We start from the raw sequence: 72,089 nt of genomic DNA on the forward strand, positions 1-72,089 counted from the left end.
GGTAGTTTAAATGCAACTTCCCTTGGGGACATTTTCCTGGACGTTAACCAGCCCACCTTGAGATGTCGTTGATGACCTAGCGACCCAGACGATGTGTCACTCTTGACGTTACTCTTGACGTTATATCTATAGATATAGACCTATGTATGTATCTCCATCCTAATCTCTCCGTGGACATGAAACGCACCTACCTTGTGAAAGCTCTACGGGTGACACATGACTACTACGTCTCTGTCCCAACAGGGACTGGCCCTCCCCTGCCTAATAGTTGCCAGGAGTTTCGCAACCCAAGTGAACAATGTCTTATGGCTGAACATGGCCACGGACCCCTGTGATTTAGGTCCCAGGGGGAGCAGAGGCGTCCCCGCCCCGCCTGGGCCCTGATCAGAGGCGCTGCAAGAAGGCGCTGATCAGAGAAGGGGCTTCCAGGTCCTGGGTCAGAACAACAACAAACAAACGAAACTCCACAACAGACACGCCTGTCCATGGTCCCACGCAAGGACACGGGAAGTTCTGTAGCCTTCCCGCTCCGCGGATAGCCGCCTGCTGGCTGCTGCCACCAGAACGCACGGACGCCCCGGGTGGAGGGAGCTCTGCAGTAGTCAATGAGCAGCAGGGGACCCCCAGCCCCCACAAGCGCGGCTCCGAGGACCTGGAAGCGGGTGCCTGTCGCTCTCCGCAAGCTCCGCTCTGCCTCCAGGAGCAAGATCCCCAAGAGCGTCTGGAAGCCGTGGAGAAAACCGCAAGGACACGAGTCCAAACCCGAGAGTGCGGAGCTGGGTCCTGTCGCCCGGCTTCCAACGCTCGCCGGCGCCGCAGCCAGCCGCCCCTCCTTCCCGCCACCCGCACAAATCAAAGCCCCTTGCGAGGGACTGGGAAATAGTTGCCTTGTCATGTAACACATTGCCCTGATTTATTATAAAATTTTAACGAAATCATGCATATTTTAACAGCCTTTAATCACTGCATGAAAATTTAATTCATGGACTGTAGCGCGTTTAAATAAATGAAGTGTTAATTCATTAGGATTAATTAATTTGTTAAAGGATTGTGTGCAAGGTTAAGGTGGAAAGAAAACTCTTTGTTGGTTTCGCGTCTTAATCGCCAGGTTTCACGAGTAGTAATAAAATGAAAGGAAACCGCAGAGCGGAACGTTCGGGTGGGGCTTGGGCGGGACCAGCCGGGAGCGCCCTCGAGAAAGCGGGAAAATCGGGCTGGAAGGGCCAGGGCGCTTCTGGCTTCCCGAGACTGGGGAGTGGGGTTCCGATGGGGGCTGGAGGGGAAGGGAAGAGCGGGCACCGGCGGCGGGAATCCGAGAAGGCCGAGTCCGCTGGAATCCCAGGGAGAGAAGAGGACTTAGAGCCGAGGCTAGCGGGCCAGACCCCATCTCCCCACCCCGAACACAAAGATGACCCGATGGGTTAGGCGAGGTCGCCCCTTCCTTCCCTCAAAAGGTCAAGTCTCATCTTAATGGACAGATGATGGGCCAACTCGCCACCGCCTAAGCCTTCCAGCGCCCAGGGAGCCACTGTCTCGCCATCAGGCCGCCGACTCAGGAGGTTGGGGCAAGCCCAAGAGCCTCTGGGGACTCCGGAGAGGCGGCGGAGCAAAGCCAAACGTGTAAACCCAGGCTGGAGCAACCCGGGAAACCTTTTTTCAAATAGGAGCCCTGATGTTAAGGAATGGTTTCTTCAGCACCTCTTCTGAGACAGAGGCTAAATAGTCACCCCCTCCAGCACAACCCGACACGCAGGAGATGTCCTCTTCCGCGCAGAACTCTTATTCACCCTTCAAGACCCAGTATGAGTAACACCTCTGTGAAGACGCCAGACTTTCTCACTGCTCCACGCTATTCCCAACAGGGGCATTTTTCTACTCACAAATGATGTAAGAATCAAAATGCATTAGAATTGCATCCCCCCCCACCTCCCAGTAAGTCTCAGTAAATATCCAAGCCAAATCCCTTGGGAAAAGGATCTTTACATCCCCAAATTACAAACGTCACTTAAGATCCACACTTCTACACACCAATAAGCTAATATTTATTAGAGAGGGTCTGCTCCTTATTAAGACACAACACTTAGAATCTAGGATAATGAAAAGAAAAAGACACAGCAGGTCTAAGAATCTGCATGGTTTCTGAAGTGGAGCTGTAACTCAAGGCATTCTAGACTATCTCAGTCATATAAAACTAAATATCGCCCTAACTGGCCCTCCAGGTGGGTTCTGTAAAGAAATCTGCATCTTCACAGATGCTTCCTAGCTGAGTGGGGTTCCGAGAATTAGGCAATAAATGTTCACTGTGCACTCTGAGATCGTTGCTTAAAAGGTTTTCTCTCTGCCAAGTATTAAAAGGATCGGGTTACATCGTGATAGGCAAAAGCTGTGTTGTAGGACTCCCACAAACGGGAATGAAAGACCTTATGAGGCTCTGGGAAACCCTTCTAATCTAATAAAGCACATCCCATAAACAGTTAATCTCAGTTTGATTCTCTTTACAAATATCCAAAGGTACAAAAGGGGGGAAAATCTAGTGTATGTATTTCACTTTGAATCACTGAAAACCATTCAAGTAGAAACAAGAAGTTCCTGAAACATCACAGATTCAAGACCAAGTTGTCTTTTTCGGTAGTTTTTTCAAACCAATGTAGATGGCCAAGAGATGATTGGGAAACAAAGCAGACTCGAAATTAAGGGACTGTAAATCTTACTGTACCATGTTCTTTTTTGTGTGTCAGCTGACTCCATAAAACAGGAAAAAGACTTGTCATTTTCAGATGGAATGATTTTAAAAATAAAAGATGAATACTAAGTCATGACCAAAAAACAAACAAAACCACTAGCATCCTGTCACATTCCCATAGCCAATGCATTTTAAGCAGTCAAAAGATGGTTTTCTAAAAACATGAACTGTCTGCTTCCTTGTCATGAGTACATCTTTATCATAGCCTTAGTGAAATTAACCAAGACAAGGTTAACTTAATCTAAACGTCAGAGTCAATGTGAATCTCTTAAGTAGCACATACACAACTCCCATCATTGAGCTTGTTTAGTAGTCAGACTCAGGAACTAAATGGTACTGTAAAAGAAACATGCTAAACCCAAGAGGTCAAGGCTGAAGTGAGCTGTGTTCGCACCACTACACTCCAGCCTAAGAGCGGGACCCTGTCTCAAATGTAAAAATAAAAAATAAAGAAACATGCTAATACTTCCAAAATACTTTAAAAATAATGCTTGGAAAATTTCAAATCCCTTTATCCTTTGGTCTATAAATGTGAATTCTTTATTACACAAGGGAGAAGAGAAGCTCTAGAGCCACAGACCCAGCTCCAAGATACGGTTCGTATCTATTCCAGCTGTGTGATCACTCTTCCTCGATTTGTTTTTCTGTAAACTGGGGACGACAGTACTTGGTTCACAAAGTTTTAAGAAGGGATTAGATGAAATAGAGGTTAGCTTAGCAAGATACTTAGTATAAGGCTTTTTATTTTTTGTTTTTGCCTGGAGTGTGTGTACATAATGGATACATTTAAAAATCTACGAAACCACTATATTTACCATGACATCACATTTTAGAAAAGTGGTAAAGAGTGCAAATGAGAATGTGTGATTAAAATCAAATCCTACACAGATTAGACCCTTTAAATAAATGGCACACATTTAATGTATAGAATATCGTTTTAGGGAGAATGGAGGGATGTTTCTGAATATAAGCAGCGGGAAAATACCTTAGTCCAACATAGATGCTCTCACCTAGGTTAGTCATTAGTAAATCAGGTTACACACTCCAGATATCCATGTCACAGTGTCAGTGTATTTGGACTAAAAAGACACATCCTTGATCACAGAACTACAATGAGGCTTACCCCTTGCCTTAGTCCGTCCAGGCTGCTATGACGAAATGTTTTGGACTGAGTAATTTTTAAACAATATAATTTTATTTCTCACTGTTCTGGGAGGTCCAAGATCAAGGCACCAGCAGATTCTGGTGAGGTCTCACTATCTGCTTCAAAGATGGTACCTTCTAGCTGTGTCCTTCTCACTGGCGGAAGAAGCAGGGAAACTACTCCAGACTTTTTTTTTTTTTTTTTTTTTTTTTTTTTTTTGTCACCCAGGCTGGGGTGCAGCGGCATCTTGGCTCACCGCAACCTCTGCCTCCCGGGTTCGAGCAATTCTTCTGCCTCAGCCTCCCGAGTAGCTGGGATTACAGGTGCGCGCCACCATGCCTGGCTAATTTTTTGTATTTTTAGTAGACACGGTGTTTCACTGTGTTAGCCAGGATGGTCTCGATCTCCTGACCTCGTGATCTGCCCACCTCGGCCTCCCCAAATGCTGGGATTACAGGCGTTGAGTCACCGCACCTGGCACCCACGCCTTTTTTTTTTTTTTAAATAAGGGCACTAATCCCATTCAGTGAAAGCAAAGCCCTCATGAACTAATCATCTACCAAAAGCCCCACCTCAGTACAATTATCTTGGGTGTACAACATATGAATTTGGAGGAACGTAGATTTAGATCATATCACCCTTAAATTTAACCTGTGACAGAAAAATTTTAATTGCTACATGTGAGTTTCTAATGTGTAGTCATATTATCGAAGACATTTAAAGTGCCAATAGCTCTGAATGTATCCATTAGCTTTAATATATCAGAAAAATGATTGGAAAATATGTAACATAAAACAAAATTCTGCTTTAAATGAGCTCTTTCTTACTTTTCCTTTTTTTTTTTTTTTTTTTTTTTTTTTTTTTTTTGAGACAGTTTCCCTCTTGTTGCCCAGGCTGGAGTGCAATAGCATGATCTCGGCTCACTGCAACCTCCACCTCCTGGGTTCAAGCGATTCTCTTGCCTCAGCCTCCCGAGTAACCAGGATTATAGTCATGTGCCACCACGCTCGGCTAATTTTGTATTTTTAGTAGAGATGGGGTTTCTCAATGTTGGTCAGGCTAGTCTCGAACTTCCGACCTCAGGTGATCCGCCCACCTCGGTCTCCCAAAGTGCTTGGATTATAGGCATGAGCCACCATGCCAGCTTTTGGCTATTACTTCTGTTAAGTGGAGGGCATGATTCTTCAAATTACAAATGTGAATTGTCACTTTTATGGTTTCATTATCAGTCTATTATAACAAGGGTCAATAAATTTTTCTGTAAAAGACCATATAGTAAATATTTTAGATGTTGTAGGTAATATGTAAACAAATGAGTATAACCATGTTCCAGTAACTTTATTTGGAAACAATGAAATGTGAACTTTAATATAATTTTCCTGTGTTATGCAATAATCTATGGATATTTAAAAACCATCGAAAACTGTAAATTCCATTTTTTGCTCACAGGCCTTTCAAGGGAGATTTTTATAAAATATTAAAATGCATAAAATTCAATTTTATGATTGACCAGGTGTGGTGGCTCAGTACTTTTGGAGGCTGAGGCAGGAAGATCACTTGGGCCTGGGAATTCAGGACCAGGCTGGGCGACATAGAGAGACGTTGTCTCTGCAAAAACTAAAAGCATCAGCCTGACATGGTGTGTCCCTGTAGTCTCAGATCTGTGGGAGAATGAGTGGGGAGGATGGCTTGAGCCCAGTCCATCCGAGGCTGCAGTGGGCCATAACTGCACCACTGCACTCCAGCCTGGGAAATAGCCACAGGCCAGATTTGGTCCATGGACCATAGCTTGTCAACGTACTATAAAATCAATTAAGACATGGTAGTTTTTTTGTAATCCCAGCACTTTGGGAGGCCAAGGAAGGCGAATCACCTGAGATCAGGAGTTCGAGACCAGCCTGGCCAACATGACGAAACCCTTTCTCTACTAAAAGTACAAAAATTAGCTGGGTGTAGTGGCAGGTGCCTGTAATCCCAGGTACTCAGGATGCTGAGGCAGGAGAATTGCCTGAACCTGAGAGGTGGAGGCTGCACTGAGCAGAGATCGTGCCACTGCACTCCAGCCTAGGTGACAAGAGCGAGACTCCATCTAAAAAAAAAAAAAAAAAAAAAAAAAAAAAAAAAAAAAAAGTAGTTTTTCCCAGTCTTTATAAGCTAATTCAATATATGAGACAAAGAATCATCAACATCAAGGAATACAGTGCTTATGACATTCTTTATTCAATTCACATAGAAAAGCATGCAGTATTAATGTAAAACAGTATAATATTAATGTAAAATGTTCAGTGCACATTAAACAGCATACAAACCCATTTTTAAAGGCCTATATAGGCATACCAAATATGTTCAGAACAATACACTTTTTCAGAGCCTAAATTAAAAATTGTGCTTACCTCTTACCTATCCTCACCCCCTCAACACTCTTCACAGAAAAGTTTTGTCCTACATAAAAGATATTCTATCAGTCAACTGAAACCTCTTTTTCTTAAGTATGGAAAACACAGCAAGCAAAAATGCTACCATGCATAGTTGCCACAAAGAACAGTAACATGCAAACAAGAAACATATTACTCAAAAGAAAACTCCCCTGGAATGTAAGTGGATCAAGAACTTGGCGATGAGCTCTTTCAAACCTGTACATCTGGAACAATGAAGCTATGATGTTTTAGGTCCCTCTAAACCCAAGTGCTCCATGCCTTCTTTCCATAATATGCTAAATTTCTGATTTTACACACACACACACACACACACACATACACACACAAAGATGAGAAAATATAAGCTACCTAACATAAAACAAATGTTTTCATATAGAAAATGTATTCTTTCATACTAGCAGAACATTTTCACAAAACTGGACAAAACACAATGCTAAAAAATGCAAATATATGCATAAAACCAAAAAAAAAAAAAAAAAGTAAATCAATATTGGACTAAGGTTAGAGTGCTATTTCTCAATCACGGCCCTGCAGAAAAATTAGGCCATCACTGAACATAAATAAAAAGGGACATGTAAAATAATTTCCACCCTAGGAAAAACTTAAAGAAACTCAAGTGTCTTACTGAGCAGTGTATAGACAACACTAAAAGTTTTATTTAAAAAATCCAAGTTCTGAAGACAAGTGGGGCTTATCAACAGGCCACTGTATCTGACAGTTAAATAACATTTTTTAAAAAACAATGTACACCCAACCGAGATACATATCAAATTCAGTTAAAAAAAAAAAAAAAAAAAAAAAAAAAAAAACCAACCAACCCCAAAACACAAAAATAACCTCCTCCCTAACTTCTCTGGTCACAAAGACCCCCCAAATAAAAATGAAAAGACCAAAATCTTTTCAAAATGAACAAAAAGCATTCTGGGTACAGGTTAATCCACCATCCTGACTTGATACTTGACTAAAGATTATCAATTCCAATTTGTATAGAACTTTTCTGAGGAAAAAAGGTAACTTTAACAACTTTTCTATTTCTCTCAGGACAAAACTACAAATGACACCTTTCTAATGAGTCAACTTTTAGTTGCTTTTGATGGGCTGGCATTGGAAAGGCTGCTCTGGATTTTTCTTTTTGTTGACTGATTCACATTTTTATTCCTCTTTTCAGGCACAAAGGAAGTAGACCAAGGAGACTGAAGGTGGTTATGAAGACTGTGCATCTCTGAGGACATCTTAAACAAAGATGACCCAAACCTTTGATCTTCAAATAGTCGATGTGAACTGCTTAACAAAATGCCCTGGGAAAACTCTGTCTGAAACAAGCAGCTTGGGGGTTTGATTTCATCAGTTACTGGACAAGAACTGGAATGGAGTGAAAAATCTTCATTCATTTCTTGGTCAGATGGAGAGAGGAGAAAAAAAGAAGTGGGTTTCCATTCATTTCCATTTTCTAACTGATCATTAGTTAGAGAACCTTTGGAAAGGTTTAGCTTAGTTTTTTCTTCCAACTTATCAGGTTCCTCAAGAAATTCACTGCCTTGAGATGACTTTGATAACCCATCCAAATCCAGTGACTTAAAACCGTTATTACAAGGGCTCTTGCTGTTGTCTGACTCTGACATCATAGAATCCAACTCAGAGATTTTGTCAAGGTAAGCAGCATCCATCGATGCTTCACTGGATGTTCTTGTCCGGTTCATTTCAAAAGAGCGAATAGAATTCAACCTCTTGGATACACATGAGCCTGATTTCTCACTCAATTTTGAAGATATTTCTCCAACAGAATTTGCTATTGTGGTCCCCTCTGAACTTTCAAAATCTAAGTTTTGGGCATAGCTTGTGGAACAACAGTCCCAAAATCCTGTCTTTGGGGAAGAAAAACATTCTGATTTCTTTTCATTTTCACTTCTACTTATATCATCTTCTGAAGAATCTTTATTAGAAACATTTGAAGAATCACAAAAATCATCAAACACCAATTTTCTGAGATGGTTTGAGTGCTTTTTGGAACCTCCTGCTTGGACCACAGAGCTCTCTCTATTTTCTGGAGTACTGAGCTGAAGGCAACTAAGGGACAAAGGAGTACAAGGAGCTGGAAGATCATAAAGTTCTTCATCTTTGTAGGGTACACAGTCACTTGGTTTGTTCCCCCATTCTCTTTCCAAATAAGTATCCATACTTGTATCTGTCACATCTAACATTATTTCTACCTGTTTTTGATATAGGTCTTTGTTCTTAGAACAGTTAATTTCTGCTTTGCTGGTACTTTCCTGCCTCGCAGAACTGGTGTCACACAGTCGGCTGCTGGAAGGCTTTGCTGGGTGAGAAGAATTGGTGGTGGATGAGCCAGGCTGCTTTCTGGCACTATCGCCTTGATTCTTTGATGCCACCTCCTCCTCACTGCCTTTGCTCCCTTTGCCATCTGCAGAAAGTGCTCTCCGGCAAATGGAATTCATAGCTTCCTTCTCTTCACTTGAATTTTTTAGCTGTGCAACTTGAGATTCTAGTTCCTCTATATACTTATCACTTCGTTCCAGGGCTTTCTTGAGGCGATTGGTTTCACGCTCATACTGTTCTACTTTGGACTGAAGAGCAGCAACTGCAAACCTTCCAAACCTACAAAGAATGGAAAGATAGTTAATCTGATAACTCAAGCTTTTTTCTTTTCAAGGTTTGAGAGTGCAAACTGTCCCAGGCTATTCTAATTTCACCTAACAGTGACATTTCAGACCACTCAATGAGTAGGGCAAATGCCAGATGTATATTTTCAAAAAAACGTTCCCCACTTACATAATAATAAACATATGATAATAATGGCAAAACCTAATAAGATATTTTTGTGGTTGAATCAGACTAGTGGTAGCAGAGAGGCAGAAATGTGCTGAGGATTTCCTCTCGAAGAGCTGGCTCTATCAATTCAGCTCATATATGCATGAAGAGTTATGCCCTAAAACAATGGCAAAGATTTACGATAACATTTGAACAGTGGTCTGCATCTTGAAATATTTACATTCAATCATTTTCCTATCATACAGCTGTGTTTTACAACACATTTCTTATACAATGTCACCTTGTCAAACATAAAATGCCAATCTGAAATTCAGAAATCTTAGCATTCCCAGGAGAGGTGGTTTTAAATACTTATTTGGGCCCTTTCAATTATAGCCACCCTTGATCTGAAGCTTTTCAGAGTACTGGCCTTTAATTCATGGCAGCACTACTTATTTTTGGCATTTTACAACTGTGTGGGACATCAATCTCATTTCTTTCAACTTTGAAATACGAAGTCAGTGCTTGTGATTCCAATATACTATGCAAAAAAAAAAAAAAAATTGTACACTTTCTGAAAGAGAACATTTTGGAGAGTGACTGAAAAAGAATTCCTTTATTCATAAAAACATCTACTCCCTTTACCCAGGATTATCTTGCTTTTATTTCCATCAAGAATGAGTACTGGGTTAAGCTCAAGAAACAATTTTTGAGTACCTAGTATAGGTTAGGTGGTATATCTGGGGCTGGGAACACAAAGATAAAAAAGACTGTCTAGCTCCAAGGGACATAAAATATCTACCTTAAATTCAATCTTATCACCAAAAAAAAAAAAATTCTATCTTTCAGGAAACTTCTTATGAGCCAATAAATAACATAAGCCTTACATTCTAATCCCATGAAAACTACCTTATCTCCTCCAGAGTTCTTTTCAAAACCTATTCTTAATCATCTTTTTGATGATTTCTATATTGGCCCATTTCTAAGAATTAAGGGATTGTCTGTTTGGAGGAAGCTATGAGAAGGTGACTTTCAAAAATTATTTTTATCTTTGGGTTTATCTTTTTCTTCCTTTTTTCCCCTAATTTAAAAAATAATTACAATTAAGAACATGTATTTAGTATTAAAAAAAAAAAACTACAAAAAAAGCAGACACCAATAGCAATTGCCCCTCTTAGAATCAACCACAACATGTTTTCAACTCCCACTTAATGCTCATCACCTCCTAAACCACTAGCCCAATTCACTCCCCATCTCAACCCCTACATTATCCCTGTACTCTTATCACTGAAGGAAAAAGCAGAGGCAAAGGTAAATATAGAATCATAAAATCTCAAGATCAGAAAAGGCTTTAAAAGACATGATTGCTGAATATTGATCTACTCACTGCAATTAACTGAACCTCCAGAGAGAGCACGCTCCCTTCAACTTCTAAAAAAACAGCAAAAACCACAGGTATAACAAAAACAAAAGCAACTATGATAACAAGCCTTCCCATTTTAAAGACAAAGTTTACTACTGTATTTGGTTAAATGAATGATGGGAATTTTTCTTCTTTGTTAAAAATTTTTTGGCTTATAAATGTAGTACTTTACAGAGCTGTAGTTCTGTAAGAGAACTTTTAAAAAGTGAGCAAAGACCTTTCAGTACATTAAGTACAAACGTTTGTGAGTTCCTGATTGTAACTACTCTGGCATAATCAAATAACCCGCGTTTTGAAATGGATAAACTGTGTAGCATGCTTATTTAATGCAAATAAGTAAAAGTGACAGCCTTACATTTGCTTACCAAGATAAATTTTTTTTTTTTTTTTTTTTTGAGACGGAGTCTGGCTCTGTCGCCCAGGCTGGAGTGCGGTGGCCAGATCTCAGCTCACTGCAAGCTCCGCCTCCCAGGTTCACGCCATTCTCCTGCCTCCGCCTCCCAAGTAGCTGGGACTACAGGCGCCCGCCTCATCGCCCGGCTAGTTTTTTGTATTCTTTAGTAGAGATGGGGTCTCACCGTATTAGCCAGGATGGTCTCGATCTCCTGACCTTGTGATCCGCCCGTCTCGGCCTCCCAAAGTGCTGGGATTACAGGCTTGAGCCACCGCACCCGGCCCAAGATAAAATTTTTTCAAGTAAAATTTTTTATAATAAAGTTATCTCCTCAGATAAAAAAATCAAATGACTTAAATAATGCTACTAAATAGTAAGTCAGTTGCAACCAAAGGATATCTTTGGGAACTCAGAGGCCTACACACAGAAAGACCAGTCAAAAATAAAGAATGCTTCCCAAAATATTACCAGTTTCTTGTTTCAGGGTTTTAGCTTGGAATTTCAAGTATAGTATCATCTTAAGATACTGCATTTGCCTCTATTTTTTTTTTTTTTTTTTTTTTAGAAATTATGTTTTTAAAAGAAGTAACATATGGTTTGGAGTTGAAGTCAATGAGAGCCCTAAACATAATTTTTGTGTTATTTCAGAGAGAAATAACAAAGGCCAGTAGCAGATCACATATGAAAGGGACAAGCAAGCAGAAGTCACTAATGGAGTTAGGCTGTTTTCTAAAAGGCCACTGCCCCTAATTTCCCTAAGTTTCATTTCAATACTCTAAAAATCTATAATACTTTCAGTGATCAGGCCCTTCTCCCATGCTAATAAGGGACCTGTGCTGGTGGGCAGACTGACAGATATGTATATTAAAAGCCATGCAACTGATCAATTAATCAATTCATGTAATTTATTTGCTTTCATTCTCCCACGTTAGAATAGAAGCTCAAGGACAGCAGGTAGTTTGACTGTCTTATTATATTCACTGCCAGATTCCTAGAATAATTCCTTGTTATTGTGTATTTCTTGAATAAAAGTCATTCTCTTACTTTAAGATACACTAGTGCCTTACACTGAGACAGGGTTGACACCACAGGATAAGTTAAAGGTCCTTGGCCTTCTTTTACATGTTAAGTATTATGACAGTCACTGTATTACTAAACTAAACATGTCTAGTTTACTACATTTGACTGTTTACTTTATTTCTCTGACACCCAGGAAAGCAACAGAGACTGACATATATACAGTAGAGCTTTTTTTGCTACAGGCTTGGCATTCTATACTGCTCTATCCCAAAAACCTTCACCTTAGTAAGACTGCAAATAGATGAAACTTTTGACATGTGTCAGGAGATTTTTAGCTTATCCAAGGTAACTATATTAAATCTGGCAAGGGGTAATTTACCTTATTATAGAGAAATAACAATTAGGGATAAGTATCTGATGCTATACTTCCATAGAAGACAAGGAAGATATGAGCTTATTTATCTTTGGGTTTTAATACTTTTGTATTCATACTAATTCTAGATATTTCAAGTATATAACACTAAATGAAGCTATGCCAAGGCAAGCCGGAGGGATTTCTAATATCATTTGCCATACTTCCTCCTTTTCTTCAGCAAATTTCAAAATGGAGTATTTTTATAACATTCCATTAGAGACCAAAAGGCTTTGATTTTCAAAGTAGCAGTGATGGCCAAAGGCTTCATTATGCCAGAAAAAAACACTGTACAGCAGTTCAGGAGCTACAACTGACATCACAAGTGTATTCTGCCAGAATCTAACAGAAGCTTAAAGGATTTTTCAGCTTGCAGTATTAACTGATACATACATTCCGGATGAGACAAAAGGATGAGAGTTCCCCTTGTCCAAATAGCTAAAGAGATACAAGATCATTTCTGTCCCTAGTAGAAGAGAAATGGAAGTCCTATTGGTATGACCTTTGAGGTAGTATAACTAAATTAAAGAGCATCTCTAACAACAAAAAGTTCCTAAGACCATATTTTCTCATAGTCTATCAAACAGAAAAACAGGACGTGTTTGAAGAAAACAAATGTGGTAAAAGAATACCACAACTGAGTACCAAGAAACTAATCAGCTCTAGTGCTATGCTACTATCCTTGAGCAATTCACTTTGCCTTTCTGGTTCTCAACGACAATTCCAAAAAAATGGGTAAATGCAGCAAGCCCAGTGGGTGGCCAAGACTGCCAAAATTCAGAAATGCCTTCTTGAAAAGGGACAAGGGGGAGGGGACACTGGGGAAGTCAGTCTACTTGCCTCATCAAACTTTGACTTTATATGTTTTCCTTACTTGGTAGCTGAGGTAATGAAAGAAAGTGAAAGCTATCTTTGGACCTGGACCAGCTTTTGTGGTCTGGCCTGACAGGTTTTCAGTGTTGATATCCTTGCTTTATATGGTTTCAATATGCACAAATTTCAGTTACCATGGTTTAATTTACCAGTCACCCAACAACGTGATTCAAATTTCAGTTACCACACAATATTAATGAGTAACTGCATGAAGTAAAATCTTCACTTCTAGCTTTTCAGTTCACAAAACACTACATAAATAATAGACGTGCTTCATGATCAGTGACCCATTAAGTCACTTCTTTCAAGGTCAGTCAGTGATTAGTCACTGCATCTACCTGTTCTTCAGTTAACATACAGACAGCAAAGTGTGCAACTGGGCTGCCTCCTTGTCTCCCAGTAAAAAACCCACATGACATTTTACAAAAACAATAAAAAGACAGAACAGGTCAACAAAGATGAAGGTGTAACAGAAATAAACAATGATAACACTGGAAGTGAAACTGCAATCAAATGTAAATGTAGTTATGGAAGAAATCACTGACTGTGGGAATATTACAACAATGTCAGTCCATTCAAGAAATTCTAGATATGCCAGAAGCACTTTGGAGAGGCAAACTTATTGACACGGATGAGAAAAGTTGTGGTGAAAAGGATGAAGATGTCTAGAGAAAATGACAGGCTGACAAAACACTTCACACTAAAGCAATGTGGAGCTCAGGATAAGATGCTGGAAGCTGATGCAAACTTAGGAGTGTGAAAATTCATCAAGGTATCAGAAATGATGCTAGCTTCATATCATAAATTATATGAGAAGGTAAGCACTATTCAAATTATTCTCCAGAAGTTTTTCACAAAAAAACCCACTAATTCTCAATATTTCTCATGTTTCAAATTTTACTGCATAAATATTAATGTACTAAATAAATATTAGTTTTACTGTTTTTGCCCATCCATATACATATATAATTGACAATAAGAGTTAATTGTTTTGACAAAAGTTTCTAAAGGTCATCAAACAACTGCGATTTTTCCCATTAATTACTAAGATTGCTTTGGTCCATGGCTCATGTCTGTAATCCCAATGCTTTGGGAGGTGAGGCAGGAGGATGGCTTGAGCTCAGGAGTTCAAGACCAGCCTGGGTGACATAATGAGATCATGTCTCTACAAAAAAAAATATTAGGCACAGAAGCATGTGCCTGTAGTCCCAACTACTCATGAGGCGGAAGCTGGAGGATCGCTTGAGCCTGGGAAATGACAGGGGCAAGTGGGCATCATAAAGTAACGGCTGATATGGAAGAAAAGCAAATAAAATTATGAGTCTCAAATATTTTTCTTTAAATAACTGCCACTTAATCTGAGACAGACTGATCCATTCATAGAGTGGATTTTATTGTGGACTTGCTTGTCTGCATAGCCGTAGTAGCTTCTCATTTCCTGAATTTCAGAAATATTAGGAAAGTATCTTTTTTATTTTAAACACAGAGAGGTAAGGTTGCAGAGAGAAGAGCTTTCCATTTGCCCTTTCCTTTCTTAATTATATCTCCCAACGCACAATCTACCAGTTTCAGATTCTCTGAGTTTCCTAACTCCTCTTTTTGATTACACTTAATAAGTGTATAGCCTTAACAGGAGCTCTGTAGAAATCTGAGTTTTGACAGAAGTGGGAAGAAAAATGAAAAGGTCCTGGTAGTGGTATCTATCTCATGTACATGTGTGCAGGGTGGGTAGGGCACATTTTAGGAAAAGTAGACAGGGAGGACCAGAGCTGTCGGAATATCAAAACTGTATTAGGTGGTGGGGGAAAAGGTTGAAAGCCTCTGGCATCCCTTTCCTCTCACCTGCTTCCTATGGATCATTTGTGCATTACCCACCCTTATATATGTGTTGGGAAGATAAAGGGGAAACATTCTGTCTTTAAACTACTAGAGAAGCTTTGGGAAGCAACCCACACATTTATATTGTTGCTGAGCTGTATAATTTGCCAATGTTTCCTCAAGAGAGTTTTCTTTTTTTAAAAAGAAGCTCTCAGTTACAAAACTGCTACATTCCTAGAAATTTGTTAATCATAAAAGTACTATCTATGGCCAATCCTAGTCACACGTGTTAGTTCCACAAAAATGTTAAATGAGATATACTGAAAGAGAACTTTAAAAAAAGGAAAGTGAACTTTTGGCTGGAATTTACCAAAAGTAAGTGTAACAAATACTCTTTAACTTGTATAACTGACTACTACTGACAATGATGATGACAAAAAGAAAAGTAGCTGCCATAGTCATTAAGTGTTTACTTGGTATCAAGCAGAGTGCTATATGCTTGATATATATTATCTTATTTAATCCTCCTATCAACTTTATGAAGCAAGATCCATTATTCTTATTTTAAAAATGAGAAATGAGAAGCTTAAAAGGGGCTTAGTGGCAGGAATAGGATTTGAATCCAAGTCTTTCTAACCCCATACACCATGTTTGAAACCATATTAAATACTGGAACATAAAGTCGCTTCTTAAATAGTATCAGCACCTATTTATATTTCATATCAAAATGTAGACTAGATTCTTCTAGACACAATGTGTATACAGTCAGTGAATTAATATTCCTGTGCTATTTATTGATACATACATTTGCTAATAAAAACAGAGAGAGGAAATACAAACATTGTAGGAAGACATATAGTATGTATGCACAAATTCAGTAAACATTTATCAAACCACCACCATATTTTAGGCACAAATCCAATAATATTTTGAAATTTTAAAAGTTCATTTATTAAAGTGGCCTTGCATGAAAGTACAGCATTGACAGATCACCCTGGTAAATGTCAACCCAAATATTTAACCAGAGATATAAAGACTAAGTTTGAAACAGAGCTGAAAGCATAATACTTAAATGTGCTATGTGTAGAAAGTATGTATGATAAACTTGTCTAGCTCATGTACAATCAGCAGGTATATTCAACTACAAGTAAAAGATGTTTTTTATATGAAATGAGAAAAACTAAATACAAAATTTCAAGGTCTAAACATCACATAGGTTATTTATTTCAGGGTATAATTAAAAGAAAAAAAATACAAGCTACGTTATGTTGCATCTTAGTTTTATCACAAAACAGAAAGTGTTCCAATATTTGCAAGAATAAAAAATGCCAGAATTTCACCCCTAAAGACAAAGTTGATAAAGACAGGGGAACAAGCTAAGAATTAGGCCCTTGCAGTAATTCCTTATCCCTCCATCTTCTAAAAGTACCATTTAAAAATCAACGTACAGTTTGCTTTGCAAGTTTCCAAATGAAGAGCAGGGTTAATAATTAATAGCTCATATTTACACTATTTTATTCACTTATTTTTGAGACAGGATCTCATCCTGACACCCAGGCTGGAGGACTGGAGTACAGTGGCATGATCACAGCTCATGGTAGAACAAAACTTTAAAGGAAATTCTTTGTGTGTTTATCTTATTAAACCAACTATGCATTTATAGTTAACTGTGGTGAAAATTCTAGCTGAGATACCTTAGAAATTAATAAAAATGACCTGAGTGTTGAGCAGCATATGTGAACTGAAGAGGGACAGGTCCCTTTTGTGGTAAGCCTCTAATAAGGACTGACCCACATAGTATTGGGTCAGCAGGTGGATACAGAGAAATACAGAACTAGACTGTGTTCCACGCTGGTCAGTTTCATCCTACTTGCTTCTATGGCAATTGGGACTTGGTCTCCAGCCTTCTGTTTGGAAACTGCAACTAGTTAGCCTCCATTTCCAAGGCTTGTTTCCTTCTCTCTGGGCAGCACACTGGGCAAAGCTGCTCAAAACAGGATGCCTAACTCTAAGTACTACTTTCTCTGCATTGCCTGTGAGGACAGACTACTACTTTTACTGTGGAATAAATTCCATTCTACTTGACAAATTTATCTCATTTTGATTCCAAGCAGAAATGCCCTCCTTTTCTTCCCCAGCTCCCTTCAACCAACCAAGATCAGCCTTGAAATGTGCATGACATTAACAGGGATCCTAATCTGTCATGGAAAGGAGAGAACATTAAGACATCCTATTTCATATCTTTTTATTTCTAAGAGTAAAGGACTTACATCTTTCCCCAAAATAAAATAACCTTAACAACAAAATCTCAATACTGTAAAAGAGTCCAACTACTGTTGAGTGATAAAAAATATACTTAAAAATCTCTGGAGTAGTATCTACCTGTCTATACATTTTTCACCTTAACTAAATTATCTCTTATTTTCTCTCAGCATGAAACAAGATCTGAAAGAAAATGAAACAAAACGAAAAACTGATCTAGATACCCTGTAATTATTACTCAGATGACAGTTATTGAGGACTAATGTGTGCTCAGGGGCTATGAAGAAGGAAAACAAAGGAAGTAGAAGTGATCACTCCTCTTCTCAAACAGTTCATAATCCCTCTGACAACCTTACTGCTTAGTCATTAGCATGCACTGCCGCCTCCCCAAGTACCTTATCAATACAATAAAGACAAACTGACAGAAAACTGCACTACCTGTCTATCCCCAATTAGCTGCATATCCAGCGAACGGTCCCTCAGGCAGTCAAGGGGCCTGAGTGCAACTGGCTGTCACAGTCTGGCCCCAGGGTATCATCAGACTCCCCTGACAGTCTACAAGTTCCCCTTCCGGGAAAACCAAAGGGCATAGCAGAATCAGTCACTGGATCAGGCTAGGGTCAAATACCAGGAATCACCACATTTGTCAGAGAAGAATCGTGAGAAACAAAAAAAGGCCAGAATAGGTCAAGAAGGGACAACAGCAAGAGCCAGCCAGACCAGCGGTGTTGATGAGGAAGCAAAAGGTTAGAGCATTACCACTACATCTTGAGACACAGTTTAGAAAGAGCAGACCTGGGAACTGGAACTGCACAGTTCAGAGTCAGCATGGAGACAGGTAAAGGAAGGAAAATCTGGTTCAAGTAAATAGATGCAGACAAGAAACTCAAGACTTAGCCAGGCAAGCCCCTGCCATCACCTCCTCTGTTTCTCTTTCTAACTCTGATTCCCTGGCATAACTTAAAGAGGAAAGCTTCCGGAAATCCTATGCTCTAATTTGGAGAAAGTTCCAGCCTCTCTGATTTCCTGTTCTCTTATAAATCCTTTGTACTTTAAGCTTCAAGTATTAGAGTATAAGGACTCTTTCCTTCTGTAAGACTCCATAAAAGGAAGATACACACACATACATATGTATTTTGTACAAATACATAAATGTGCATTTAAAAAATATGTCTTGGTGCCAAGGAGCTGCCAGATTAATTGGGTACGACAGTCATGGAACTGATCAATATGCAACATGATCATTAAAACAATAGGGTAGAAGAAGAGTAATGAAAAGAACAAGAGGAAAATGCCACCTCTGTCTGGGAAAATTATGGAGGGTCTCACATATAAAGCAACAACTGGGATAGATCTCAAAGGAGAGACAGGGATTAACCAGGAAGAATAAAAACGAGAGAGGCTACTGTGGAGAACCAGGGAAAATACAATATCATGAATGTGGGCCCAATGAGAAATTCAGCATAGTCAGGGCAGAGCACAAGAAGAGAGGGGCTAGAGAAGAGGTAAGGAGATTAAACCAAAGTTATATAGTAAAGACCCTTTTATACTAGACTAAGAATATTGGGGCTGGGCATGGTAGCTCATGCCTGCAATCCCAGACTTTGGGAGGCCGAGGCAGGTGGATAATGAGATCAGGAGATCGAGACCATCCTGGCTAACACAGTGAAACCCCACCTCTATTAAAAATACAAAAAATTAGCTGGACATGGTGGCAGGCACCTGCAGTCCCAGCTACGCAGGAGGCTGAGGCAGGAGAATAGCATGAACCCAGGTGGCGGAGCTCGCAGTGAGCAGAGATGGTGCCACTGCACTCCAGCCTGGGTGACAGCATAGGAAAGAAAAGTAAGCAGTAGAAAGGCTGTTACAACAGGCTAGGCAAGAAATAATATGGATCTAAACTAGTGAAAATGAGAAGAGGGACTACAGAGGCATTTTAAAAAGGTAGGCTACAGAGAACATACTAAAAAACACCAGGTGTGATAAGAGAAGGGGTGGAGAAGCACAGAAGATTGAGGTTTTAATCTTAGGCAACTAGGTAAGTACTAAAGTCATTAAGAAGGACAGGAACAAAGCAAGAGGATAAATAATCTTTTGCATGGGATGGGGGATTATGGATATGACTTTTTAGATATACAAATTCCCCCATCCCACCTCTAGCCGTTTTATTTATTCTTAAAAAAAAAAAAAAAGGGGGGGGATACATGTGCAGAACGTGCAGGTTTGTTACATAGGCATACATGTGCCATGGTGGTTTGCTGCACCTACTGACCCGTCCTCTAAATTCCCTCCCCTCAGCCCCCACCCCCTAACAGGCCCTGGTGTATGTTGTTCCCCTCTCTGTGTCCATGTGCTCTCAATGTTCAATTTCCACTTATGAGTGAGAACATGTGATGTATAGTTTTCTGTTCCTGTGCTACTTTGCTGAGGATGATGGCTTCCAGTTTCACCCATGTCCCTGCAAAGGACATGATCTCATTCCTTTCTATGGCTGCATGGCATTCCATGGTTTTTCTTTATTCAGACTATCACTGATGGTCATTTGGGTTGGTTTCATGTCTTTGCTATTGTAAATAGTTCTGCAATAAACATATGCAAGCATGTATCTTTACAGAATGATTGACATTATTTTGTCTTCCCATTCTTTATACGACACATCGTGTCAAGGTAATAGATTTCTTTTAATCCTCACAATAATGCACCCTCATCTTATGTAAAAAAAAAAAAAAAGACTTTAAGGTTAATTTATCCAATGTTATTTACTTATTTATTAATTCAATTATTCAAAAATATTTATCAGGTATCTTCAGATACTGGGGGCTTTGGAAATGAAGGGGATAGGCAGCAAGGAGCTTAGAGTTTAAAATGGAGCTTAGAGTTTAGAATGAAGGAGACAGAAAACAAACAGGTCACACAATTAAATGAACAAGATAATTTCAGACAGTGATAATGGCTGTGAAGACAATACTAAAATATTAATTGCTAATTATGGACTCTGTTAAAAGGGTATTTTAAGTTTTATTTCATTTAACTCTTACTATTACTTACGACACAGGTAGTACTATTAACCCCACTGCACAAAAGACAAAAACTGAGATACAGAAAGGTTAAATATCTTCATCTAAATCACAGAGCTAGTAAGTAGACAAGATTAGTGTTTGGTCATACGGAGTTTGGCTCCAAGGTTTGTGCTTAAAATCACCATGCTCTACTGTCTTACCCAATCATGATTTTATTATTATGGTCCTCTATTAAGGGAGTACAAGGTGCTGAGTGAAAGGGCTGCTTTAGATTGAATGATCAGAAAAGGCTTTCCTTCATCTGAGGATTGATAGAGATAGTCACGTAAAGATCTGCAAGGAGAATATTCTAAGTAAAGGAAATAAATACAGCATGTTTTAGAAATAAAGTCTAGTAGAACTGGAGTAGGATGAGCTGGAGGAGTTAAGAATGAGATGAAGAAGAGGTGGCAGATGCAGACTAGCCAGTGAAGAGTCTGGATTTTATTCTAGGAAAACACTGAATAGTTTTAAGCAGGAGATTTAAATAATTTGATATGTACTTTATTAAAAGACAGTTTTGAGCATGGTAAAAAATGAATTGGGTAGGGAAAGGAGGGACATAATGGAAGAAGGGAAAGTTGAATTCAAGAAGTCTGATTCCAGAGTTAAGTTCTTAACCACCATGCTCTGTAGTAAATTTGAGGCATACAATCTCTGGTAAAGGCACAAAAAAGATAGATGAAAACATGAACCTGTAGTTCAAGAAAGAATGTGAGGTCAAATATTTGATTTTGTTTTGTCATATCTGACAAAGAGGCAGACAATTATTAAAGCCCTAAGATAACTGATTTTAAATTTCATTTCTGATGGCTCAAGAAATAAAAATAGAGCAAAAAAGGAAGCAAGCCCAGGTCACAATCAATGAAGTCTATTCCTTCCTCTTCAGAACACTTCTTTTCATATATTAATAACAGGACATATTACTTATTGCCCAGGGTATCTAGAGCCTTTATCCTCTCCCAAAAGGAGCTGAGGCATGGGTGAAGACTTGTCCACAAGGACAAGCCTTGGGGTTGCTGTGCCGTAAAATGAAATGCACTCAGGGAGACATTTATCAAACCCATAGATCTCACTAAAGACACAATGACAGAAAACATAACATTCCTGCATACGTATTTATAGAAAGCAAAACCATTAATTCAATTATAACCAAGTTTGATACAAATGAGCTAATAGAATATCCCATACTATTAAGGTGAATTAGTAGCTGAGGACAAAAATAGCTGCTCTACTAAATCTTCATAATAGTTGGTGACATAGCATGATCCTTGCCTCAAGTGGCTAGAAAAAAAAAAAAAAAAAAGGTGGCACAACTGAACAGTGATATGGAGAGAGGGCATGGAACTTTCAGATGCTTTACAAGTCAATTCTTCACATCTCTTCAAATTAAAAAATCACTAAGGAACATCTAACTCTACCAATGATAAGTATATCCACATTGCGTGGCACAGTTTAGGAGTAGTAATTAAAGTCAAGGGAATTTAGGAATACAAGAAATCCAGTACTTAATTGTTCCCTTCAGCTTCTTCCCTTTCTTGATGTGTCTTACCATGTGGAGGTGTGACACGCTTCACATTCCACACTACATATTCAGACTGAGAACAGGCCCTTCTGCTTAGAGTAGAAAGTGGTGGACATAGTGGAGTCATGCTACCAAGCTATAAAAGTAGAGTGATGGTGGTCACAATAGAGAGATGTAAAAATTACATGGACTTTTGCTCTGATAAATGTGAGAAGAAAGTCACTGTGCTTAACTGAGTAGTACCACAATATGTGGCTACCACTACTGGAGAAAAAGGACTAGGGCTGAAGGGACCGCTTAGTATTCCTAACAGCACATGCTGTTTTCTCTCACTCAAATGCCTTTGAAGGATGAAATCTCCATTCTTCAAAGCTGGGCTTAAATCCTTTTTGATAAAGACCTTCCTTATCCCTGCAACCTAACTGCCATTCTCTGAACCCATACTGCTGTCTCTATTATTTGGCTTAATATCTGTTTAGCATTCGTTTCATATATTTTCATGTCATGCCTTCATTAACTATGACTTTTCTGGAAGCAGGGACCGTGTTTTGCTGGATTTTTTCCCCTTAATATAAAAAATTTTAACCATTCACAGAAGTAGGGAGAACATAATAAACTCCCATTTACTCATAATGCATATTCAACAGTTATCAAGATTTTTGTCTTATTTCTTTTGTATGTATATCCTTTGTCTTTTGCTGAAGTATTTTATAGTCTATGTTTTAGGATGCATTTCTAAAAGAAAATATGGTGCCATAGACTAAATGTTTGTGTCCCCCATAAATTCTTATGTTGAAACCTAATCCCTAATGTGATGGTATTTGGAGGCAGGGCCATCAGGAGGTGATGGTATAATATTTAAAGGTAAGGTTCTGGGGCCTATAGGTCAAAAGGTTCAAGCCCTCATAAGTGGGATTAATACCCTTAAAAAGATGTCCCAGAAAGCTCCTTTGTTCTTTCTGCCATGCGAGGATACAGCAAAAGGACACAGCTGTCTATGAAGCAGGAAGTGGGCCTCACCAGACCAGCTGGCACCTTGATCTTGGACTTCTTAGTCTCCAAAACTGTGAGAAATAAATTTCTGTTGCTTATAAGCCAATCAGTTTATGGTATTTTGTTATAGCAGCCCAAAAGGACTAATATAAATGGTGTTTTCTTAAGTAACCATGATACCTAAACAAAATTAAGATTGATTCCTTGGTATCATTTCATTTAATTCTTGCTTCATATTCAGATTTACCCAGCTGCCTCTAAAATGTCTTTCAACAATCAGTTTGTTACTAATCAGTATCCCAACAAGTCCACAGTGCATTTGGTTATTAAGTTTCATAGTTCTCTTTTATTATAAAGCAGCACTCTCCCTCAATGACTTAGAAGAAACCTAGTCGTTTTTCCTACTGAGTATCCCACATTCTCGATTTGTCTCTATGTTTCCTCAGTCATAGGAGTTATGTTTTTTAATTCATTTACTCAAAAGATATGTAGTAGGAGCAGCACGGAAGCCAGACTCCTATAAAATGCAGTGGTTACAATAGTGACTACATACTATAGCCCTGGCTCAAACAGAACAAAGTCATAAAACAATTACACAAAGTGTTAATTATTAGCAGTTGTGACATGTGCTAAGGGAAAGGACAGGTAATAAGAAATCACAGCAAGGGAACACAACCTTCTTTAGGGGTCAGAGAGAGTATTTAGCTTGTTCAAAGCATCTAGCACAATGTTAAGTAAGAAAAAATTCATTATTTCTGGGTTAGCAAGTGGAGTAAGTCTTTTTCATATATTACTCTTGTAAACTTAAAGGTCATATCACCACCCCTTGAGCTCTAAAGATCAAATCCGAATCTCTTAGGAGTCCAAGTTAGGGGAAACTGAAGGGCCAAACAGGTGGTTTCCTCCAGGTGAAATAAATACATTTAGAAGCATAATAAGAATTCAGAAAGTGGCTAAATAGGTAAAGCCAAAGGAAAAGACTGCATTTTCTGGACCATGAGTTTGGATATTAGGACAACGAATTTTTGGCAAGGAACAGGATGAATATTATTGAAACCTAGAAGAACATGCTTAGTAGGCTATCTGCCACATTGCTCAAGAGAGATTTTAAGTTAAAATCGAGGAAGGAAAAACGTCCAGATAATCAACATCTTCATTTTAAAAGATTATAGCATTGTTTTTTTAAAAGATTGTATGTAAAATATATTAGCTTTTATACAATACCATGTTCTTTAGACCAAGGTAAATATTATTTGAATCTCCTTTGTTCATACCAGATTTTAGTCAAGTTTTTGGGAAACAGCGTGATATCTGTTGGAGCATCTTAGAAAGAAATTCATTCTGCGATGGACTGAGTCATGTCCTCACCCTCCCCTCCAAATTTGTATGTTGAAGCCCTGACCCCTAATGTGTCTGTATTTGGAGATAAGATCTTTAGGAAGCAATTAAGGCTAAATGAGGTCACTAGGTGTTCTTTTAAGAGGAAAAGAGACCAGATTTCTCTCTCTCCCCCAACCATATAAAGACATAACAAGAAGGCAACCATCTGCAAGCCAGGAAGAAAACCCGTATCACAACCCGACTCTGCCAAATTCTGATGTGGAACTTCTGGCCTCCAAAACTATGGGAAAATAAATCTGTTGTTTAAGCCACTCACCTATAGCATTTTGTTATGACAATCTGAGCTAATACACCTTCCTAGTATTTTTTTCCTCTCTAGTGTGTAAACTTTAAAGCTCTCTCTTCTGTATGATTTGTAGAATATTTCTGCTCAACTTGTAGGATACATTGGAGACTAAGGCCAAGTGTATAAAAAAGTATACCCTGACACCTAACCAAGTAGAAAAGAGAAAAATAATTAGTCAAGGTATTTCCTAAACCAAGGGAATAAAATGGAATGGGTGATTTTTATTCACTTGCATTTATTTGTGAACTCTTGAAATGTCTTATTCTTTTCCATACAAACAGGAGCTCTCCTCAGGTGAACCACATGTGGGTATTTTCAGCTGTGGTCAGCTTTTCTCTGAATCCCACTAGGGTTTGGTGATACAGAGTAAACAAGGCTATAAATCACATGCAATGCATTTAATACCTCAATGCATTGCAAATTGATCTGGAATACGGTTTTCAGCTCAAATCGCTTTTCAAGTGAACTGTTCCCCTCCCCTGAAGGGAAGCAATGGAAATTAAAGATGGAAAATCCTAAAGTTATATTGGATTCAGATGTGCAGCTCCTTTTTCGAGAGTTGACAGAGGCCATGCTTCCTCAGGTGAGATTCTTCAGTTCTTTATCCAGTTTGACCCATGGATATTTTAAAACACACATCCTTGTGGCTGGCATTAAATGCGAAATCTGGTGGGCAAGTTTTCAAGAAATTAGAGCTACAAACAAAATAGCTTTCGTTCCATTCAGCATGCTGTGGGAAATGGCTAATGGACAAGCATTACTATGACCAGCAAGGCAAGCTGCCAATAAATGATAGGCGTAGAGATTCAAACCACTACATAACAGTAACGCTTCCTAAGGTTATTTCACTAATTTGTCAAAGTAGGACATTATCTGAAGTGAAAGAAAAACGGGGTTGGAAAGCACAGGGGAAGAAACTATTTACACGTAAAAGCTATGCTTCTTTCTCATTGGTTAGTTATCTCTGCCTCCAGTAATTATGGTTAGCGTCCGCCGTTTCCTGATACCACATCTGGTTTTACCAAGGGCAACATTTCCTGCTTTTCAAATGACAAGCAGAGAGCTATTTCTGGTAGGATAAATTTCTATTGTTTGCTTATTCCTGTATTGTCTTTTTCCATTAGAAAGAAATGAAGTCCAGTGGTTGGATGGGAAGAAAGTGTGGAGTTCTCATATGCCATCCCTCAGAGAGGTTGCTGGACATTGGGGGCCATATTGTCTTCTCATCTGTCATTTTTTTTCCTAGAAAAAGAAGAACCTTAAGTGCTGCCTGCGATCTTCTCTCCATTTGCAACCCTTAAATCCCAACTCTTTCTTAAAATATTGAACAAATTGTTAAGCAGTCCAATGCTTGCAAATTCTTATCTTCTGGAATGGAATAAAAATTATTCCATAAGGGAAGAATAAATTCACTTAATTGTATAGTTTTAAATCAGTAAAAAATTCAATGAACAATGTCCTAAATTCTATTTCAGATAGGCTTTTTAGTGTAATGGTTAAGAGCACAGACTCTGGGGTTGGGCTATCTAAGGTCAAATGCTACTTATTTTTGCTTTTTTGAGACAGAGTCTTGCTCTGTCATCCAGGCTGGAGTGCAGTGGAGTGATCTCAGCTCAATGCAACCTCTGCCTCCCAGGCTCAAGTGATTCTCCTGCCTCAGCCACCTGAGTAACTGGGATTACAGGCGCCCACGACCACACACAGGTAATTTTTTTGTATTTTTTGTAGAGATGGGGTTCCACCATGTTGCCCAGGCTGGTCTCGAACTCCTCACCTCAGGCAATCCACCCAACTCTGCCTCCCAAAGTGCTGGGATTACAAGCATCAGCCACCGTGCCCAGCCAGTCAAATGCTATTTCTAATACTTCCACTTGTGCAGATTTAGGTAAATTAATTTAATCTCTTTATGCCTCCATTTTCTCATCTGAAAACAGAGAATACTAATAGTTCTTCATTACAGGTTGTTGTATCTTGCAAAGAGAAAGAACTATATGAACATTAACTATTACTAAGACTATCTAAGAAAACAACTAAAGGGCATTACCTTAATCTCACTACTGTGTTAGTACTATTAAACAGTTACATGTAAAACTAAGTCAATGCTCACTTGGGCTAGGTCACATTATTCATCAGATAAGAAAAAAAGATAGGCATAAAATTCTTTCTTTAAAATTAGCCTTAATCGAGCCTAAAATTTTTCCAACAACACGGAGTATAAACTTGACTTTTAGAGGCAAGCCATTCTACCTAAATCTACATGATTAAATGAAGAATCAAGCAAAAATCAAACCCTCACAGCAGCCTAGTCTGAAATATTGACATAAACTGAAACATTGCTCTGTGAGCAAAATACATACTTTTGAGGTGATCTGTTATCAACTTCAGCCTTCAGTCGTAAATTCTCCCTCACCAGGCCACCATTTTCCAATTTCAATTTTTTATTTGCCTAAAAGAACAAATTGAAACTAAGCAAAAGCTAAAACAAAAGTGCCTTGTAAAAATTACAACATGAGCCATCTGTATTTTCTAGAGTGATAATATTATCAGAAAACTGAATAGTAGAACATGGCCTTCAGAAACTTAAAATCACTACTGGGAATGACTTCTGAAACTGTGAATACTACTAAGCATTTTAAATCCATATTCCCCAAGCACTTTGCAAATCTCCTATCCAGGGAAATAAACGAAGCTATGTTAGTTAGCTTACAGTCATTAAGGGACCATACTAATGGCAAACATATGTGGAATTTTTTTTCTTTTTCACATCACTGAATACTCTAGGCAAGGTAACATTATACCACATGCAGTATCGGCAAACTAATGCTGAAGAGTTAATTCATGAGCTATGAAATTGATTTCTGGGGTGCTGTTTAAAAATATTTTTTTCTAGTGATAACAAATCTAACATGATTTAACCACTTGATTTTTTTCTTCAAAAAGGCCTTTCCAATGTTCTGGCTCACAACTTCTAGGGCCCTCAAAATTGGATCTATCTATCCATCCATCCATCCACCCACCCACCCACCCACCCATCCATCCATATTTTCTGAAACAAGAGTATTGCTCAGTTGCCCAGGCTGGAGTGTAGTCGTGTGATCTTGGCACACTGCAACCTCCACCTCCAGGGTTCAGATGATTCTCCTGTCTCAGCCTCCCGAGGAGCTGGGACTACAGGCGTGTGCCACCACGCCCAGCTAATTTTTGTATTTTAAGTAGAGACAGGGTTTCGCCATAGTGGCCAGGCTGGTCTTGAACTCCTGGCCTCAAGTGATCCACCTGCCCCAGCCTCACAAAGTGTTAGGAATACAGGTATGAGCCACTTGCCCGGCCTGGATCAAAATTACCTAACAGGACACCAATTGCTAGAAAATCTAGAGGCTCAACACTGATTCTGGACACACTGAAAACTAGTGTGCTTAAATTTTAGAGTCTTCTTAGAAGCTACTTCCTTTAAATTCCCTACTCACTGCTTTTATGTGTTACAAATAAAAATAACACTCCCTAGACTAGAAACCAACTTCACTAACCTGGGCAAGGGAAATTCTTTGACTAGAACATTTACATTCAAAGTGAATGGGTCACAAGAATAACTGTCACCAAAAAAGGTTTAAACCAAGAAGCCTTAAAAATGTATTTCAAAAATTTGGCCATTACTTTTATGAATTTCCAGAACTTCTGACTGTATTACTTATCTACCCACATACGCTGCATCGCAAGGATCACAGGAGAAATAAGGTAGAGAACATTACTGGGGGCATAAAGTCTAACTCCCTTACTTAGACCCATCCAGGTTCCCTCTGGGCCCTAAGCATCTGCTTATCTTTATGGATGCACACCAACCAGGACTGTGGAGAGTTAATTCTTTAAGTGATTGATAAACACCATTACTGCTTCTCTGAAGATATAAGGAAAGCCATTTACTTCCTCATATATGCAGACAATGAATTAAGCTCTCAAGCATAGCACCATAAGGGGAGGCACTTAGTGAATGCTTTTTGATGATGATGACAAACTTAAATTAGAAACTCATTTGATCTCCTTTCCCCCTCCCTGCCCCCACCACTACTGTATGGCTGTATTTCGAAGTCTCTCAATAGTCCTTTGACTCTCTAATACTTCTCATTATAGGCTTGCTAGTTCCTCAACTATCAGAGATATTTTCAAGTTCAAGAGGGTTAGGTGAGTAAAAGTTATGAAGGGCAGAGTTCTGCCTACCTGTTGCACCTAAAAGAATAATGAATATTTCAGCTAACTCTTCTGCATTCTCAACACTGATTGGGTAATGACAAAACTCATCCAGTCCAGGTAATATCAGAAAAAAAGTCCACGTCATTCATGCTAAGTAGTCCTTTATTCTGAATCTTTTGTATTCCTGTATTTGATTTATAGTATGTTATTATTTTGCACTCCACACTTTAGTTTTTGTCTCTGCAATCCATGTTTTTTCACTTACTTATGTCCCAGTTTATAGCCCATTACCTACTAGCATCACTAGGCATTGAAAATGGACTTATTCAATATCCCAAATAATTCTGAAGTCTCAGGGTAGCTTTGAGTATTGAATTTAACATGTGACCGTTACAAGAGCAATGGAAAATTAACTGTGCTTTATGTATTCTTCTTTAACATCCATCCCTCATGTCACCCTTATAAGCCTCATGTTCTAAGAAGTATTTACTGCCAAAACTTTAAACAAGTTTAATAACTACAAAGGAGACCATATATGCTTACCAATGGCTCAAGAAGAACCAGGGAAATTAAAGGGAACAAGGCAAATTGACAAATACTGTAATTTCCCAGTAGGCATTCCTTTTGGCATCCTCTTGTTTTCTAACAAATCAACGTACTAACGCTGGCCATCAATACCCAAAGAAACTACACACTTCCCCTTCCTACACACTTATAACACACTCAGTACAATTATGTCTGTAGTTTCTATTTTCTCTAAAAGCACTAGGTTCTCTTTTCTCCTCACCCTGGCCTTTTCTGAACCCAAACAACATTTATTTTATATGTGGAAGATAGCTCACATCTAACATCTAAGTTGCAGATATTTCTCTGCTACTTAACCTGAGGACCTCAGAGCCAATACACAGGGGAACTTCTTTAAAATACCATATGGATCTCATTAATAATTTTGGGAGATAAGACTTAGAAATTTCACACAGGAACAGTATTTTAAGGAAATGTAAATAGTTGAGTATGTGACTGCAGAACTGAGTACTACAAAGCCATCTCCATAGAGCACAAGAGAATTCCACTGCGGATAAACTTGAACTCAAGCTAAAGGCTGGTCACTTGGGTCAAGACAGCGTTGTAGGAGTTGACTGTAACATCTAGTGCTGATGGCATGGATCTTATCTCCCTTTCTAGGCTGAAAAATCCTAGAGGTTTGCCTTTTTCACCATGCTGTATCTTGTTCAAAGAATAATTGAAAAAAATGAACCAATTTCATAAACCACAATATTCTTTTGCATGAAGTATTCTAAAGTAGCTGCTTATTGCTGTTCTGGAATTAGTCACTAAGCCTTTATTTATCTATCTACAATCTTAAAAATAAGCGAGTGATAGCAATAGAAAAGATAAGGTCAAAACTTTTCCTTTCATAGGTGCAAAAATGGGTATGTGTTTTAGGTACACAGGGGAAGTCGCTGATACAAGCTTAAAAAAACTATAGCAAACCACAAAGAGGACAAAACAGAAACACATCCTTTAAATTGGCATTACTCTTCTAGAAGAAGATGCAATCTTAAAAAGAAGCACTACAGTCTCTAATTACAGTCACAAATGGAACCACCTGGTATTTCTTGGCAGTTAATGATATTTAAATGAGAAAAAGTCTTCTTATTGCATATAAATGCTAATCCAGAGATTCTGTCCTTTCCTCACACATCATCTGATGATGAGTCAAGATAATATGGCTATTTATGCTTTTGAAGGTACTTATTTTAAAAACAACCATAATAGATTTTTAAAAACCACAACTTACCTCCTTTAGCTTATCCACATCATCTTTCACTTTTTCATAGATTTCATTAGCTGTTCTGAGTTTTTTCTTCCACTCTGCTACAGTTTCTGGGTTAATTTTAGTTGGGTTATCTGTGACTAGATGTTTGTCTTCATTTTGGTTGCCCTGCACCAAGGTTAAAGGATCCAGAATAGTTTTGATCTGTGACTCCAAGCTGAGATTTTTACTCTTAAGCTCTTCTACTTCTTTCTGTAAACAATCTATTTCGTCCTGAAAAAGCATTGCATAGTCATGAGGCAGGCATAGACACTAAACACATACATACATATGCTAAACTGAAGCCAACATGGTTTGAATTTTGTACTTAAAATTCTGTAGACACATAGATTCTTTACACATCAAAAGAGTTTTGTAGGGAGAAAGTCACATACAGTTTAAAATCTCAAAACGTGGCCTGACTGATAAAAACTGGGATTTATGTTGCCTTCATTTTAATTCAGTGTTAGTTGTGATTTTTAAAAATGCCAAACCTTTGATTCTATTTAAGATATCATCCAGAAAATAAGAAAAGTCACGTGAATTCCAACAGGGAAGTAGATTCCATTTCAAAAAAAACAAAAAACAATAAAAAACATTAAACTGCTTTACTGAGGGGAATTTAAAAGTACATTGAGGGGGGCCGGGTAAAAAAAAAAAAGGTACAGTTTGTCCCCACCTCATCCCCACATCTACAGGGGATTGGTTCGAGGACCCTAAGGGATACCAAAATCCATGGATGCTCAAGTTCCTGATGGAAAATGGCTAGTGCTGTATTTGCATATAACCTATGTACATCCTTCCATACATTTTAAATTGGCTCTATTTATAATAACTAATACAATGTAAATGTCATACAAATAGTTGTTAAACTGCATTATTTATATTTTTTTTTTTTAATTTTCAATCTTGGTTGTTTGAATCCACAGATGATGAACCCTTGGATATGGTGGGCTGACTGTACAGAGTTATCGAGATGATCATGCCTGTAATTCCAGCACTTTGGGAGGCCGAGGAGGGTGGGCCAGCTGAGGTCAGGAGTTCAGGACCAGCCTGGCCAACATGGTGAAACCTCACGTCTACTAAAAATACAAAAAATTAGCTGAGTGTGGTGGCAGGCGCCTGTAGTCCCAGCTACTTGAGAGGCTGAGGCAAGAGAATTGCTTGACCCCAGGAGGCAGAGGTTGCAGTGAGCTGAGATGACGCCATTTGCACACCAGCCTGGGTGACAGAGTGAGACTGTCTCACAAAAGAAAAAGATGATCGTTAGGGTTTTGTTTGATATTTTCACTTCTATTTTTGAAGTATGAGTGAAACCATCTATCATTTCCTTCTACTTTTCATTTCAGAATAATATCTGTAGTTAATTTTGAATTTTTAACTTTTCTGGATTCTGGTTCTTCAATTACTACTGTTACTATTTCAAGTATTAGCTTTCCCACTCTGGAACTGTTTATTATCTTAAAACCAGTCACTAAACATTTGGGTTAGAACTTCTTACTATGATGCCATTTATTCATCTATAATAAATATGTAACCTTAAATTGAGGTTTTTAAAAATTCTGTTAGAAAATAAACTCCCAAGTAGCTCAAGTGATCTTCCAAAGGATTAATTTGTTTACTGAGTATGATATTCATTATATAAAAATACATTTTAGCATTAAATGACACACAGATAGTACTACTTACTATTTTAAATTGCAATACATTTCAACTTAAATAGCATTTTTATAAAACAAGCAAATTCATATATGTGGGGAACACATATATGAATAAACATTTATTTAATCATGTATTTATGCCCCACTGCATTCCAAAAATTTTTGAGGCAGTTGAAGTAGTTTCCACATATACAGTTAAACTGAAAGACATTTTGAGTCAAAAGAGGGGATCAATAATATCTCCTTCTGTAGTCAACATATAAAATGACAACTGGGCTTAATGTGTACTATTCAAAAGTGTGTGTATTCTATTAGCATGAATTTATTTGTAAAAATAGCATCACCATGTTCAATCATCCTGTTCATTCACCTTTAGACAATAATTAGGAAATAGCACGTTTCACACTAAAATCTCTGTGCTGGCAGTTGACATAAGGTATAGTATTTACTTTACTAGCATTGATCAGGCTTATAATCATCCGTAATTTCATAGGCAGAAGCAACTGATGACTGTAGAGGTTGGACTGGCTTTCACAAGGAAATTTCCTTTTTCTCCCAACTTCTTGAGGAAGCAAATAAAAATGACGTCTGTAGATATACAAATTTTAACTTTAAAAAAAAAAGAAAGAAATGCTTCCAAATGTTCCTTTTTTCTGGAATCCCATTCCCCTCTTCTTGGTACTTAAAGAAAAACAAAAAACAAAAAACAAAAAATCTCTTTCTTCTATTTTTCAAAAGGAAAAAAGAAAAAGCATTTATCAAATAATTTTTTTATAAGCTTTTAAAACTAAGTTTCATTGGATATTTACTCTAAGAAGTCTGGGGTCTGAGGTAGGTCAGTTTTTACCTTGAATTCACTGCTAATATAATTTTAAACTTTAATTATTGTTTACCTCATACTCTTTGTGTAGTAATTCAAGTCTAGTTTTCCGAAGATGCTTCCTGACTGTGTGGCTTAGCGTAGGTTCACTTTCACTTGTTCCTCCTATAGGAAAAAAAAAATCCTAATTTTTCGTTCTGATTCGGGAAGAATGAAAATGATCCTTTTTCATATTGTTTTATATAGCTTCCTAGCTTCATATCTACCCTTCCCCTTACATACACACTTGGGGCTAACATCTAGGCTTTTTCTTTATCCTAATCCTAAGGAAAAAAAAATACATCAAATAACACCATAAGAAATATCTTCAGTAATACATTCATACTGTGTTTACATATTTATATATCTTATCACAGCAAACTCAGCAAAGGAAAGGGCTACATATTATCATATTTGGACTACTTCAAATTCTGAAAACTAGACTATATTTAAATAATAAAATAAAACTAATTATTATATTTACATTTAACCAACAGATTATATAAAAATGTATTACTGGCCAGGTGCGGTGGCTCACACCTGTAATCCCAGCACTTTGAGAGGCTGAGGCAGGTGGATCACGAGGCCAGGAGATCGACACCATCCTGGCTACAGTGAAATCCCATCTCCACTAAAAATACACACACACACAAAAATTAGCTGGGTGTGGTGGTGGGCACTTGTAGTCCCAGCTACTCAGGAGGCTGAGGCAGGAGAATGGCATGAACCTGGGAGGCGGATCTTGCAGTGAGCCGAGATTGCACCACTGCACTCCAGCCTGGGCGACAAAGTAAGACTCCGTTTCAAAAAAAAAAAAAAAAGTATTACTGCCATATACCTGTGTATGCAGATTAATTTAATGTGTCTTTTCACGGATTCTAACAGCCTACTTACAATGGACTGTAAGTCATGGCATTAACTATATGTCATGACTTGTTACAAATGCACTCACAATGAATCTTCCTGAGAGCTCTTCACTGATGCTCTGGTTACCTTCTTTGTACTTCTTAGCATTATAATAATAGCAAAGGCATTTTACAGATGTTCTTTTTCAGGATGTTCTATCCAAATGCAAAAAGAGATGAACTATTTTCCTTGAGAGAATTTATGAAATACCACTTAGGTATGAATGAATAAAGGTAGGATATGGGATGAGAAGAAAAGCTAGGGGAAAATATTCAGATCATCAAAGTTCATATTCTGCAAGAAAAGACTTGACTCCTTGGTGAAATTCAGCAGGTTAAAAAAAAAAAAAAAAAAAAAAAAAAACACACAGAGGTTAACCCTGTAGCATGCAACACAGCAGAGAACTAGTCCTCTACCAGACTTCACCCAGGTACCAAGAGCCAACTCTGATTGTTCCTTCATATCTCTTATTTCCTAAGTACTACCAGTTCTTTTGCTCTGCAGCAAATATATTCCTTTCTATTTGCTTTGTAAAAATCTTGGCCGGGCACAGGGGCTCACGCCTGTAATTCCCAGCACTTTGGGAGGCCAAGGCGGGCAGATCACCTGAGGTCGGGAGTTCGAGACCAGCCTGACCAACATGGAGAAATCCCATCTCTACTAAAAATACAAAATTAGCCGGGCGTGGTGGTGCACGCCTATAATCCCAGCTACTCGGGAGGCTGAGGGAGGAGAATCACTTGAACCCACGAGGCAGTTTGTGGTGAGCCGAGATCGTGCCATTGCACTCCAGCCTGGGCAACAAGAGCGAAACTCAGTCTCAAAAAAAAAAAAAAAAATCTTAATTTAAGTCCATTTTCCCTAACTTGGGGCTATAAACAATGACTTCTTAAGTTTTCTGAAAAATGTTTTCTACTTGGCTAATTATAGATTCACTTTCAATTTTTCCTAAAGCAAAAACAAGTAGAAATCATTTTAATTTTTGCAGCCTAAAATAAATAACTTATATGAGTAGAATAAAGACCAAACTCTGAAAAGGCTCTTTAGACGTTTTCTTTTTCAAGGATCCTGTAGTTCAAGTTTTACTCCCCCCCTTCCCCACCAATATTAGTGTTACACAGAATTTATTTTTTACCCTTAATCCACTTACATATTCTATCACCTAGGCAAAAGCCGCCTACCAGACCTACTCACATCCTGTCTACTCCTATAGTCCAACCTATGTATTACCACATGAGTAATGTTCGTAAAGCACATTTTGGATCATACCATCATGCTCAAAACCATCATGCCGGATTCACCCTTCTTCTCAGTCCTTCAGCAAGTCCCTGATTTAGCTGTCATTCAAGGTTCTCTACACTAAAGTCTCAATTTACCTTCTGTCTTATTTCAGTAGTCGAACCCAAAGTAGACTACTGATCATTTCTAAAAACATGCTCTGTGTTTTCCTGTGTCTAAACTTTAGTACGTGCTATTCTCCCTGCAGGAAATGCCCTCCTTAATTTCCACCAGTTGAAATGTTATCCATCCTTAAATTTAAATGTCCAGCTTAAAGGCCACCTACCTTATGAAGCCCTTCTCAATGTTCTTAGCTGAAGTTTCTTGCCTGAACTCTCTGGGCTTTTTTGGGAGGCCCTTAGCACTTGCTGCTTTTCTTTTGGTTCAGTTGCTATGAAAATGTAAGCTCCGTGAGGGTCTCAGGGTTATTCCTCTTAGCACCTCTCAGTGCCTTGTGCTCTAGTTGCTCCACATACACATTACACAAATTACTCATCCACTCAGTATTATGTTGGCCAAATAGCATCACTGAAAATAGTCTGTTTCAATCTTCCCAAAATATATATTATTTGGAGATTGTTTCAAACCTATTCCTATGTGTATATAAAACAGTCCCTTACCTATAATTTCTTTGCAAGGATTTTCAGGAGTGATGGGGACTCTGCAAGCTGGACACTGGCTATTATTCTTCAACCACAAATCAATACAAATCGAACAAAATACATGGTTGTTGATACATATGACAGGCTGACGTACCTTTGGAAAAAAAAAAACATCACTTTTAGTACAGGACAACAGTCATAATTAGAAGACCAAATGGGTTCGTTTAGAGCAAACGGCTTCTCTAGATTATAGCAGAGTAGGTGTTTAAGAAGGGATATATCTAGGGCTTTTAAAAACACTGCTTCTTTTGGCACTTTTCTTTTTACACATGTTTGAGAGAGATACTAGCTGAGATACTGGATCATGGAGACTGAAGTTTTTGACATAAAATGCTTTATTTTGTACCTAAACCACAGAATTCATGCCAAAAAGAAAATGCTTTTTGTTCCACTAAGGCTGGGACAATTTTGCTCAAACTCTTCTATTTTAACATTATGGAACCACAGGATTAGGTTTTTGAAAATATAATTTAGCACAATCATCCATCTGATGCCTGAATCCTTTTCTCAATTCATTCCACTGTGTTACAGAGTAACAGCAACTATTAAGTATTGATATTTTACTAGAAATTCCCTAAACCCAAACAGTAATGAAAGCTAAAACAACCCAAAAGGCATGAGTTCCACTCTCTAGTAGTTTATAATCTAAACAGCAAACAATGCAGACAGAATTACTGAGATACACCAAATATACAAATCTTTGACTCCAGACTCCATTTAAACAAGCACAAATAATAATACCTTACATTTACAGCACCCCCTCCTTTTTTTTTTTTTTGAGACGGAGTCTCGCTCTTTCACCCACGCTGGAGTACAGTGGCACCATCTAGGCTCACTGCAACCTCTGCCTCCTGGGTCAAGCAATTCTCCTGTCTCAGCCTCCTGAGTAGCTGGGACTACAGGTGCCCGCCACCACACCAGCTCACTTTTGTATTTTTAGTAGAGATGGCGTTTCACCATATTGATCAGGTTGGTCTCAAACTCTTGACCTCAGGTGATCAGCCTGCCTTGGCCTCCCAAAGTGCTGGGATTACAGGCGTAAGCCACCAAACCTGGCCTACAGTCATATTTTACAAAGGGCTTTCACATGCATCTTTTACCGCCCCAACCCTTTTCCATCTCTCTTTTTAAAAATACCACAACTTGGTGAGGTAAACAGCATAAATGTGCTTTACAAATAAGAAAACAAAGCCATGAAGAAATTAGGTAGCTTGCTCAGGGTTAACTGGGTGTTTTGACTGTTTGTAGTAGTTTTATCAGGAGGAAAAAAAGAAAAGAGACTTTGTTTTGGTTTTCTCCACAGCATTAATATTATCTGGTACTATATGTGTGTTTACATATTTATTGTCTATCTCCCTTATCAGAATGAAACTCCATGAGAGCAAGAACTTCTTTACTCTCATTCATAACGAAACCTTTAGTGCCTAGAAGATAGCTTGGTACTTAGCAGGTACTCAACAAAGGTTTGTTGAATGATTAACTGCTATTAAGATAGTATTAACATTCAACTAGTTGAGAAAGTTGTCAGAAGGAAATAATGATTTAATATTTTTTCAAATAGCACAAATTTAACAATACAAACAAAAACAGCACAGAAAAATATAGTCTTTCACTTGATTTACATGTTATCTTCACGCTGGGACTCAGAACATTTCATAGCCATTTTCTAATTCCCTATTCTAACAGTAATTACAGTGTAGAACCCTTCTACACTAGGAACTGGAAGACTAGAAGGTCAAGGGAAAGCAGAATAAGTAGAGGGAGAATGAAGACGCAGAACCAACACAAACCACTTTTCTTGGAGAAAATGCTTGTGCTGTTCTATGTCTGACTTAAAAGGATACTACTGAGTATTCGTTAATTTGAAAGGGGCCCCCACTCTCAAAGAAATAATAGATGCATGGCTATTCATGACGGGCAGGTAATCATTTGAGTCTCATTACAAAGAGTTCTCTGGTCTCAGGCCGGCTTTCTGAACATTCTGGTTCTCCCTTGATTATGAACACTAACCCAAGAAAACTAAAAGATAATTTGGAATTGATTTAAACTTCTTCTTGGAGAAACTTAATTCTAATCATTCATTTCAACTGGTTTGACAAGATTCATTAAAAAGAAAAAAAAAAGAAAATCATGAACCGTAGTGTTTCAAAGTCTTCTTTCAAAGTGGTCCTACCAGCAGCCAGGAGTGAACGCTTATCTATAAAGCATTCCTGGTCAGAGTCTCAAATGGCAGACAAACCTGAACTTTATTTGCAGGCTCTATTTTTTTTTCTTAAAAATTCATGTGATTTGCAAGTCCAGACCATAATATATTTATATATGTTTTAATTTCATCTTTATGTCATGAAATCTTTTAAGAACACAAAAATCCCAAACCAAGAAGATATTGCTAACACAAAAATCCCAAACCAAGAAATTACTGCCTTATCTATTCTGTAACTTCCCCCAAACACACACACACACACACACACACACACACACACACACACACACACACACACACCCCATATCCCTGCAATATTCCTAGAAGTACTATATGCCCCAAATTAGGAAGCTCAGGTAAAAAAGGAAGTTATCTACTGGTATCTACTTTTATAGTAGTAAGTTATTTTTTGTAAGTTATGAATTCATCTGAAAATGGATAAAAGCCAATGCTCAAGACATAAAAGTGTGCACATTATATGAGAGGATTCAAGATGCTCTGCCTCCCTTTCCATTAAACACACACACACACACACACACACACACACACACACACACATTTAAAAGCAATCAGTAGGCCAGGCACAGTGGCTCACTCCTGTAATCCCAGCACTTTGGGAGGCCGAGGTGGGTGGATCACCTTAGGTCGGGAGTTTGAGACCAGATTGGCTAACATGGAGAAACCCCATCTCTACTAGAAATACAAAATTAGTGGGTTGTGGTGGTGCGTGCCTGTAATTCCAGCTACTTGGGAGTACCTGGGGCAGGAGAATCACTTGAACCCAGTAGGCAGAGGTTGCAGTGAGTCGAGATCGCGCCATTGCACCCCAGCCTGGGCAACAAGAGCAAAACACCATCTCAAAAAAAAAAAAAAAAAAAAAAAAAAAAAAGGCAATCAGTATTTTTCATGTATTTGCTCCCACAACAAAGGTTAAATATTATCTCCCCAATCTACGAAGTGGTTGTGAGCAACTCAGTAGTTGCTGTTATCATATACTGAAGTGGCAAAGACAAGAAAAGCAGATTTCACACAAGGTAAAAATCAAGAATTCTGTTTTAGCTATGCTAAATTTGTGATGCTAAGGCCATTTTTAGGTGGACAAGTTCAGTACAGCAGGTTTTCAGTCACTGGCATAAAAGATATGGGTATATAAAGCCATAGGACTAGAGGAGATCCCATGAACCGACAAAACAGCTGGTGAAAAGAAGGCATTCCAGCAAGCAAAGGAAGAGGAAGAGCAACCAGCAGAGGAAACTGACAAGGAGGGGTCCTGTGATGTAGGAAAGGAGAATATGATATCACAGAAGTCCAGGCAAGGAAGTTTTTCAAGAGAGAGGCAGCGGCCAGATAAGTAAAATATTGATGAGAGATTGAGTCTGATGTGCACTGAGATGTGACTATGGGATTTAACTGCTTGGAAGTCACTGTGATCAGCTACCGACAAGCACTGTTTCAGTGAATGTTGGGGATGGAAATCTGACTGGAGGTTGAGAGACAATGAAAGATGAAGAAGTGAAGTCAGAAAATACAGACAATTCTTTCATGTTTTGCTGTAAAGGAGAGAGCATAAAAATGAGACCACAGTTAGGAATGCCAATGGGAATGATAAAGAGAGGATATTAGTGATGGAGGAAGAGTGATGGGGGTATTACAGCGATAGGCAGCAAAGTCCCTAACAAGTCAAGAGGGGAAAGGGATTCAAAGCACAAAAGGAGATTTTGGCTTATACAAGAGTGAGGGTTTGTCTTCTTTTGCAACAGAAGGGAAAGCAAGGGTGTGTGAACAAATACAAAGGGGTTGGAAGATCTGTGGATGGTACAATGAGGAAATTCATGTTCCAACTATTTCAGCTGCTTATCTTTTGTCATTAAATATGGGGTGAGGTTATTAGGTGAAAACGAGAAGGGAGGTGGGTTACAGATCTGAGGAAACAGGAGAATAAAGCAGTAATTTTGAAAAGTGAGAAAGCAAATTTACTAGGGATATGTAGCAGATTGCTATACATTGTTGAGTTCCTTTTCCAGGTCTGTGGTTTCTAATGCAAGGTAAGATTAATTAATGTAGGTGTGTATTTTTCTTATCAATATTTAGCTGTGGAGATTCAGGCAGGAAGTAGATGAGTAGTTTGGTTTATCCAGAGTTGGGGTTTTTGCCAAGGAGGAAGAGACAGGGACTGAGGGTAACAAATGACCACAAATAATAAGGGAAACACGTAAGTGGTAATGATGACAGTGAAAAAGTGATAGGGTCAACAAAAATGTCTCGATAAGGTTAAAGTAATGGTGGAGAGCAAGTATGATGGAAACAGGATCGGAGAGTGTGATGCTTATAGTTAAGATACTAAAGGTGGTATAACTGCTTTCGCTAACGTTTTGTCCTGGGCCATCTTATCTGATATGTTCTATTTTCACTCTCAATCTCATGTGTCACATGGCATTAACATCTATCCTATGCTGACAACTCCCAAGTCTCCCTCTGTAACTGGACCTCAGTAAGTGGCAGAGCTTAGGCTCTGACAGACAAACCTGGGGCCAACTCCAGTTCTGCCATTTATTGAGCAATCTGACCTTGGGTAAGCCCGTTAGCTACTGTGGGCATCAGCTTCTGCCTCTGAAAACTGTGGCTTAACCTAGCAACCTTTTCATTCAGGTTTAAGATAATACAATGGATGTCAGCACGGACACTTCCACAAAGCAATCCCTCAAAAAAAAAAAAAGGTAATAATATTACTATATCCAAGTGCCTAGGAGCCAACTACATATAAGGATACTGCAGCTGCCTCAACCATAACATGTCCAAAATCAAACTTGGCCTCCACACACACTTGCTCCTCTTCCTGCACATCCTCCCATCTAAGTTAATGAGATCACTACTTCTCCACTTGAGCTACAACAGAGCTATGTCTGAATCACTCTTTCTACTTATCCTCACCATCCAAACTGTCACCAGATGCTGGTATTATACATTAAGTCTAAGAAGTCACAGATATGAAGATTCACCAATATTTTATGTGTCACTAAGAATGAAAAACTGTCAATTACAATTGTTAAGATATAACCAGATTCCAGAGATGTTATAATTTGAAAAAAAACATGTACATCTCAGAATAGTCAAAACATGACAAATCTACCTCCAAATGTTCTTTCACCTCTCATCTATCCTTTCCTTTGCATCAAATAAAAATACAAGACCAAAAAATGGCAATGGTAAGTGAATTTAAGGTTCTCATTCTTTTACCTTTGATCTACGGCAATGACCACCTCCCAAGCTTACAAATGTTCATTTCAGCACACCTTTCACAATGACGCCAGAGCTACCTTCCTAAAATATGAATAAGCAGATTTCACTCCTCTCCTGCAAAACAGTAATGATTCTTTTCCTGCTCATAGTTCAAGGTATAGCCTTCAAAGAACATAATCTAATTCTTAAACAGCCATTTCCTTTGATCTACCATTTCAATATTTGACACAACGCACACTTCAACTTCACAGGTCTACTTATGTTCACCAATAAGAATATGAACATTGGGGGCTCCCTGTTTATGGGTTCCCTATTTATGGAGCTCCCATTTCTCAGCTTGATGTATCCTCCTCCCTAGGAGGAGGTTTCTCCCTCCTCCCTAGACAGTAACCAAAAAAAAAAAAAAAAAAAAAAAAAAAAAAAAAAATCCTTCCCTCCTTTTAAGATGCAAATAAAATGCTACCTCCTCTGCAAGCCTTCACTAATCTTTTTCAGAATTAACCAAGTCTTTGATAGGGCACTCTGTTCATTTATTTAATGTTCACCTCTTTCTGCATTGTGCTGTACTTAAAAACTGTTTACATCCTGTCTTCCTTAATAGATTTCAGGCTCACTGACCTGGGTGAGTGTCTTTCTCATCTTTAACAATAACTGTAAGATTAATAAAAGTGAATTTTGATGTAGTATAATGAAAGGCTGAGATAATAATCCTAAAAGTGTTTCAAGCAGCAAAAGGTCAACAGCCACTATCAAACTGTGAAAAAGCAAAAGTTTAACCTCCGCATTTAATATGCCAAAATGATACGGAACCACCACCACAGGCAGACTGCTTGGCTCTGTCTACTAAGAGCCATTAACAATGTCACCCACAGGAAAATTTTCTGCACTGTTGGATACCTGGTATTATCACCACCTTTGTGTTGGAGGATTTCTGAAACAGTTAATTCATTTCTTTGGAAATGAATACTGGAATGAGTATTTATCAGATGAAGATTTCTAGACAACGGAATCAATGAATTTATCTTAGGAGAATAGAAATTTCTAAATAACTACTAAAACAAGTTACTTGTTATATATTTGACTGTAATCTGTGGTAGCAAAACACAAAGAATCTAGCACCCATCCTCTTCTACCCAGATCCTGCTCTGGGCAGAACAAAACACACACATGATTTTCTTTAATAAGATCTTTCCAAGACAAAAAAAAAGTCATCATTTGTCACATTATTAGACTTTCTATCCGATTTACTTTCCAATGAGACCTGTTGCAATAAAACAGAACTCATGAAATAAAAATACAAGACCAAAAAATGGCAATGGTAAGTAACATACAATTCCAAACTCATCTGGAGTAAGCACATTAAAGTGGTATCCTAGGGAGTGGTCCCAACCTTTTTGGCACTAGGGACTGGTTTCGTGGAAGACAATTTTTCCACAGACTGGAGGGTTCCACCTCAGAACATCAGGCATTAGAATCTCATAAGGAGCACACAATCTAGATCCCTTGCATGCACAGTTTGCATTCGGGTTCGTGCTCCTAGGAGAATCTAACGCTGCCTCTGATCTGATAGGAGGCGGAGCTCAGGTGGTAATGCTACCTCACTCCCTGCTCACCTTCTGCTGTGCAGTCCTGGTTCCTGATAGGCCACTGACTGACCAGTAGCCGGACTGAGACTGGCGACTCCTGCCCTAGGGTATATCCCCCAGGTGAAAAGGATGGGCCCTTCTTACTGGAATGGGCCTGAGGGGGCAGTCCTTGGCGCAGATATATTAACCTTACAATCTGTTACTCTACTCTGATATTTCATTTCTTTTAAGGATGTTCCCGTCTTAAGAGACTCCAATCTACCACCAAATCCCCTTTCTTAAAAAAAGCAAGTATACTTGGGCAGAGACATGCCCAAGGCTGTTGTTCATTAATATCCGTATCATCCTAGACTCACCCACCAGGAGTTACACATTGGCTTCAAACAGCATTTCTCAACTTTGGCATTACTAACATTTTGGACTGAAGAAATTTTTGTTTTAGGGGGTTTCCTGCATATTACAGGATGTTTGTCTAGCAGCATCCCTGGGCTTTACCCACCAGATGCGAGCAGCAGCCCCTTGAAAACAACGAGAGATGCCTCCACACACTGCCCCATGTCCCTAGGGGACAAAATCTACCTCCACCTAGTTGAGAACCACTAGTATGGGATATTCACAGGAATCTTACTAATAAGCTAGTGGGGCTGTTAGTATCAAATCTATTTTCAGTTGTGGAAACTGAGACTCTAAGAAATAATGATATGGGTTATAAATGGTAGAGCTAGCATTTGTACTCAATGTGATTCAACTGCAAAATCACGTGTTCTTTCAACTAAGAAACAGTTATTTCGTCCTTGGAGCAGGGTTAGTGAACAATAATCTGGGAATAATAAATACAAGACGATGTGCCTGAAGGAAGTGAGATCCTGGACACTGATGGAGGTGATGGGAGTGAAGAGGGTATTGATGAACTTTACCAACTGGTCTTGCAATTATATCTATTATAAAATCAACCCCCCTGCCCTTCTGGCATCCTCCCCTCACTAGAGACAAGAGCCTACTCTGCTTCTGGAACGAATACTATTCTTTCTAGCACCTTGTCAAAACTTTATGGGTTTCTCTAGTGAAGACCTGGAAAGACAATGAAAAGGATTAGTCTTCGGTGTAAAAATGACTATGATGGGGCACCACTACTTCAACATTAGGAATTTGGAAACTTTTCAAAGTAGAATTCCTGCATAGCTCTTGGTTACGTTTTAAGACATCCCTGGCTCTGGGGCAAAATTTAGGTCCTATAATTTAAGGAAGAAAAAAAAAAAAAAAAAAAACCTGTGTGAAATAAGTCACTTAATGCCCATAGTACTGGTTCCCCATTCCTGTCCAGGTAACAGGAGAGATGATACATCTCTTCTCTCCTACCTTCATCCCTACCAGAAATGTTTTAGGATAAACTGGAATTGTATTTGTCAAGTAAGTATGTCAGCTATTACATACCAACCCTGAAAATTACTAGGATACATCTATGATTTTTGAATTATTATACACTACATAAAAATACAATATTGTTAGACTTTTCTGAAAGTGACTAAATCCTTCAAACTTATTTTAAACTGGAAAAAAGAAAAATGTAGAACTTGCAGTCCTTATGGCTTTTTTCCAGAGCAAATTACTTATGACAATTATGTACAAGGCTGGTTCTTAAATTAACTCTTGGGAACTGACAGGCAATCAGGACTCAAACATGGGCTCCATGTACTGATGGGGATGACTTGCTGGTCAATCAACAGCTCCAAGTGAACAGTGATTAATGAATTTTGTCATACTGGAGTGAGGACTCTAAGTTGCATAAGGCTTTGTCCCTAGCCCTATCTTTTCAATATTTTACATAAACAATATGGGTGAGAAGCAGAGAGGCATCCCCGAAAGAAGGGATTCTTTTGATAGCATTCCTTATGGGAAACAGTCTATTAGAGGATACTCCAAGACACAGGAACTCCTGCATTATAAGGAAGCTGATTTCATTTCTGGTTATTTCAGCCAGAAAGCTTGACCTTAACATTAAGTAGAAGTCATTATTTTATGGAGCCACACAAGGCCTGAGTCCCTTCCAAATGAAAAATATTTTAATTATTTAAAGATTCTCTATCATATCCATTCATTACAGCACTATTCCAGTCCACCTACATTTCAACCCCAATTTCATTCTCTTCCAAATGCTTTCAAAATACTCTGGTTGTTTATCTTAAAGTGTAGGGCCCAAAATTGGATTCATAGTCAAATGAGAAATAACTGAATATGATACATTTATGTTGAAAAAGCATTAGTTACTTTGCACTTCTCTTGAGAATCTCCTTCACCCTTTCTTAAAACCAACTGCGGGCCACATTTGGCTTTCACTCATGGCAAAATGCATGCATAGCTAATAGAAAGTATTACATGCCATAATTTGGTTTCACAGTTTGAGTCTCAATTGAAAAGATAAAGCCCGGAATTATCTAGAGGTAAACTGGTTTGTAACAGCCTGGTGGCACTATCAAAACGTCACTTAACAGATACCCTGGGATGGATCATTACTACATTTCTGCTGGCTGGCCCACCAGTCTAAAAAGTTTAAAAAAAAAAAAAAAAAGGAAGAATAGGCAAGAAAATATGCTATACAAAAATCATCCCATAGGATGGTACCTAACTTCTTCAGGCCACATACAGCTCTTACTTACAACATTTACAAAGTAACTAAAAACACTGGGTAGAGAAAATTCACCTTTAAGACTGAAGTAGAGACAGAGATCTGAATTTTCCAATTTTAAGTGCAAAGGCAAAGCATTAACAGGTGAATACTTAGGCTCACTCTCCTTCCTCTCCATCCCCACTGGCATCTATCTCTTCAGATTTAATGCCTGCCCTCACCTCTCCCCCTTCATGGTATCCACTTTGTGACCCTCCATCACAAAGTGGAATAATCAAATAATCAAAAGAGAAGATGGTGACTGTGAGATCTGGGGACATATGGTGACAATGGCACAAGAACAAATATCTTTAAAAAAGAGCTAGGCAGGAAGGACCTTAGGACCATTCTCAGAAGTGGCCAGAGATGTTCTATGTTAGGGAAGCAGAAGTGAACCTGAGGACACGCCATTTTTAATATCTCACAGTATAATATGTGTAGAAGGGTGAGCAGCACAATCATATTGAATTTGCTTTCACTATACAAAAGGCAACAGTCATGGAATCAGTTGAAAATTCTGGATGTACTGTGGCAATTTCCAGAACAAGCAGGTCTCATTTGGTTGGGAATGCAAATCTTCATTTAGAAGTGTTCCAGCTTCATAAAGCAACTGGGAAGAACAATTACTGGAAAAGGCTGGTTTCCTCAGTTTGAGGGCTGGCCTCAATGGCTACAGCAAAAGCTAACAGTTATTAAATATTACGTGCCAGACTTTATGCTAAACTTTGCACATGCTTTGTTTAATCTTCTGAAAACTGAAAGGATAGGGAATTCGTGTTATTACCGTATTTCTACTGTTACAGATAAGGAAACAGGCTCAAAAGAGTTAAGTAACTTCAGCCGGGCGCAGTGGCTCACGTCTGTAATCCCAGCACTTTGGGAGGCCGAGGCGGGCAGATCACCTGAGGTCGGGAGTTCAAGACCAGCCTGATCAACATGGAGAAACCCCGTCTCTACCAAAAATACAAAATTAGTCGGGCGTGGTGGCGCATGCGTGTAATCCCAGCTATTCGGGAGGCTGAGGCAAGAGAATTGCTTGAACCCGGGAGGCGGAGGTTGCGGTGAGCAGAGATGGCGCCATTGCACTCCAGCCCGGGCAACAACAGCGAAACTCCATCTCAGAAAAATTTAAAAAGTTAAGTAACTTGTAAAAGGTTGTATGACTGGTAAGATTAGAACCCGGCTAGTCTGAATGTAGAACTCAGGCCCTTAGTCACCTCACCGAAATTTCTGCTTCCATGGTGGTATCTGCTGGGGGGGCGGGTGGGGAAGCCAGTTTAAAAATCCTTAAACTTTTTTTTTTTTTTTTTTTTTGAGACAAAGTCTCACTCTTCTCTTCTCTCCCAGATCGTAATGGCGCGATCTCGGCTCACTGCAACCTCAGCCTCCCAGGTTCAAGGGATTCTCCTGCCTCAACTGGGATTACAGGAGCCTGCCACCACACCTGGCAAATTTTGTATTTTTAGTAGCAATGGGGTTTCACCATATTGGCCAAGCTAGTCTCAAACTCCTGACCTCAGGCGATCCGCCTGCCTCGGCCTCCCAAAGTGCTGGGATTACAGCTGTGAGTCGCCGCGCCCGGCCTAAAAAGTCTTAATCTTTTTATTTTTATTATCTGATTTTCATTTTATAATAAAGTTAACCAATACAGAAAAAAAAAAAAAAAAAAAAACACTAAAAGTGCCTGCTGTCATGGATGAGCTTAGGTGAGTGTTTTACAAAGTAATCTGAAGACAAATGATGATAATGATAGAGGTTCAACTGCGAAGACTCAAAGCCTTAGTATTCCGAAGACATAAATGATAGTATAGAAGTTCAACCACAAAGACTCTAAGCTTTAGTATTCTTATTTTAAAAATGGAAAAACAGCCCTATCTTAAAGCACTGGTGTGAAGAGTAAACAAAATAATACAGGCATACAAAAGCACTCTGTAGTCTGCAAATCACTCACTATATTCTACGATGCATCACTCTCATTAAATACAGAAAGTATAGGTTTGGTAAATCACACAGAACACTGTCAACACAACTGCAAAAGACAGCCTATAACCAACGGAAACTAGGTATAACGTGTAAAAAATTACTTCCCAAGCATATTTTTATCAGCCTTTAAAGCTAGTGTTGGAGGAAATTAACTCAGAATTTAACACCCATTTCCAGGGACTTTATGTCAGGAGCCAAATGCAGACTGCGGCAAATAGAAACATCGCTTCTTCCTTCCCCCTAGCCATGCATGCAGGCAGTAAGCAGTAGCAAATGCCAGCTCAAACACCACCCTCGAGGAGGCCATCCTTGATCTCTTCAGTCAAACTGATCAAGCCATCCCCAACACATAATCTCCCAGCACATTTGCTATTTCACTGGCATTTCATTCTGACTGCTATCAAGAATTATCAGTTGCTTCCGATGCTGACTTACTTCTACTTTTTGAACCCAGTAAATTCACACAGAGCTTGAATCACCCCAGGCAGATCGTACTGGCCGGCACTCAAATGCTTGCTCTAGAAGTTTGTATTTCTCAAATCTAAGTCTACGGCTGTAGTTTCAGTCTGCGCTGGCGGGTAAACACACACCCAGACACACTACAGACGTAAAAATAATTCAGGGTGGGAAAAAATTGGTGGTTGTATCTTTCCCCTTCTTGATCTATTCGGTAAAGAAATGCTCTTTAAAACACCGAAAGTGAGGCGCAAATGGAAATTAAAGAAGAGAGGGATGCATTAGAATATTCAAAGCTCCGTTTCTAAGTCAGAACCACTTTCCCTACCTTGTTTCACAAACACAGGAGGCACCTCTTGCATCACAAAGAGAGTATTCTATCTCCTGACTGACCCATTCTTGGAGTTAAAGGCCACACCTCTTATTCTAATACCCTCCACTGGCACTTACTATTTACTTTTCAAATTAGGAATTCGGAGCAAAGGTCATCCTCAAGGCCAGGGTAAGAAAAGGCAAAAGGTCTTAGAAATGGAAAAGACTCAATACACAGCACCGTAGGCCCCAGAAGATGAACACTAGTTACACAGAAGACTAAGGAACCCGAGGTGAGGCTCCCAGGAAATGTGTTTTAATAGGTTTCACTACACGCCACACGAGCCTGCACAGGGAAGTTAAACATCGCTGCGATGTGTTTCTGATGGGGCCTCTTGCGAGGCCGGTGTGAGGCCGCGGGCGGTGGCAGGGCAGTCTCGCCGTCCTCCTGGCAGACCACGGGTCGCTGTCACCCTCCTCCGAAAGGCGCCCAGATGAAACCATTAATCACGGTGCGCTGCCCCAGTCTCCCAGGACGCGGCCTCCCATCAAGAACGCGGGTGAGCGTTTTCTCCCATCTCGGCGCCTCACGCCCCTTCCCCGCCCCCCGCACGAGACCGCCCTCGGCCCGGCAAGCGACTTCATATCCAACCCCGTTTTGTAGCTGTGCCCACAATCACCCATTACCTTCCCCAAGCAAATGTGGCACGTGATGGGCAGAGTGAGCGACAATGTAACATTCTGCACGGTCTGAGCCATGGCAGCGTTCAGAATCCCGCCAACACGGAAGTCCCGCCGACCTACCGCGACTCCTCGCCAAGACTGGGCACGCGCGGACCGGCTACGGCGGCCCGATAGGGCCATAACCCGCCTGGGAGAGAAAACGAAAACGCACTTTCGAAATGTGCGATCTCCAAGGCATTTTCCTTTCATTAAAAAATAAATAAATAAATAAAATAAAACAAAATCACTGGTTAGGGAACTGCAAGATACCTACGAATGTGTAGGAAGGTAGTTTACTACAAGTCTCGAGGATCTTGGAAAATCTAAAGGAAAGCGTAATAGTGGAGAGAAGAGAGGAAGATACGGAAAGGCGATTTTTAAAATCCCCAAATTGTTATCGGGGATTGGATGGGGTGAAGGAGAGTTTTTCCCTAATTATTAAACCCCACACAGTCCGTCAACACAGCGCAATCAAAACATGAAGAGAAAAGACGTTATCTACACGTTTCAATTTTTTCCAAAACAGCTTTCCACCTCTGTCAGTTCTCTTTCCACTCAAATAATATAATGTGCTTCCAGAGGGTACAATAATTCACTTAAGAAAACAGTGATTGTCTACTTATCTGTGTCCGAGACGATCCGGATACATTTAATCGCAGCTTTCCCTGAAAATACGCTTTCCCTTGGGCTTTTCTGGGTTTTCCACCAAAAGCAGATTTAACGTTTTAACGTCTTGACTTCAGGTGCATGGTTGGATACGAAATGTACCGCTCTGTTGAACCCCAAGGGAAAATTATTTGTGAGGTTATAAATTAGCTTTTCCTACCAACAAAAAAGAGAAAGAAAACCTAAAAGTTCCTAAATTCATCTTAAATGAAGCATAGCAGATTTGGAATACTGGAACTTAACTTTATAACTTAATAATATTTGGAACTTAACTTTAAGCGAGGAAGAGCTGATATGATAAATTATGCTAACAAATAAAATCTGTGAGTTGAGAGATTTAAAAACAAGACCACTGGGACAACTTTTACTAATCTTTCTGAAAAAGAGGCAGTATGACTTCAAGAAGCAGCCTCATGGTTAAAAGAAAGGGTTCTGGACCTGGGCTGCTCCAGCGGAAATCCCTGCCCCCAACAACTTCCTACCTAAATGGTGGCCCCATGGCTTCAGGCAACTTTTGTTTTGTTTTGTTTTTTGAGACAGGGTCTAGCTCTGTCACCCAGACTGGAGTGTACTGGTGCCAACACAGCGGTCTTCCAGGCTCAAGCGATCCTGTCCGCCTGCCTCAGCCAGCCTCCTGAGTAGCTGGGATTACAGGCATGGGCCACCACACCTGGCTAATTTTTGTATTTTTAGTAAAGACGGGGTTTCACCATGTTGGCCAGGCTGGTCTCCAACTCCTGACCTGAAGTGATCTGCCCGCCTCGAGGGTAAGGGAGTGGTTTCCGCATGTTGCCCAGGCTGGTCTAGAACTTCTGGGCTCAATGGATCCCGCCTCCTTGGCCTACGGATTACAGCTGTGAGCACCATTCTGCTCTCTACTTTTGTGAGATCAACTTTGTTAGATTGTATATGTGAGATTATGTGGTAATTGTCTTTCTGTGTCTGGCTTGTTTCACTCAACACAACATCCTCCAGGTTCATCCATGTTGTTGCAAATGACAGGATTTTATTATTTTTTTAAGGCTCAATAAAAGACATTTATTTTCAAAACATTTCCCATTACTTAATGGGGCAAGTCCATTTCCTTGTAAATCATCTTGTTGATGGCTGTCAATACCTAGTCACAAAGATAATTTTAAAAATCATATCCTACATTTTAAGTATTAAAATCTGGACTATTTCTAACATCTCTTTCCACATTTCATAGCATTGCCACAGCTTCTCAGTGTTTCAGTGCACAGTCCATACAGCTATTTCTCTGCTGATGACATTGTATTATAGTTGGTGATGTGTTTGTCCCTACAACAGGCTATGTTTCTTGAGGTCAGGGATCGCATCCAATTTATCTGATGTCTGTGCTAGGTTACTGTTCCACAAATAGTAATATTCTCATTTGCAACAGCCTAACTTTATAATAAACCCAGGCTGTTTTATTTTAAACAATGTCTTTACTTGTTTTTAATCTCAAAATGGAAGATTCTATTGCTTTTTGAGAATAATAAAAATAACACATGCTCATTTTAAGAAAAATAAACCATTAAAAATTATATAAAACAATAAGTAAAAGTTCCTCCATATTTCTGCCTCAACTCTGTATCCAGTGTGGAAATCACTATTAACATTCTAGAATATATCCTTAAAACATATTAATTTATCTGTTACTGCATACATAGGCACAAAGTCATAGCATAACATACCTGCTTTATTCACTTAATGTTTTATGAATCAATACACATATACCCTCACACTTGCACACACATATCCAAATAATATTGTTAGCAATATAGATTGATTAGGACTCTTCCTCAGTCCAGATTAATGCCAGGCTGATTCCCAGGCTTTGCTTTTAATAATGAAAGTGGCTTAAGGTCAGGAATTATCTCTTCTCTGCTCTGTGAAGGACATTTCCCATTTTTTGACAAATCATGTTCTAAATAGATGTCGTTGGCCCAAATCACTAAACCATCCTACCATTACCCTAATAGGAAAACAAAAATTACGTGGTTCACTGCTGCTTAATTTTGATCACCACATGTTGGTAGCTGTATGAGCAGCCCTGTGATCTGACGAGTTCTATTACATTTGACACCTGGAATGGGCTAAAGTTGTCCTACATCCTTAGAATTATAAATATTTAGAGCTAAAAGGGCTCTTAGGGGTTGTTATGCAGGCCTTTCCTTTCACAGATGAGGAAATCGAGGCCTACATAAGGTAAACCACCAGATAACAGTAGAATGGGGCTAAATCCTAGATCACACTTGCTAGACTCTCTGAGAATGTTGGCCCAATGCCTTTGTGTAAGTGCAATATGAACTATTATTAATAAAGTAGCTCAGTAATAAAAAGTCAGTCATAATTGAATTTCTTTGCTAAGAAAACCATCAAATAGCCATAGAACACCTTTTGCCCCATGTTTAAATCAGATTCATTTTGATGATAAATTATTTAAAAGCAAGTTTGAAAAAATATAAAATCTTAAGTGCTATTAAAAATTGATTAGGAATGCATTATTCTTTCATTGACCCAGTTTGGATTGTTTTTTAATTTTTTTTGGTCAAAGCTAATAAATTTGAGTAGATGTTTCAGACAGACGTTTTGTAATCATTTGGTCATCAGTCAATTAATCACAACTTCATAAATATTGATTTCAGCTTACATTTATTTTTCATTCCTGAAAGTTTTTTTTGTTTGTTTTAAATTTGTACACCCCCCCCACCTGGATTGTGGTTAACACTGAGGAAACTCATACAGATCCATTAAAAATTAATCAGGGGTGCTGGCCCAGTAGCATGAATGTCAGGTATGGTATGGTCCTCTCACAGGCTAGGAATTCTGAACTAAGGTGTCTCAAGATGTTGGCATGAAAAACTTGTTACTGCAGCAGAAAACTTGCGTTTCTCTTAAACAGTGGGTTTCGGTTTCGGTTTTGATTTTTTAGAATAGATTGACACATGTTGTTTGCTTTCACTGTAAAATTCCTAGAAGTTAGCAGTCATTCATTTAATGTATTTTTATTAAAAGCATTAAGACACAACTAACTCAGACAAAGCTCCATCTCATGGAGCTTACATTTTAGTAGGAAAAGTTACATGGCACTGTTTTGGAACTAACTCTAGCCTCTTGAGTAGCAGTTGAGATTTTAATACTGAACCCGCACATCAACTTTGTATGTAATCACAGTATAGTAATTGCAGAATAAATAAATAAATAAAAATAGTTATTTATTTGTTCAATACACCAATATTTTAAACTTCTTTCATGTGCCAGACACTGGTGTAAGAGTAGGTATACAACTGTGAATCAAACAAAAAAGATCCTTCCCTTCATTTATTCATTCAACAAATATTTTATTTACTACCAATGATGTGCCAGCCACTGTACTATTAATGAACCACTTTATAAATGGAACAACTGAGCCCAACTCTTCTATTCAATCATGAAATGCCTATTTGTATACTAATTTCTCTCTGGATGGTCTTATTTCTCTCTTGTTTAGCCTCTGGCCATTGTGACACAGCAAGTTATAATTTTAAATATTTTTAAATGTTGCAAATTGGGTGACTGTTTTAAATTAGGTCATTTAAAAAAGAATATTTTAGTTCTACCTAAGGCTAAGTAGTGCTTCACAAATGTTTGTTGAGTGCTGGAGAATAAATGAAGCAAATATCACTTCTAGGAATATTGTAACAGGAACCACCAAGGAGGAGAGGTTGTGGGGCAAAGTAGCGGAATAGGGAACTCAACTCTGAGATACTGATTGCTTTTGTCTCTTAAGTTGCCTATCAGAGCACATTCATTTTCTTCCTACCTTATTTTAGGTGTGAACAGAAATTCCAAGGTGATGCTCCGCCATAGGAACCCAAAGTCAGGCCCCTTTTAATAAAACTAATGTTCTCATTCTATTTACTGAAGCTCTACAAATAATTGCATTCTGTCTGAGGGTACCACTCCCACAAAGGCATGCTAAACTTGACCATGGAGTTCTCAAGTTGCTTTTCCTGGAAATAGGGCTCAACACCTCAATGCTCCCAGTCATTGTGAAGCAGACTCGTTGTCTGGGGTAAATACCAAGGTTCTTGATCTCACAGCCAAGGAAATTGAGGTTGCGGAAACACGCACACACACAGTGAGATTGGTGCAGGAGTTCAATAGGCAAAAAGAAAGAACAGCTTTCTGTCACAGAGAAGGGTCTCAAGCAGGTTGCCAAGTCGTGGTAAAAATGTTAGGGTTTTTATAAATGGGCTAGTGAGGAGTGGTGGGTGGGAAACTTATCTTCCTAAGACCCAAAGATTTAGTTGGGGCCAGATGTGCTGTCTGCATAGAGCAGAGATTTCTATCAGCTCTCACCTCATTCACCCCATTCCTTGATTATGTAGGCAAACTCTTTTTTTTTTTTTTTTTTGAGATGGAGTCTGGCTGTGTTGCCCAGGCTGGAGTGCAGTGTTGCTGTCTGGGCTTACTGCAAGCTCCGCCTCCCGGGTTCAAGCAGTTCTCCCACCCAGCCTCTCGAGTAGCTGGGATTACATGCGCGCACCATCATGCCCGTTTTTTTAGAGACAGGGTTTCACCATGTTGGCCAGGATGGTCTCGAACTCCTGACCTCAGGTGATCCGCCTGCCTCAGCCTCCCAAAGTGCTGGGCATGAGCCACTGTGGCCGGCCTTAGGCAAACTCTTAGTCTGTGCTGCTTTGTTTTGCTTATCTAGGAGGCAGGGTTTCTGTGTTTGTTCCCAGACATCTTCTTGCAGTTGTAGGTATTGCCCCCACCTCATCTCAGAGTCCGCTTTTAGTTTCCCTATCTTAGTGTGCCTAAAGGGAAAGGAATGTGCTTATTAAGGCCCACTGTTTTTACTGGGGCCCATTGTATGAGTGTGAAGTTTGGTAGATTACCCAGGAGACTCCCCGACTCTTTTGTGCCCAGCCTGTTTATCTGTTTTTACAGCCTAATCTTTCAGGCTGTTCTTTGTTAGAAGAAAAGTGATTTCTTTGAACTGCATGAGGTTAGAAAGGGAGCTATTTCTTAGCTGCTTTTTGTTAGAAGGAAAGTTTTCTGCCGGGGACTTTCTTCACCCTGTCTACCTAATAATTTCTTTCTATCTCCTATAACGTATTTCCCCCCTCAGGAATGGAATCGCTAACTGCTGTTAGGCGGAATTGGGCCACAACTTCTGGCTACTTCCTGCTGGAGAGGGGCGTGGTATGGGAACAGCAGCTAGGGCTCCTCCTGGGGTTGATTTTAAGGGTCCTTGATAGAAGAGCGGTTTTATTTTTGGCCCCATTTGCAGCATCATTTAAAGCTTGATGTTTTCTAGGTGAGAAGAGATAAACTTTACAAGGAGGTTTATAAATATAGGGTTTAAATACGTGGATTAAGACTACCATTATTAGTGGAGGCAATATAGGTCATGACATGACGACAGAGTTCGTTTTATACCTTTGAGCCATTTAGATGGATTGTGCTGTTGTAGGTGGGTGTATGGGGCTTGTCTTTGTTAAGTTTTCTTGGTTTTACCCCCCCCCCCCCAAAAAAGGAAACTTTGGGGTTATAGGTTACCTGACAGGATTTATAGGATAATTGCCCAGAACTAGAACATTGTTCTGGATTATTATTATTATTATTATTATTATTATTATTATTATTACACTTTAAGTTCTAGGGCACATGTGCACAACGTGCAGGTTTGTTACATATGTTCTTGATTTTTACATTACCCATCCCTTTCTGTTTCCTTGAGCCATAGCTGAAGATTGGTGGTTGGCTTACAGGAATAAGCTGGTTAGTTTAAAATGTAGGCAAGAATTTCAAACGACTAATGAGTCTAAAAGTTAATGACAGATGTATGATAAGTTTTAAAACATAATTTATGGCTGGGCGCGGTGGCTCACGCCTCTAATCCCAGCAGTTTGGGAGACCGAGGCCAGCGGATCACGAGGTCAGGAGATCGACATCATCCTGGCTAACATGGTGAAACCCTGTCTCTACTAAAAATACAAAAAATTAGCCGGGCGTGGTGGCGGGCGCCTGCAGTCCCAGCTACTCCGGAGGCTGAGGCAGGAGAATGCCGTGAACCCCGGAGGCGGATCTTGCAGTGAGCCGAGATCACGCCACTGCACTCCAGCCTGGGCAACGCAGCGAGACTCGGTCTCAAAAACAAAACAAACAAACAAAACAAACATAACTTATCTCTCTCCGATCATTGTTTTTGTTACAAACAACTTATGATAGGACTGAGCTGTTTGCAAAATAAACTTTAGTTTTATACTTGGCCTGATTATTTGCATAAAGCGCAGCAAGAATAATTACCTCTATACAGGCCTTTTTGATTGGCTTTGATGGAACTCTGTTCTTCAAGGAATCTTAGGTAGGATTAAAACAACCAGTTTTTCCAATTGTGTTTTGTTGCAAAAGAGAATGGATTCTTGCTGCACTGATGCAAACAACTATATTGTTGTAATTTAAGAATACTTATAACTAGTTTCCAAATGTTAGGGGAACTAGGCAGGGAGAAACAAACATGCTTTAAATCTTGTTTATGGGAGTATAACTTGTTTAGGTGTTGAAAATTTTTAAGAGAGTTTCCTTGACTTTGAAAAACAAAATAAGGATTGGCAATGTTTCAAGCATAAATTAAGAATATTGCCTTAGTTTTCTATTAGTTTAGTCCATTTTGTTAACTCTTGTTCTGCTTGATATTCATAAACATTTTAGTTTTTTATGAGTCCTGTACATTTTTCTGTTATTAGAAACCTGCTTTTATTATTAGAGTTATTACAGCATCTGTTAAAGTTTCACAGCTTGATTATAAACCGTATTTTGAAGAAAATTAAGACAATAATTGTCTGTAAATGACAAAATGTCCAGTTTGGATGCAGTCAGAAACAAAGAAATTTGGTTATTTTTGTGGTTGACAATAGCACAACATAACAACCTTAATTGTGACTGATAGCACATATTTAGACGTTAGACACCCCATACAGTTTTGGAACACATGTTAATATTATTCCCTAAATATAACCTGAAGAGTATTAGACATTATTTTGGCAATTCCATGTACCTAAACATGTTAAATAATTCTGTTTACTTTTCTTCCGGATGCTCCAGGGTCCCTCTGTAGCACCCAAAAGCTAAGGGGTTAGGAAAGACAACCTTGAGGCTAAAGTTTGATTTTGGGAAACGTGTCAAATATGTTTAGAATTTAAAACACTTGATATTATGAAATAGAATTTTAGATTACCGTAAGTTGTTGGTTTTGCCAAAATGATGAGTCAAAAATTTGAAACAGCAAAAACCATCCATCAGCCTTTTGTATTACATGAAAATCCTGTTCAACAGAGAAAGTTAAATTTCACCTTTGCATTAGTTTGCTATTAATGTTAACCCTAACTTTTAATGAAACCTTATAGACAATCCTATTTAATCTTAACCTGTTTGACGATGAAGTGAGATTTTCACAAACCTTTTATAACTCTCTTCAAGTTTTGCTAAAGAGCAGATTGGCATCTTAAGAAAACCTTGGGCAGCAGCTGACATCTGTAATCCCAGCACTTTGGGAGGCCGAGATGGGCAGATCACGAGGTCAGGAGTTTGAGACCAGCCTAACCCACATGGAGACATCCTGTCTCTACTAAAAATACAAAACATTAGTCCAGCATGGTGGCGCGCGCCCGTAATCCCAGCTACTAAGGAGGCTGAGGCAGGAGAATCGCTTGAACCCAGGAGGTGGAGGTTGTAGTGAGCTGACATCGCGACATTGCACTCCAGCCTGGGTGACAGAGCAAGATTCCATCTCAAAGAAAGAAAGGAAGAAAAAAAAACTTTGTTATGCTTTTATTTTAGTGTTTAATTTACAGAAAAAAACCAGATAATACTCTTTTGAATTTAGTTAATATGTTCACACAGAGTTTCTTTTGCAAGATTAATTTTTACAATCTTTTCACAATTTGCTTAGGCCCTTCACTTTATTTTATTTAATTTAAGACAATCCTTTATTTCTAGGCAAAATGTACATTTCCATGCCTTTTTATACTCTTTAAATGAAAACACCTTTTACTGGTTTGTATGCACCTTGTGTGTAGATTTATATTCAGTAGTTTCGATTACGTGTCATAATGGTAACTCTTAGCAATTTTCAACTTTAATGTAAAACCCGGTAGGCTGTTTTAATTCTGTGCTAGATGTAGATAAAGTTTGACTTCTTTTAGCATAGTTAGGGGCATGGTTGCTTCCATATGTTCCCAGGACTTACCAGTTGTGAAGCAGGCAAGTTGACAGTTTATAAAGGCTAAAGAAGCAGTTTACAACCTCAAAACATTTAGCAAACCTGTAGTATCTGACCTGCCTAATTTAGACCACATTTTTACACCTTGAAGACATTTGTATTTTAGAGCACCTGTTAAAGTTTCACAATAATTTCTAAGACTATTTTTATTTTTAAAGATTAAAGTTATATGAACTGAAAGGTACCACAGCTTTTACTTTTCCCTTAAAAATATTTGATTTAAGCATTTATTGTTCTTAGCCCAATTAATTAGAGATTACACACATAACACATATATAACCACACAGACCAACAGAAGAAGATCCACTTCTTATAAGATTTTCTTATTTGCTAATTTCTCAATTGGATTATTGGCCTCCCAGTGAGACCCTTTAAGAAAAGGGCTAGGAATACAATTTCCAGGGCCTAGCGGACAAGCATAGCTGGAAGACAAAGACAGATTTTGAGAGGTACTTACTTATTGACCTCTAATTCCAAGGGTTCCATGAAGAAACCTGATTTTTTCCAAAATGAGATTTGTGGCGCCTTTTCTGTTTTCCCAAGGAGTCCTAGGCCACCGGAAGTCATTCTAGGGTCTTTCATGCATGCACCAAGAGTGACAAGAAACAGTGAAAAAAGTAATTCAGTTGACAGCAAAAAATCTCTTCCAGAAAAACAAGATTTATGAAGAGAAAAACATAAAGCCCTTTTAAATATACCCATTAAAAAGAAAAGCCTTACTGAGGACTCCCGTTTCCTTGCTACCTGCCTAAGTGATTTCTCCTTAATTTTTTTATCATAACCCTGAATGTGAAAGTATCTAAAGATAGTATTTAGATAGTAATTTAAATTAATGAGGTCATAAGTGTGAGGACCTCATCTTATAGGACTGTGGCCTTCTAAGAAGAGGAAGAGAGATCAGAGCTCTCTTACTCCCCACAGTGTCAGGATGTACAAGAAAAGCAGAAGAGGGCTGTCTGCAAACCAAGGAGAGAGCCCTCAGCAGAACCCAACCATATTGTCATTCTGAGAAGACTTCTAGGCTCCAGAAGTGTGAGAAAATAAGTTTCTATTGATTAAGCCATCCAGTCTATGCTATTTTGTTATGGCAGGCTGAACCAAGACACTTTTCCCCTTATTTATGTCTTATTCTTACTTATTTATACTTTTTTTCTGTTTGTGATTTTTATTTATGCTTTTCTGATTTTCTTAAACTTAAAAATTACTTTTTTTTTTTTTTTTTTTTTTTTTTGAGACGGAGTCTTGCTCTGTCACCCAGGCTGGAGTACAGTGGCCGGATCTTGGCTCACTGCAAGCTCGGTCTCCCGGGTTCACGCCATTCTCCTGCCTCAGCCTCCCGAGTAGCTGGGACTACAGGCGCCCGCCACCTCGCCCGGCTAGTTTTTTTGTATTTTTTAGTAGAGACGGGGTTTCACTGGGTTAACCAGGATGGTCTCGATCTCCTGACCTCGTGATCCTCCCGTCTCGGCCTCCCAAAGTGCTGGGATTACAGGCTTGAGCCACCGCGCCCGGCCTAAAAATTACTTTCATAACCACAAAAGTTTTAACAGTAAAAAAAAATCAACCTTAAAAGCATCATCATTATACTATATATTTTACTAAATATGCTGTTACCTTTATAGAGAGCAAAATTCAAGGAAAATCCACGTGAAAACCAAATTTCAATTCAATTTTATGGAAATATATTGAGGGCCTGCTGGGTCTAGCCAAAGCCCTAACAAGTGCTATACTTAAGGGCCTCACACAAATCTCATACCTGTCTTTCAACAGTTACAACACACACCATTTCTGTACTTCATGAACTTAAATGGTGACTTACAGAATTTTTTTTGGTCTCCCTAGAGTGTTCCTTGAGATTAATGTAGCTGTGAAAAATTTATAATAGTGGCCACCAAAATCTGCTTCTCCTCCCCTTCCTGGAAGACAGTTATGTTTACAGTCCTATTGAAGTTGTCTTGATCATGGTGCTTTCTTTCGCCAATGAAATATGAGTAGAAGTAATACAGATAGGTGTCTTCCACACTCAAACTTTACAACTATGTGCTTACTTCCTCATGCCCCTTTTTCTTTTGCTGTGAGTACTGGAAGTACTTCAGTAGAGGTTTCTCTGTAAGCCTGGCTCCTACCTTGAAGACAGCCCAGAGAAGAATCTCAAGCCACATGCAACAGACTTGAAACATAAGTTAGAAATAAGTCTTTATTGTTACAAGCTACTGACATTTTGGAGTGTTTTTTTTTTTTTTTTCAATAGTTGCAAATGCTAGCTCATCCTTCCAATACAACAGCCCTGCCCTCTAAGTGCTCATGTTTTGTGAGACTATATATGTGTCTGTGTCTATGTATACAGTACAGGCTAGCCCTTTCTTGGAAAAATATGTGCTAACCACAGATAAGCCACATAGATTTTCTTTCAGGGGAATCTTGTTGCCCCGCTCATTGGGAGAACTCTCAGCAGACACTCTTTAACCTTCATCCCCTTCAGGGTTTGCCTCAACTACAGAGAACTATCTCAATCAAGGTCATATTCTTCTTGGGGTGGCTCACATCTGAAGACTAATGGAGGCAGGGATATAAAGGCTTGGTTATTTGGGGACAATGCAGAACAACTGTAATGGGTGGCTTTAGCTCTGGAGCTCCCTGTGGGATCTGATGAAGTGTTGATGGGTCTGCATCCCAGCTTGACTTCTTCCTGTGCCCTACCCTGCCTCCCTCTCCTACCCTTTCACTGGTATTGGTCACAAGGGCATTTCCTGACAAACCTCCTGCATATTCAACTCTGTCTCAGAATCAGCTTCCCAGAGAACCCAACCTGCAACAATATACCTTGATCTTGGTTTCTGGTACATAGGATATGCATGTATGTGCATGCATGTGCTCATGTGTGCATTAATGGACTCGTATGTTTAATTATCTGTGCATCTAATCCTGGCTTCATGGCTATCCCCATAATTTATTCTATAAAGAAACAACTGGATTTAAGAAACAACAATAGGAAAGAAGAAAAGAAGGGAAGAAGGAGGGAGAGAAGAAGAAAGGAGGGAAGGAGAGAGCAAGAAAGAAAGAGAGTGAGAATGAGAGAGATTGAAAGAGAATTGATAGACATTTCCAGCCCAAAGTTCTTTTCTTTGTCCTTGTCCCAAATTCTACATGGATGCATTTGATACTGGGCTTTTAGCTCCCATTTCTCCTGTTGTTCACTGGAATATCCTATCCATCTTTATGCTTTCTCTCTCTGACCCCATATTAGGACAACCTAAACACATTTTACTGTGAGGTTATTGGTTACACGTTCAATTCTCAGCAGTCTCAGCATTAAGTACCCCGGGAATCAAGGAGGCAGAAGGTTACGTTGGCACCACACCTCACCTACCTGCATGACGGAGGGCAAATCATTGCACATGTGTGGGCCTCGGTACTCTCAGCTGCTTGTCAAGGAGATTGGGCAAAATAGCCTCCAAAGGTTCTTTCAGGTCTTAAAAGAAGCCTAAAACATTGAATCTAATTGCTAAATCTAATTATAGCATAAAAAGAGCTACCAAATATAGAAGTTCCTCCTACAGTTTTAGGGAGGGTATAAGTGGCTAAGGAATTCCAAGGGACCAGTGGAACACCCAAGAGCTTTGGGACATGGATAGAAGCATCAGAAGAACACTGTAAATGGTGCCATCATTCTTCACAGTTGGCATCATGTTGGTAAACTCAGCTTGCTTCAGATTTGACTCAGCCTTGAAAGTACAGAAACTGCAATATATCAGTTCAGTCAGTACTTACCAGGTTCACTTCAATCAAACTGACCACCACAGATACATAAAGAATAATGCAAACGCATGAATTTACAAAGAAAGAAACGCCTTTCTGGTGACTTGCATCTTTCATTTGGCAGCCATTACTTTAGAGCAAAGGAAAATGGAGAGTCTGAAGGGTATGCTGTTTCTGGGGTGCAGAATTCTAAAGCATTAAGACCAAGGATACTTCTTCTCTCTGATCTTTGCAATCAGTAGGTCTCTCTGCTGGAGTGGGTTGGGCACACACCTACTGTGGATAGGTTTTGTGCCTCAGGGTCTTCCCACTTTCCTCCTTTGGTTACCCATTTGTTGTTAAGATAGGTCATTATTACTTATAACTGCAGCCCCCTCTGCTCCTGTGGGCCTCAGAGACTATCTTCTTCTAGAAGATACGTTAGAGGCGCAAGTTTATCTTTCAGAAGAAGACTTGGTTTTTATGTTGAAGGTCATTGAGGGAAACTCCTTATCAACTACATGTGTGTAAGAAGGACCTTTCAGAAGTCAGAAGGCAGGGCTCCTTTTTTGGTTTTTGGTTTTTATTTTTTAAGCTCCTCAGTATACTTTTTTTTTTTAATGAAAGAAAATGCCAACACAGTATTACAGTATTGTATTATATTTTGAAGATGTACATTTAGCAACTGAATTTCTTTAACACAAAAATATAATGTAAAAAAGTTAGTTCACGCCGGGCGTGGTGGCTCAAGCCTGTAATCCCAGCACTTTGGGAGGCCGAGACGGGCGGATCACAAGGTCAGGAGATCGAGACCATCCTGGCTAACACTGTGAAACCCCGTCTCTACTAAAAAATACAAAAAAAACTAGCCGGGCGCGGTGGCAGGCTCCTGTAGTCCCAGCTACTCGGGAGGCTGAGGCAGGAGAATGGCGTAAACCTGGTAGGCGGAGCTTGCAGTGAGCTGAGGTCCGGCCACTTCACTCCAGCCTGGGCGACAGAGCGAGACTCCGTCTCAAAAAAAAAAAAAAAAAAAAAAAGTTAGTTCACATAGTCCAAGATAATTATAGGATTTGTTGTAGAATACTAAGTCCTGGGCACTACAAGAAGTGCTGTCTTGGGAAGTTTTTGGTTTTATAAATCCATGGGTCACATCTCCATCAGTGGATCATGAAATCAATTGTGGGTGAACAGCAGAGCAAACAAGAGCAGGTTCAGGTGTAAAAAACTCCTTCACCCCTCTCTCCCCCAAGCCAGGGTGGATGGGTTGAAAATTTTTATGTGGGATTTGTGTTTTCTCCCCACTCACACCAGCCTGCAGAACCTTAGTAATTTATACTGCCTCCACCTTTTCCATCCCCTTACCTTCACCTGATTGCAACCTATACTTTAAGAAACTTTCCAGAAAAGAGAATGGAATACAAATATATAGTGCATTTCATGTGGTAATTGTAAATATTTCTTTGTGCTGTTTGTGATGTATAATACATTTCTAACTGTGGTTTACAATAAAAAAATTCAGAGCTGGTATCATAGTATACAAGTCTAGGCTGAATGATCAGCATGTCCCTACAATGAAGTATTTACATTCTTTCTGAGATGATGTTAAATATCAAAACTTGGTTCACCTGATAAATGCAAGACTTGGACCAAACGAATCTTCTAGTATTACCCCACCCATCCACCCTAAGCAAGAAGGTGTTTTACCAACCCAGTGGTGCCTTGATTAACCACTTTTTTTTTTCTGTCCCCATTCCCTCCTTGCCTTACCCCTCCACCAAAATATAAAGTTAAACATTATATATTTTCAAGAAATAGTCTCAACTTGATTGCTCCGGCTTTGCAAAAACTGAGTGCAAGCAAAAGAAAAGAGTATGACTTTTGTTGTAATTTCTTCCTCAGACACAAAATTCTAGCAGTGCTTGATATGGTTTGGCTGTGTCCCCACCCAAATTTCATCTTGAATTATAGCTCCCATAATTCCCACATGTTGTGGGAGGACCCAGTAGGAGATAGTTGAATCGTGGGGGCAGTTTCCCCCATACTGTTCTCGCCGTAGTGAGTAATTCTCACAAGATCTGATGGTTTTATAAGGGGAAACCCCTTTTGCTTGATTCTCATTCTCTCTTAACTGCTGCCATGTGATACGTGTCTTTTGCCTTCCTCCATGATTGTGAGGCCTCCTCAGTCACATGGAACTGAGTCAATGAAACCTCTTGTTCTTTTTCTTTTTTCTTTCTTCTTTTTTTTTTTTTTTTTTTGTTTGAAACAGAGTCTCGCTCTGTCATCGAGGCTGGAGTGCAGTGGTGTGATTTCAACTCACTGCAACCTCCACCTCCCGGGCTCAAGCAATTCTCCTGCCTCAGCCTCCTGAGTAGCTGGGATTACAGACACAGGCCACTATGTCCAGCTAATTTTTGTATTTTTAGTAAAGATGATATTTCACTATATTGATCAGGCTGTTCTCGAACTCCTGACTTCAAGTGAGCCTCCCAAAGTGCTGGGATTATAGGCTTGAGCCACTATGCCTGGCATACCTATTTTTCTTCATAAATGACCAAATTTTGGGTATGTCTTTATAAGCAGCCTGAAAACGGCCTAATACAGTACTGCCAAAGGTAACCCAATATGAATAATGGTTCAGCCCAGCAGACATTCTGCAATGTGTACTATGTGTTCTTAGCAACAACCCTTTTAGATAGCCTGCCATTCTTTCTGTTTTATAGTTCAGAGAATTGAAGTTCAGAGAGGTAACAAAACTACATAGCTGCTAAATGCCACTGATGGATTTTCTGATACGTGTTCCAGTGGTTGCTCATTCACCAATCATTTGTCAAGGATGTACTACGTCCTAGAAACTGTGTATTAGGAAACCTGGACAATATTAAATTAAGACATAGTGTCTGCCCTCAAAGAGCTTGAGTCACTCTGTGGCTATAGATACATTTCATACTTAATCAAATATAGTAAGATAATATAGCCATAACAGTCATCACTTAGGGAGTATTAACTTTGGGCCAGGCATGAGGCCTGCACTGTGCTGTGGGCATCCTGTGGAGAAGTCTGCTTTAAGGGTAGGGATCAGGCAAGTTTTGCCATCTCTAGGAAATAGTGGTTAGAATATTCAGCAGCAACCAAGGACAGCAAAGCCCTCAGGACAGAGCAGACTGACTGTGCAGAGAAATTGGCTGGGTGAGAGAGTGCCTTTTGTCGTGGGGATGCAAGCAAGGGACAGAGAGTTGTGAAGATTTCAGGATTACTAGCTTGGACAACAAAGTGTGGGATAAGACATAAGCAATCACTGAATTTTGTAAGTTTACTCAAGATTTGGTATTGTGGAATGATCTCACTTACCTGTGGAATCTAAAAAAGTAAAACTCAAGGTCAGGTACAGTGGCTCCCACCTGTAATGCCAGCACTTTGAGGGGCTGAGGCAGGAGGATCGCTTGAGCCCAGGAGTTTGAAACTGCAATAAGCTATGATGGCATGACTGCACTCCAGTCTGGGTGACAGAGAAAGATCCAATCTCTTAAAACAAACAAACAAAGAGACAGACAGACAGACAGACAGACAAACGAAACACTAAGTTTCAGGAACAGCTGGTTGACTTAAAAATTTGATTTTCTGTTTGTTTGTTTGTTTTAGGAGTTTATTTTGGAAAAATTGAATACATCAAAAATTGTACCTCAATATTCAAATCTTTCTGTGAAGAAAGATCTTTCAATCTTTTGATTGAAAACCTGTACCTAAAAGTTTAATGAAATAGGAGAAGTCAATTTTAGAGTGTTTAGGCAGATATGGGTAACTGATGTAGAAGATGGATAATAAACAGGTAATTACCAGAAGATACAATCTAGTTGAATGACAAAGAATATCATTAAAAATAAATTTTGAAGTAATTCATGTTTGAATAACTCTTTTTTAAATTTAAATCATTATTTGGATGGATCTGTAAGGAATCAAACATCGTTGTTTTAAAATAAACTTTTAAAAGTATGAAGGCACAAGTATCTAGGATTCAAAGTATGTGCTGAAGGAAAAATTTTAAAATTTTAAACTGCCAAGAGCACTTTTTTAAACTGATAAAAATGTTTTAGAATATGTTGTGCATTTTTAGAAATAAAATGGAAGCATTTTTTCCTTTTTTTTTTTTTTGCATTCTAGAAAAGGAATGCAAAGCAGGAGAGAAATTTATGTACTCTGTAATTACATTAAGTTCATGTTGTATATGCATAGCTGTACCCACACTGCTCCCAACACCTGCCTTCATATACCTAGCAAACAAACATCTGTTATCCAGAATTCAATCAACACTACACAATTATAATTGGAATTCTTAATAATTCCACAATCCCAAATGATCCTGAAATACCTTTTGAGATTACCAAGGGTATATTAAATTATGTCAAAGTCAATATTATTGATAATTATATTTTATTATATTATTTAAATATTGATTCTCTCTCTGTGTGTCATACATTGTTGTTTTCATTGGATCTATTTAACTATATTTTAATTTTCTATGTGTGAATATTTGTGAAAAAGGAATTTAATGTGCACATTTAATCTTATAACTGGTCACTATAAAATATCCCTTTGATATAAAAGGACTGCTACCTATAGATGTCCTACTACTGCCTTGCATGTATGTTTGCTTCTAAATTAAATTTTTGAGGCAGTTGGTAGACAAATGATGTTTCTTTGATTTAAGAAAAAAAATTGACATATGATGTTGGTGAATGGCATCTGTGAGCTCTTTTTGTTTAGTTGTTTCAAGTTCTAATATTTATTACTAATGCTTTATTTGGTATAGGCATCTCTGGGTGATCTACATTTGCCAGATATGCTAATTCTTTCTAGACTTTCAATCCATAGTAACCAAGATTTGGTGTTTAGGTTAGAAAACCCATACTTTTGGACCCCACTCTCCAGCCAGTTCCAATTCATAGAAATGATAAGAGATTGATTTTCAGAATAGTAAAAATAGCCAGTTTACTGGATTGGACTTACTGGATTACAGTCATTCTAAAGACCTGTTAGTTATTCTGTTCATTTAATTCACAATACAACCCTATGCTATTGTTACTATTTTACTTTTGAGAAAACTGAGAGTCATTTGTTCAACAAATATGTATTCAATGTATACTGCATACCAACAACTGATCTAGGTTTGGGTAAAGAGCAATGAAAAAAACAGACACAAAGTCCCCACCTTTCTGGCCTTTACATTCTAGGGATGGTTCAGAGAGTTTTGAGACTTTGCCTAGAATAGTATAGATATTATGTCATGAGGCATAGAGGATGTGTTCCTAACCAGTACTCTTTGATAGTATTTTTTCAGTCAGGTAAGTTTTCAAGGGAACTAATGGTAGTACCTTTTGAAATTTCCACCAAAATGTCACAGAATCTATTTGGTTCCACATGTATTTGAGTATCTATTATAAATGGTTTAATGGCAATAGCATAAGACTAAAAGTTGGGCATTGTGGCTCTGACACTAATATTTAGGGGCAAGTCCCCAAGCTTCTCTGACTTTAATGGTATCAGATGAGATGACACTGAGCTACTCTAACTTTATGACGGGTTTATGCACCTAATACTTTTAGTTGCAATGTATAAAAACATGTGTATTTCCAAAGCATGTGCCAGATGTTGAGTTGGAAGAATATAAGCCTTGAGTGAGACTTTGGAGTTTTCAAAGCACTTTCAACACATTATTTGACATTATAATGACCCCACAAGTAGGTTGGAAAGATGCTTTTATTCCAGTTTTACATTTGAGAAAACTGAGGGTAAGTGGCTTGCCCTGGGGTGCAGAACTAACAAACATTAGGGCAAAAACTCAAATTCCTCTCCTTTCACAAATTCTGTCCCAGCTGTCTCTGGAGGACAAGACTGAGCTTATCTTGAAAACATTTGTTTATTAAGCTTTTACTATACTCAAGACAGTATGAACAAAGATAAGTCATATATGGATCCTACCTACTCTTATGGCATTTGTGTCAAACAGTGGGGAGAGAACACATACTCTAATAAATCCTAAAAAGAAGTAAGTCGATAAGAATCAAGAGAGATTCAAATATGTGACAGTAAGAATTGGTAAGTGGGAAGGATTATTTTAAGTGTGCATAAAAGAGCAGATTTCATTCAAAAAACCTTTTTAGCTGGCCATACATAGATGTATGCAGTAGGAAGAAGGGTATTCTAAGTGGAAGGGACAGCATAAGCTAAGTTATGGAGACAGTAAAGCTTTTAGAAACAGTCCGTGGTTTAGCTTAGTTGAAACATAAACTGGGGAAAGGGCCGAAGTAGGGACACCAATGACACAGGCTGAGGCCACTTTTGAAGGTTCCCAGGACTTTGAACTTTGCTTTATAGGCTCTTGAGAGCCAACAGAAATTTCTGAGCAAGGGAGTGTGTGCATCTAAAAAAGGAACCTATCAACAGTGTATAAAATGAATTGGATTGTGGAATAAAAAAGTAGATTACTCTGTGCGATGCATGTAATAAAGTTAATTGACTATACTAAGAAGTAAGAGTGATGATAAGCAGGGAATAAGAGAGATGAATTTTTATAGGTTAAAATATTAAATATTGAAATGACATAGTGTAGGCTTAGAGGAATGGTCAGATTCACTGAGGGGAGGTTTTGGTGGATGAGGATGAGGATGAAGATAGGTGAGATTATACCACTCATTTCCATCAGGGCTATAGTCATTTTAGGAAAAAAATGTCCTTTGAACAGCAAAGTGACTAAACAGGAGCGCCCCCTGTGTGTTCAGAAAGAACTAGAATCAACCTATGATGCAGAGATAGGGGCCAGACGTACCTTCTGGGCTTTGTGACCTAATCTGAGGGCAAGTTTAGGCAAAGAGGAATCCCTATCACTACTCTAGGGTTCACTAAAATGGGGCTCAACTCTAAGGAGAATATCAGACTTTGTGATACTCTCAACAGCATTTCAACTTAAACAATCATCATTGGATTTACAGAAAGTAGATGGAAGAAATCAGACCAGGTGGCTGGACAAAGCACAGAAGCTCAGCCTGAAGTAATGTAGCTCTGCTGTAAACAGCTGAGAAACAGCGGCAACTGATAGTCCCTGCTGGCATGCTGCGATTAAGGACAGGCATGCTCAGTACCTGGAGAAGCCATGTTGAGGCTTGCAAGGCTAAGTACTGGGGCATCAGGCTTTGCAGGCCAGGCCAGAGATAGACGTAAGAAAGCGGGCCTGTGTCTGCTAGTTAGTTTATTGCAATTCATTTTTGCAGCAAGGGGAAAATATCAGCAGGTTATCTTCCTTGCTCTCAAAAGGAGATTAGGAAGCCCCATTTTGAATTTCTTAGATTTTTACATGCCATTTTTATGTATACGGCAACCCTCCTATAATTGGCAGCTTTTAGTTTATTAGTGTGTTTGTGTTTTTAAAAACTGCCGAAGTGTTGTTGAAAGTGGTTTATCTTTTTACATTTTCACCAACAATGTATGGGAATTCCAGTTGCTCCACATCCTCACCAGCGAGTGGTACAGTCAGGCTTTTCTAAGTTTAGCTATTGTCATAGGTGTGTAGTGGCATCTATTATGCTATTAATTTACATTTCCTGAAAGGATCTTTTCATGTGTTTATTAGCCATTCATATGTCTTCTTTGATGAAGTCATTCTCAAATCTTTTACCCATTTTTAAAATTGGATGTTTGTCTTCATTTTTAGTTGTAAGAGTTTGTTATATATTCTAGATACGAGTCCTTTATCAGATATGTGTTTTGCAATTACTTTTTCCCAGTTTATGGCTTGTCTTTTGATTTTCTTAGCAATCTGTTTTGCAGAGGAAAAGTATTTAATTTTGATGAAGTTGTTCTTTCTCCTTCCCTCTCTTTGATTTCTTCAAGTCTAGAAGTGGGACAGATTCTTTTACCCTATCTTGGCTGATGTGTGAGCAGGACCATGTCAGATTGTTCCCTAGTTTAGTTCTGGCATTTCCCCTTTCTATATGTTTTTGATTCACTGGTTTCTGTAGGAGGGAATTAAAGCGTAGAGTGAAGGAATCTCAGGTAAGACGAAGGCTTTATGGTGACAATCATCAGGACTTAAGTTCACCCCAGACCAGCACTCAACCCACTCCAAAGGATTCTTTTTGTTGTTGTTGTTGTTGAGATGGAGTGTCACTCTGTTGCCCACAGTGGAGTGCAGTGGCATGATCTTAGCTCACTGCAACCTCCACCTCCTGGGTTCAAACAATTGTGCTTCAGCCTCCAGAGTAGCTGGGATTACAGGCATGTGCCACCACACCCAGCTTTTTTTTTCTTTTTTTTTTCTTTTGTACTTTTAGTGTACGTTGGCCAGGCTGGTTTCAGACTTCAGACCTCAAGTGATCCACACACCTTAGCCTCCCAAAGTGCTGGGGTTACAGGCATGAGCCTTAGTGCCTGGCCTGAATTTTGAGAGAGCTTCTCTTCTACTCAATGAAAGGAGATTCTTTGACTAGAAATTTTCTCCGTAACTCACATTTTGCAACAATGTAAAATGTGAGTTATGGAGCAAGCCAGGGAAGATTTGAGTCTGAGCTGTGTGACTTGTAGAAGTAGATTTCTTTAAAGGACTCCTCTAGTGATTTTAAAGTATTGAATACTCCTGATCCATTTGCCTCATAATCTAAAACCTTCAAGTTAAAGCATCAACAAGTTTTCTTTTTTGACTAATCATTATTTAGAGAGAAAGTCAAGATAAGCATTAATTTCCAGAAAGATGTCTGGAATATTCCTTAAAAAATAATCATTTGTGTTTCTCTGAAAACTGTTTCTAAAAATATGTTCCTATGTCAGAATCATCTGAATAAAAAGAGCTATTAGTCTCCAACCCCCTACTTACAGAATCAGAATTTCTAGGCTGCCGGTCTCCACGTGATTCTTATGTACACTGAAATTTGAAAATCATGGACAGAAATGTCTTTTCTTGTATGTGTGTTTAGTTATATAATGTGGATGCTGGCGTCTGTGCCAGGGCCACAGGGTCATTGGAAGGCAAAGTCTATGTTCTATCTCATGCCTTTTACAATAAAAATTTCATGCTTCTAAAGAAAATGTAAGAAAAACAGCAAGAGATTCCCACACCTGCCTCTGGGAGAGAAGGAGCTAACTTGCAGGATGCTAACTACCTGGACCAGATTATTACCTGCTTTGGGCAGAAATGCACCTAAGTCTGTGGGCTGCAGGCAACAGAATCCCTAAGGGGCATGGGGCAGAGGCATGTGTAGTTGGGAGGTATTATTTATTACCTATTCTGCAGGGCTGAGAAAAGTGAGTGTTATTTTTTTGAAGTCAGAGGAGTGAAGGAGTATGGTAGAAGTCATTTCCTAGAGGTTTGGCCTATGGTTGCAGAGATATAATACATGTTAAAGAACGGCTTTGAAATGATTTTCTAACAAGATAAAATCTTTCCTGTAATTATTTATAGTAACCATTATGTTATTACAATGCTAAGAAAGAAATGGTATGTATTAGTCCATTTTCATGCTGCTGATAAAGACATACCCGAGACTGGGAAGAAAAGGAGCTGTAATTGGACTTACAGTTCCACACGGCTGGTGAGGACTCAGAATCATGATGGGATGCCAAAGGCACTTCTTTCATGGCAGCAGCAAGAGAAAATGAGGAAAAAGCAAAAGTGGAAACCCCTGATAAACCCATCAGATCTCGTGAGACTTACTTGCTATCAAGAGAATAGCACAGGAAAGATCAGCCCCCATGATTCAATTACCTCTCCCTGGGTCTCTCCCACAACACGTGGGAATTCTGCGAGATACAATTCAAGTTGAGATCTGGGTGGGGACATAGCCAAGCCATATCATGGTATTTATCATGAAATACAGAAAAAGTGCAGACAAATAAGACATGTCTTTCATCCATCATGTAAGACCATGCAAAACTTTCCAGCCATATTGGACATACACTGTCCTTTCCCACCTCCTTACTATTTTCCATGTATTTCCCCCTAATTCTTATCAACATTCTGTTTTCCTTTCAAGGATAGATTTAAATACCAAGCATTGTCTAACTGAACCCCATCCACAAACCCTATCCTCTAGCTTGAAGGTTCTCCATATCTTGCTACTATTTTCAACCCTTCTTTTCTGCTTCCTTCCTGCAGGAGCTCTTTGCTTTGCTCAAGTATGTCTTCTCACTGTCTTTGCAATGCCAGGCACAATCTAACATCTGTTTCACTGTAATTATCATTTTTTTCCATTGTCTAAAATGTTTTTCAATTTTCTACTATTTTAACATGACCTGTATTTTAAGATCGGAACAAAGTCCA

The 72,089-nt window shown here is 38.9% G+C and overlaps 1 protein-coding gene across 2 annotated transcripts; it reads right to left on the reverse strand.

Moving 5' to 3' along the window:
- Window positions 1-6,080: 6,080 nt before the first annotated feature.
- On the reverse strand, window positions 6,081-49,199 carry OBI1 (ORC ubiquitin ligase 1). 2 transcript variants are annotated; one of them, XM_010361824.2, is made up of 6 exons: window positions 49,063-49,199; window positions 35,889-36,024; window positions 33,119-33,210; window positions 30,550-30,798; window positions 26,918-27,006; window positions 6,081-8,941 (listed from the first exon to the last, which is right to left on the reverse strand). In XM_010361824.2, exons 1-6 carry the CDS (start codon window positions 49,132-49,134, stop codon window positions 7,399-7,401), a joined length of 2,181 nt encoding a protein of 726 aa, XP_010360126.1. In that variant the 5' UTR covers window positions 49,135-49,199; the 3' UTR covers window positions 6,081-7,398. The 2 variants fall into 2 exon arrangements, with proteins under 2 accessions (XP_010360126.1, XP_030777969.1); XM_030922109.1 differs by lacking the exon at window positions 35,889-36,024 and having other exon boundaries at window positions 49,063-49,173.
- Between the last annotated feature and the right edge of the window lie 22,890 nt (window positions 49,200-72,089).

The sequence above is a fragment of the Rhinopithecus roxellana genome, chromosome 18 (assembly GCF_007565055.1).
Source record: "Rhinopithecus roxellana isolate Shanxi Qingling chromosome 18, ASM756505v1, whole genome shotgun sequence".
Classification (NCBI taxonomy): Eukaryota; Metazoa; Chordata; class Mammalia; order Primates; family Cercopithecidae; genus Rhinopithecus; species Rhinopithecus roxellana.

Bases quoted from the DNA above. Each gene is read 5' to 3' on its own strand.
- OBI1 (XM_010361824.2), bottom strand. From the start codon at position 49,134: ATGGCTCAGACCGTGCAGAATGTTACATTGTCGCTCACTCTGCCCATC. The intron at 36,025-49,062 runs GTAATGGGTGAT...TTTTTTCCAAAG, and splicing joins GCCACATTTGCTTGGGGAAG to GTACGTCAGCCTGTCATATG. The intron at 8,942-26,917 runs GTATGTATTTTG...CATTCTTTGTAG, and splicing joins GATAACAGATCACCTCAAAA to GTTTGGAAGGTTTGCAGTTG.